At 37.0% G+C, this 72,089-nt stretch overlaps 4 protein-coding genes, 1 long non-coding RNA gene and 4 other non-coding genes across 11 annotated transcripts; 3 read left to right on the top strand and 6 right to left on the bottom strand.

The window, feature by feature from the left end:
* Positions 1–617: 617 nt before the first annotated feature.
* On the top strand, positions 618–16,516 carry LOC125266279 (cytosolic phospholipase A2 gamma-like). Of its 3 annotated transcripts, none has more exons than XM_048186796.1 (15): positions 618–739; positions 1,103–1,128; positions 1,339–1,450; positions 2,432–2,574; positions 2,655–2,856; positions 10,565–10,676; positions 10,751–10,891; positions 11,081–11,146; positions 11,237–11,275; positions 11,525–11,746; positions 12,746–12,889; positions 15,162–15,239; positions 15,304–15,458; positions 15,555–15,720; positions 15,800–16,516. In XM_048186796.1, the coding sequence occupies exons 2-15, from the start codon at positions 1,103–1,105 to the stop codon at positions 15,964–15,966; spliced, it is 1,773 nt and encodes a 590-aa protein (XP_048042753.1). In that variant the 5' UTR covers positions 618–739; the 3' UTR covers positions 15,967–16,516. The 3 variants fall into 3 exon arrangements, with proteins under 3 accessions (XP_048042753.1, XP_048042751.1, XP_048042752.1); XM_048186794.1 differs by having other exon boundaries at positions 11,237–11,281; positions 15,800–16,515; XM_048186795.1 differs by having other exon boundaries at positions 670–739; positions 1,342–1,450; positions 11,237–11,281.
* A 6,768-nt stretch (positions 16,517–23,284) lies between these two features.
* Positions 23,285–28,463, bottom strand: rplp0 (ribosomal protein, large, P0). Its single transcript, XM_048186798.1, has 8 exons — positions 28,337–28,463; positions 26,788–26,898; positions 26,391–26,566; positions 25,569–25,656; positions 25,340–25,486; positions 24,258–24,443; positions 23,836–23,976; positions 23,285–23,496 (listed from the first exon to the last, which is right to left on the bottom strand). The coding sequence occupies exons 2-8, from the start codon at positions 26,839–26,841 to the stop codon at positions 23,338–23,340; spliced, it is 951 nt and encodes a 316-aa protein (XP_048042755.1). The 5' UTR covers positions 26,842–26,898; positions 28,337–28,463; the 3' UTR covers positions 23,285–23,337.
* LOC125268029 lies at positions 24,060–24,188 on the bottom strand. Its single transcript, XR_007184795.1, has one exon. It is a non-coding gene; the product is annotated as a small nucleolar RNA SNORA63 (small nucleolar RNA).
* LOC125268033 lies at positions 25,735–25,863 on the bottom strand. The gene has a single exon (XR_007184798.1). It is a non-coding gene; the product is annotated as a small nucleolar RNA SNORA63 (small nucleolar RNA).
* Positions 26,629–26,756, bottom strand: LOC125268031. The gene has a single exon (XR_007184797.1). It is a non-coding gene; the product is annotated as a small nucleolar RNA SNORA63 (small nucleolar RNA).
* Positions 27,868–27,995, bottom strand: LOC125268030. The gene has a single exon (XR_007184796.1). It is a non-coding gene; the product is annotated as a small nucleolar RNA SNORA63 (small nucleolar RNA).
* A 334-nt stretch (positions 28,464–28,797) lies between the features above and the next one.
* Positions 28,798–41,303, top strand: dhx33 (DEAH (Asp-Glu-Ala-His) box polypeptide 33). The gene is made up of 12 exons (XM_048186797.1): positions 28,798–29,148; positions 31,031–31,191; positions 31,364–31,591; positions 31,798–31,968; positions 34,502–34,687; positions 34,772–34,883; positions 34,963–35,122; positions 37,050–37,138; positions 37,540–37,667; positions 38,012–38,215; positions 40,014–40,100; positions 40,580–41,303. Exons 1-12 carry the CDS (start codon positions 28,941–28,943, stop codon positions 40,886–40,888), a joined length of 2,043 nt encoding a protein of 680 aa, XP_048042754.1. The 5' UTR covers positions 28,798–28,940; the 3' UTR covers positions 40,889–41,303.
* Positions 41,304–51,266: 9,963 nt separating this feature from the next.
* On the top strand, positions 51,267–71,211 carry vkorc1l1 (vitamin K epoxide reductase complex, subunit 1-like 1). Its single transcript, XM_048186799.1, has 3 exons — positions 51,267–51,548; positions 58,068–58,177; positions 70,170–71,211. Exons 1-3 carry the CDS (start codon positions 51,358–51,360, stop codon positions 70,394–70,396), a joined length of 528 nt encoding a protein of 175 aa, XP_048042756.1. The 5' UTR covers positions 51,267–51,357; the 3' UTR covers positions 70,397–71,211.
* Positions 54,243–55,369, bottom strand: LOC125266286. Its single transcript, XR_007184467.1, has 3 exons — positions 55,067–55,369; positions 54,906–54,951; positions 54,243–54,476 (listed from the first exon to the last, which is right to left on the bottom strand). It is a non-coding gene; the product is annotated as an uncharacterized LOC125266286 (long non-coding RNA).
* Positions 71,212–72,089: the final 878 nt, after the last annotated feature.

Raw genomic sequence — 72,089 nt, forward strand, 5'->3', positions numbered from 1 at the left:
AATTTTAGATATCTAAAATGGCTTTCTTACAGTAACAATCACATTCATGATATCAGAAACGAGTAGCAGTTCAATAGTTGATATCAACATTTGCACTATATAGTAACAAAGTAATTATTGATAATAAAAATTATGATTTTTTTATTAGTAAGAATTGTATTTCTGATATGTGAAATTAGAAATTCAACTAGTAAGAAATCAATTCTTGATATCAACAATTAAATTTGAATGGCAGCCTATGGTGACATTTCACTAGTGAAAAAACAAGTACAGATATCAAGAATTATAGTTTTTATAGTGGAAATGTAATTCCTGATATCAAGAACTGAATTTTTGATATCAAGAAGTCATATCCTGAGAATTAATAAAAGTCAAAATGGCTTGCCATATAGGTCTCATGTCCAGATATCGGATATGTATCTGATTTAAAACCACATTTGGAAGTGGCTCAGATCAATGTGAAAAAATCAGATCTCGTGCATTTTTTTGTGTTTACACATGTGCAACAAATTCAGATCTGTGTCAGATGTGAGCAAAAAATCTGTTTTTTTGTGTCAGTGTAAACGCAGCCCTTGTGAATGATTGTATAATTTTGTATAATAACCTCACCGTCATGATTATTTATGGACTTGCAGTGTAGTGTCATAGCCATATAAAGAGCATCTTCTGTCTTTATGTCAAGATAACAGCTGCTGTGGTGCTGCTGGTGAAGAGTGAAGACTCAGGATTTACAGGAATAGTAAGTATATACTTTTAAGCTTAAGGTAAATAATGTTGCTTTAACAATAGCAAGGCAGTTAAAAGGTTTAATGGCATTATAAATTGCATTTGACAATCATATTATGAACAAATCCAGCATTTTTCTGTAATTAACTTTTAAACCAATTTAACTTGGTCAACAGCAGAGACCTGCACACTTTCAAAAGTGTATAAATAAACAATCATTTCAGTGATAGTTTTCAATTTTCTATACATCAAAATCTGTGTAATGTTCTTATATATATATATATATATATATATATATATATATATATATATATATATATATATAAAATCTCAAATAACAGAAACTGACTTGCATGTGGACTCTATTGTTTTATAGATGAGTGCATCCAAACCCCAGGAAAGGTGTGTAATCTGCTCAGATTCATGGAAGCATTAAAATAAGTTTTGTACTCTTACTTACACAATTAAAGTCTACAACAAACAGGAAAACTAAAAGAATAACTGTTCAAAATAAACAGCAGACTTAATTGCATTGAAACCTTGAAACCTACAATATTCAATATCTAAATATCGAATAAATTAAATTCAGGACTGTTCTGTCTGTCGCTGCAGCAGTGAGGTGCGAATCGAACCCTCTCTGAATAAGAATGAATCAGAGTTTATAGACGGAAGGAGAAAATCTGTTCTACAAAGCCTGAAGAAGCTTCAGATAGAGTGCAGTCAGGTAAAGCTTCTTATTTCATATACATATATATATATATATATATATTTGAGATGACCTGTGAATGGTGCTGTGGCCGATGAACATCATATGTTACATTCATTTCACTCTCTTAACCCTCTGGTCCTCTTCGTTTAACGGTCACACTTAACTTTTTCACGGTCAAAAATGACCTAAGCCTTAAAATGTAAATGTTTTCCCCCCCAGGAAAACAAATTAAATATATTTGTTCAATAGAATTTTTTGATTATTATACAAATTTTTGAGGGAATTTTATGATACTATATGCAATATTTATACAATTTTCCCCACTGAGAAAATAATACACGATTTTGTTCTTATTTTTCTATTAAAGCAGTATTCCAGTAGCAGTAGTTTAGTGCCATCTGGTGGGAGTAAAAAAAGAAAAACTTTTGTAACGCCATGCTGTAACCATTAGATTCCTGTATAGTTCTATATTAAGTGGCTTATAAATTATCTAGTGTTTTTAGACATAAATACTTTTTTTATTGAGATTTGTATTTATACTTAGACTCTCTCAATGACTACTTTTTGTCAAGTTTAGGTTTGTTTGTTTGTTTTAATGTTAATTTGAAGTGTCAGTTTTTGCATTAATTTTATACAGTCAAACCTGAACACAGAGGTCTGAACAAAAATAAACAGGTATGTTTTATCGCAGCTTAATAAATCTGGGTCTGATTTCAACCTCTTATTTGAGTGTTTTGGCTCAATTTTACCATTTTGTTACAGTGTGAAAAACCTTCCTGGTTTTTCTGTTTTTTTTATTTTTTTTACTGCTTCATGGCTGAATTATTGTTTTTATTTCACACATTTGCAAAAACTTGTTCTGTGTTAGTCGTAGTTCATATATATGTGTGTGTGTGGGAGGGTGTTGGAGGGTTGGATATGTCTATTTTGCACTCTCAACATTTTAGAGCGTCCCCCTTCATTGCTGTGTGATGCTTTGAGTGGTGTGTGTTTCAGGATGAGGTGCCAAACATTGCCTTACTGGGTTCTGGAGGAGGAGAAAGAGCCATGGTGGGATTGCTGGGATCCCTGGTTCAGCTCCAGAAAACAGGTCTTCTGGACTCCATCCTTTATCTGAGCGGAGTCTCTGGATCCACCTGGTATGAACACTGAGACACACTCTCTCACACACACACACACAGAGATTGAATGCCAAAATTCTCATATTCTTCCTCTGAAGGTGTATGGCCTCCGTATATCAGGAACCAGACTGGTCCACCAAACTAGAGACTGTGAAAGACAAGATCGTCAAGAGACTCAGCGGTCCTAAAGTCAGCTGGAAAGAAGCATTCAGCAAACTGAAGAAATATTACTATGAGAAAGACCACTTCAGTCTGACTGATATCTGGGCAGTGATGGTCATAACGTCATTTGTGAAAGAGGTCTGTAAATAGCCTATTCATGGGTGGCACAAAGACTATGAGGAGTGACACCAAAGCAAGCAATAATTCATATTTCTTGTGGATTTATGGCCAGACATAGACATTTGAGTCCATTAATATGCGAAACAGTTGGATTTCCTTACAGGGACCACAAAGCAATTATCATACTTAAAATAAATAAATTAATTAATTAAAAAAAAAAAAAAAAACTTCTATTAAGCACATCAAAATATCTATTTCTAAAATGTCTAATTCTAAAATATTATTACTACACAGAGAAGTCGAGTTGTTGCCTATGTTGATATATAGTAAAACACAAAATGAATACACAGATATGTGAAAATATTAACGTGATATTATGAATAATTAATCCATTGAAGTAAGACTTAGCCTATGTGATGAACTAACAATTTGTATAGTTCATCTGCAAAAAATGAATTTCTCAACTTAAGTAAATAGCATTTTTACCAAGAACAAGTTATTGATATCTTGCAGTTTACTCAGTGATTCAAAAGTGGTCGACTGAATGAAACTCACACTTAATGTGATATAAAGTCACAATTCTGAGATATAAACTCACACTTGCGTGATATAAGGTCAGAATTGCAAGGAATATTTGGACTTGCGTGATATAAAGCCAGAATTGCGAGATGTAAACTCGGACTTGCGTGATATAAAGGCAGAATTGTTAGATATAAACCCAGAATTGTGAGATATAAACTCGGACTTGCGTGATATAAAGTCAGAATTGCAAGACATAAAGTCAGAATTGCGAGATATAAACTCGGAGTTGCGTGATATAAAGTCAGAATTGAGAGATATAAAGTCAGAATTGCGAGATATAAACTCGGAATTGCGTGATATAAACTCAGACTTACGTGATATAAAGTCAGAATTGCGAGATATAAAGTCAGAATTGCGTGATATAAACTCAAACTTATGTGATATAAAGTCAGAATTGCGAGATATAAAGGCAGAATTGCGAGATAGAAACTCAGACTTGCGTTATATAAAGGCAGAATTGTGAGATATAAACTCGGAGTTGCGTGATATAAACTCAGACTTACGTGATATAAAGTCAGAATTGCGAGATATAAACTCAGACTTGCGTGATATAAAGTCAGAATTGCGAGATATAAAGTCAGAATTGCGAGATATAAACTCGGAATTGCGTGATATAAACTCAGACTTACGTGATATAAACTCAGACTTACATGATATAAAGTCAGAATTGCGAGATATAAAGTCAGAATTGCGTGATATAAACTCAAACTTATGTGATATAAAGCCAGAATTGCGAGATGTAAAGCCAGAATTGTGAGATATAAACTCAGACTTGCGTTATATAAAGGCAGAATTGTGAGATATAAACTTGGAGTTGCGTGATATAAACTCAGACTTACGTGATATAAAGTCAGAATTGCGAGATATAAACTCAGACTTGCGTGATATAAAGTCAGAATTGCGAGATATAAAGGCAGAATTGCATGATATAAACTCAGACTTATGTGATATAAAGTCAGAATTGCGAGATATAAAGGCAGAATTGCGAGATATAAAGCCAGAATTGTGAGATATAAACTCTGAGTTGCGTGATATAAACTCAGACTTACGTGATATAAAGTCAGAATTGCGAGATATAAACTCAGACTTGCGTGATATAAAGTCAGAATTGCGAGATATAAAGGCAGAATTGCGAGATATAAACTCAGACTTGCATGATATAAAGCCAGACTTGCATGATATAAAGCCAGAATTGCGAGATATAAAGCCAGAATTGTGAGATATAAACTCTGAGTTGCATGATATAAACTCAGACTTACGTGATATAAAGTCAGAATTGCGAGATATAAACTCCGACTTGCGTGATTTAAAGTCAGAATTGCGAGATATAAAGTCAGAATTGTGTGATATAAACTCATACTTTTGTGATATAAAGTCAGAATTGCAAGATATAAAGGCAGAATTGCGAGATATAAAGGCAGAATTGCGAGATATAAACTCAGACTTGTGAGATATAAACTCAGACTTGCATGATATAAAGCCAGAATTGCGAGATATAAAGCCAGAATTGTGAGATATAAACTCGGACTTGCGTGATATAAAGCCAGAATCGCGAGATATAAAGCCAGAATTGTGAGATATAAACTCGGACTTGCGTAATATAAAGGCAGAATTGCGAGATATAAACTCAGACTTGCATGATATAAAGCCGGAATTGCGAGATATAAAGCCAGAATTGTGAGATATAGACTCGGACTTGCGTGATATAAAGGCAGAATTGCGAGATATAAACTCGGAGTTGCGTGATATAAACTCAGACTTACATGATATAAAGTCAGAATTACGAGATATAAACTCATACTTTTGTGATATAAAGTCAGAATTGCGAGATATAAAGGCAGAATTGCGAGAGATAAAGCCAGAATTGCGAGATATAAACTCGGACTTGCAGATATAAAGTCAGAATTTCGAGATATAAACTCGGACTTGCGTGATATAAAGTCAGAATTGCGGAATATAAACTTGCACTTGCATGATATAAAGTCAGAATTGCGGAATATAAACTTGCACTTGCATGATATAAAGTCAGAATTGCAAGTTATAAAGTCAGAATTGCAAGATATAAACTCGGAGTTGCATGATATAAAGCCAGAATTGCGAGATATAAAGTCAGAATTGCGAGATATAAACTGGGACTTGCTTGATATAAAGGCAGAATTGCGAGATATAACTCAGACTCGCATAATATAAAGTCAGAATTGTAAGATATAAAGTCAGAATTGCGAGATATAAACTCAGACTTGCGTGATATAAAGCCAGAATTGCAAGATATAAACTTGGAATTGCATGATATTAAGGCAGAATTGCGAGATATTAACGCTGAGTTGCGTGATATGACCTTGGACTTGCGTGATATAAAGTCAGAATTGCAAGATATAAAGTCAGAATTGCGAGATATAAACTCGGATTTGCGTGATATAAAGTCAGAATTGCGAGATTTAATAATAATAATAATAATAATCCTTACATTTATATAGCGCTTTTCTGGGCACTCAAAGCGCTTTACATATTTGGAGGGGGAAATCTACCACCAATGTGCAGCATCCACCTGGATGATGCGACGGCAGCCATATTGCGCCAGAACGCCCACCACACACCAGCTTATTGGTAGAGAGGAGACAGAGTGATGAAGCCAATCAGTGTATAGGGATGATTAGGAGGCCATGATGGACAGAGGCCAATGGGCAAGTTTGGCCAGGATGTCGGGGTTACACCCCTACTCTTTTCGAAGGACATCCTGGGATTTTTAATGACCACAGAGAGTCAGGACCTCGGTTTAACGTCTCATCCGAAGGACGGTGCTTTTTGTCAGTATAGTGTCCCCATCACTATACTGGGGTGTTAGGACCCACACAGACCACAGGGTGAGCACCCCCTGCTGGCCTCTCTAACACCTCTTAAAGTCAGACTTGCGTGATATAAACTCAGACTTACGTGATATAAAGTCAGAATTGCGAGATATAAACTCGGAATTGCGTGATATAAACTCAGACTTACATGATATAAACTCAGACTTACGTGATATAAAGTCAGAATTGCGAGATATAAAGTCAGAATTGCGTGATATAAACTCAGACTTATGTGATATAAAGTCAGAATTGCGAGATATAAAGGCAGAATTGTGCGATATAAACTCAGACTTGCATGATATAAAGCCAGAATTGTGAGATATAAACTCAGACTTGCGTGATATAAAGGCAGAATTGCGAGATATAAACTCAGACTTACGTGATATAAAGTCAGAATTGTGAGATATAAACTCAGACTTGCGTGATTTAAAGTCAGAATTGCAAGATATAAAGTCAGAATTGCGTGATATAATGTCAGAATTGCGAAATATAAAGTCAGAATTGCGTGATATAAACTCATACTTTTGTGACATAAAGTCAGAATTGCGAGATATAAAGGCAGAATTGCGAGATATAAACTCAGACTTGCGAGATATAAACTCAGACTTGCGTGATATAAAGCCAGAATTGCGAGATATAAAGCCAAAATTGCGAGATATAAACACGGACTTGCAGATATAAAGTCAGAATTTCGAGATATAAACTCGGACTTGCGTGATATAAAGTCAGAATTGCGAGATATAAACTTGCACTTGCATGATATAAAGTCAGAATTGCAAGTTATAAAGTCAGAATTGCAAGATATAAACTCGGAGTTGCATGATATAAAGCCAGAATTGCGAGATATAAAGTCAGAATTGCGAGATATAAACTGGGACTTGCTTGATATAAAGGCAGAATTGCGAGATATAAACCCAGAATTGTGAGATATAAACTCGGACTTGCGTGATATAAAGTCAGAATTGCGAGATATAAACCCAAAATTGTGAGATATAAACTCGGACTTGCGTGATATAAAGTCAGAATTGCTAGATATAAACTCAGAATTGTGAGATATAAACTCGGACTTGCGTGATATAAAGTCAGAATTGCAAGATATAAACCCAGAATTGTGAGATATAAACTCGGACTTGCGTGATATAAAGTCAGAATTGCAAGATATAAAGTCAGAATTGTGAGATATAAACCCAGAATTGTGATATATAAACTCGGACTTGCATGATATAAAGTCAGAATTGCAAGATATAAACCCAGATTTGTGAGATATAAACTCGGACTTGCGTGATATAAAGTCAGAATTGCAAGATATAAACCCAGAATTGTGAGATATAAACTCGGACTTGCGTCATATAAAGTCAGAATTGCAAGATATAAAGTCAGAATTGCGAGATATAAACCCAGAATTGTGAGATATAAACTCGGACTTGCATGATATAAAGTCAGAATTGCAAGATATAAACCCAGATTTGTGAGATATAAACTCGGACTTGCGTGATATAAAGTCAGAATTGCAAGATATAAACCCAGATTTGTGAGATATAAACTCGGACTTGCGTCATATAAAGTCAGAATTGCAAGATATAAAGTCAGAATTGCGAGATATAAACCCAGAATTGTGAGATATAAACTCGGACTTGCAGAATGCGAGATATAAAGGCAGAAAGTCAGAATTGCAAGATATAAACGAGATATAAAGCCAGATTTGTGAGATATAAACTCGGACTTGCGTGATATAAAGTCAGAATTGCAAGATATAAACCCAGAATTGTGAGATATAAACTTGGACTTACGTGATATAAACTCAGACTTACGTGATATAAAGTCAGAATTGGGAGATATAAACTGGGACTTGCGTGATATAAAGGCAGAATTGCGAGATATAAAGTGGGACTTGCTTGATATAAAGGCAGAATTGCGAGATATAAGTTGGACTCGCATAATATAAAGTCAGAATTGTAAGATATAAAGTCAGAATTGCAAGTTATAAAGTCAGAATTGCAAGATATAAACTCGGAGTTGCATGATATAAAGCCAGAATTGCGAGATATAAAGTCAGAATTGCGAGATATAAACTGGGACTTGCTTGATATAAAGATATAAAGCAGAATTGCAGAATTGTGAGATATAACTCAGACAGAATTCGCATAATATAAAGTCCGAATTGCAAGATATAAAGTCAGAATTGCGAGATATAAACCGTGATATAAAGGCAGAATTGTGAGATATAAACTCGGACTTGCGTGATATAAAGTGATATAAAGTCGAATTGCAAGATATAAAGTCAGAATTGCAAGATATAAACCCAGAATTGTGAGATATAAACTCGGACTTGCGTGATATAAAGTCAGAATTGCAAGATATAAACCCAGAATTGTGAGATATAAACTCGGACTTGCGTGATATAAAGTCAGAATTGCAAGATATGAAGTCAGAATTGCGAGATATAAACCCAGAATTGTGAGATATAAACTCGGACTTGCATGATATAAAGTCAGAATTGCAAGATATAAACCCAGAATTGTGAGATATAAACTCGGACTTGCGTGATATAAAGTCAGAATTAAAGCAGAATTGCGAGATATAAAGTCAGAATTGTGAGATATAAACTCGGACTTGCGTCATATAAAGTCAGAATTGCAAAATATAAAGTCAGAAGTGTAAGATATAAAGTCAGAATTGCGAGATATAAAGTCAGAATTGCAAGATATAAACTCGGACTTGCATGATATAAAGTCAGAATTGCGAGATATAAAGTCTGACTTGCATGATATATATTCAGAATTGCATGATATAAAGTCAGAATTGCGATATATAAAGTCAGAATTGCGAGATATAAAGTCAGAATTGCAAGATATAAACTCGGACTTGCGTGATATAAAGTCAAAATTGAGAGATAGAAAGTCAGAATTGGAGATATAAACTTGCACTTGTGTGATATAAAGTCAAAATTGAGAGATAGAAAGTCAGAATTGGAGATATAAACTTGCACTTGTGTGATATAAAGTCAGAATTGAGATATATAAACTCGGACTTGCGTGATATAAAGTCAGAATTGTGAGATATAAACTTGGACTTACATGATATAAAATCAGAATTTCAAGATATAAATTCGGAGTTAAGTGATAAAGCTAAAATATTAAACATTTTATCCACATGCACGTTATTCAGACTTACATTATCCAGATGCTTCTCTATGGAAGGCCAAAAGGTTCAAAAACACGTGAAATTTAACACACTCCAAAATACGCTCATTTCACACGTGAGATACGTGTTGTTTGCACGTATTTCACATGTTGTTGATGTGTTAAATTTCACATGTTTTTGAACCTTTTGGCCTTCCATATTGGTCAAGGCTTCTGCACGGCAAGGTACGCGAGAGTTAACACGACTGATTGCTTAGTTAGCAAAGTAAATGCTTAAAACACACCCTATACCCGTTTCCTCACGTGTAGCTCTCTTATCCTCTCACGAAGGTGATTTACTGAGTGCGCAAGCATCAGTTGTGTGCTCGGTTATTAAAGGATTAGTCCACTTTTAAATAAACTTTTCCTGATTATTTACTCAAACCCATGTCATCCAAGATGTGCATGTCTTTCTTTCGTCAGTCGAAAAGAAATGAAGGTTTTTGATGAAAACATTCCAGGATTTTTCTCAATATAGTGGACTTCAATGGCCTCCAGACGGTTATAAGGTCAAAATTACAGCTTCAGTGCAGCTTCAGTGACCTATTCTACTTACGGAACGAACGCCTCGCCAGTTTTGTTTTTTTCCATAAGTAGAATAAGAAAGGCGTAGGACATACAGCGTAAGCGTTTTGAAGGCGACATTTTGTGTTTATAAAGCATATACTGTTGTATTCCTCGTCTGGTATCGTTTAAAGCCCTTTGAAGCTGCACTGAAACTGTAATTTTGACCTTTGACCGTTTGGAGCCCATTGAAGTCCACTATATGGAGAAAAATCCTGGAATGTTTTCATCAAAAATCTTAATTTCTTTTCAGCTGACGAAAGAAAGACATGAACATCTTGGATGACATGGGGGTGAGTAAATTATCAGGAAAAATTTATTTAAAAGTGAACTAATCCTTTAATGGCAATAAAATGCCGCCATACTTTTGACTTTTGTACGTCAAAGTCAGTTTTATTCTGAACATTTCTCACTAAGTCAGGGAGTTATATTTCCTGTGAAAATGTTGCACAAGTTTTAAGTTGAACTTGTTGGTGATTGAAGAAATTGAATGTGTTTGTCCCCGGTCTCTACAATAACATGAAGCTGTGAATACTGTGTTCGCTATAGATCGACGAACACACACTCACAGAGCAGTGGAGCCAGCACAGTAAAGACGGTAAAGTCCCGTTTCCCATCTACACCGTGATCGACAAGAAGTGCAAACACCACAATATCGGAGGTCTGTGTTTGTCTGAAAGAGAGAGAGATAATGTGTTTGTTTCAGTTGTTATATAGACGTGTTTCTGTCTGCAGACCCCTGGTTCGAGATCACTCCTCATGAAGCAGGTTATTCTCTCACTGGAGCGTTTGTGGACGCCTCCAACTTTGGCAGCAAGTTTCACAAAGGATCCAAGAAATATCAGCAGGGTGAATTTGACATGCTGTACCTGCAAGGTAACAAACTCTGTTAAAGGGGAGTTTAATATTTGTAATATCAGTTTATATTCTACATTACACACTGCACATCATTTACCTAAAATTCGAGTCTATATTATTAGCTTATTGCATAAAACAAAAATTGTGTTATTTACATTGTGTTATTTTGTACCTGTGTCCAGTGTTTTACTGTCTGTTTTTCTGCAGCTCTATGCGGAAGCGCTTTAGCTGATGAAGTGGAGATTAAGAAACTCCTCTGGCAAAATATAAAAGGTTCCGAGAACTGAATTTGGCTTAAATTTATTTAACAGTTATTTCATTACCATCCATTTGATTTGATTTATTTATTTATTTATTTTTCAGATTTATTTCAACAAAAGGAAACAGTACTTGAGGAAATGGGGAAGGGTAAAGCATTTCTCAGGCTTCATTTATAAGTTGTATTTATGTATTTAGTTTATGTTTTTGAAAGAAGTCTCTTTTGCTCACCCAGGCTATTTGATCAAAAATATAACAAAAACAGTAATGTTGTGAAATATTATTACAATTTAAAGTAGCTGTTTTATATGTGAATATATAGTAAATTACTCCAGTCTTCAGTGACATTTCTGATTATTATCAATATATATATATATATATATATATATATAGAACAGAATGGGATGAGACTGCAAGCATTGGCAGGAGGCTTTGGACCAGGGTCAGGAGAAGACTTTCCGGGGTTACTTGGGGCACCAGAAGAACAAGATCCAAACTCTCCAGCTACAGAAGAGTGTTACCAGGTGCTTATGCAACTCATGGACATGAATCTTTCTACTTTGACTGGGGAAGATACTTCTGCTCTTGATGAATCCATCAGGACATCACTGAACGGTAACAAGCCACTGATTGGTCTGTATGTCCATCACAGCCTTGTGTTCACGTCTTAATTACAGTTTTAAAGCCCATTCACACCGAGGATGATAACGGTAAAGATATTGTTCTAAAATCACTATAAAAGAATAGCAGAGTCCACACCACAACTGTAACGGCGCAAAGAAACAATGTCATTGGAATCACTTTCAGAACGATTTCTTCCAGCTGATGAACGATAAAAACATTGACAGCCAATCAGAATCCATCCTGCTTAAAGAGCTCGAGCATTTAAAGCGACAGATGATAAAACTGCAGCTTGTGCTTAAAGGGTTAGTTCACCTAAAATATAAATATTAATATAAGGATTAATATTTTGTAAATAAAGTGCTACATTTTGTTTTTTGCACAAACAAAGCACTCACGTCACTTCATAAAATTGAGGTTGGAGTCACGGCATTGTTCACCCAGAAATGACAAATCTGTCCTAATTTACTCACCCTCAATTAGTTTCTTTCATTTGTAGATATTTTAAAGATTGTGTGTAACTAAACAGTTGATGGACATTGACTTTCATAGTAGAAAAAAAAGTCAGTGGGGCCCATCAACTGTTTGGTTACAGACATTCTTCAAAATATCTTCTTTTGTGTTCAGAATAATGAAATTCATATAGGTTTAGAACAAGAATTTTCATTTTTCGGTGAACTAGCCCTTTAATAAACAGAATGATATTGTGCATTGGTCTGAATGATGTGTGAACACTAAAATGGTTATCATCCTTGGTGTGAACAGGCCTTTATTGACAGATTTGAGAAGTAAACTATGTTAAATATGAAATACTGTAAAAAAATACAAAAGGCCATATTTCATATCGGTTATTAAATGTGTAATTCCTAAGTCACTTTGGATAAAAGCATCTGTTTAATGATTAAATGTAATTTAAAAAATATATTACAGTCTATTTTTGACAACACTAGAATAAGAAGAACTCACTAATGTACACGTCACGTCTTTTTACAGACCTCTCTAAAGGCCAAAATCCGCCAATGTTGCTAATGGGACCAGGGTGCGCTGCTGATGAAGAAGCAGATAAAACGAATATGAAGGGTTACAGCTTGAATGTATGCAACAAATTGAGTGGTTGGATCCAATTATGGCCATTTGGTACGTTGAACAGTTTCTGATATCCATGCATCCATATTCTACACACCACTTTTCTATATCATGGGGATGCTGATATAAACACCTTAAGATTTATGTATTCAAAATTGCCCATCCATTGCTTTAATACAAACTAATAAACTTAATGTGATGCATATTTGTCAGTCAACTATTTGATTATCATAATATAAACCATATTTTCAAAAAGCCTTCAGCATAAATCTGTTAATTGTAGAAGAAATATGAAAAATAATAAAATATGGCTAGCTGTGGAACAAGCAACATTCAATTAGTTCAAATGAATGAGATTTATCAATACATATATACCTGGTTATTGTGAATAAAAAAAAAACTTAATAGAAATCTGAACTGATTAATTTATGTATGACTGACAAATATGCATCACATTAAGTTTGTGTTAAAACTGTGTTATTCAAATGGGTGGAAATATTATATGCAATTCAAATACATTTAGGCCTAATTTGCTTTTTGAGTGGTCAGTCCATCAGTGTGTCTAATATGAAATTGTAATTCACTTTTGATTTTATAGCCAGATACATAAGCCACTGTACATTTAAAATCTTAATACCCTCAACTGAGATGTGCTTTAAGATTGAAATAACTTTTTATTCTCTACTTCTTTTGAAAACCAGTTTAATTACATTACAAAAATACTCGTCTGATCCTGCAATGAAACATGTAGCCAAGAATAAGTCTACACAGCCAACATTGTATTTTAAAGGTACTCAAAACTGCACTATGTCAAAATGAACAAAATGTAAATAACGAGCGAGTGTATTACAAATCCAACTGTCAAACCGTGGTTTTGCCTTACCCCAAATCACCACTGTAAACCTATAATAATCAGTCTATTTATATTTGACAGCTGTCGGGATGGATTTTGTGTGAAACTGCATACTTCAGTGTTTAGGTCTATCTGTCCAATAACTTAAAACACATTCAGGCTACTATATGCAGTGGAAGGTGTTGTAATAGCTTGAATCCACAACAAATGAACATTGAAACTAAACGAGTTTACAAGCAAAACATGAAAGTGACAGGACTCATAATAAAACATGAATCAACATAGCTAGCATAGCTATGGAAGCTTGTTTCTGCCATAAAAAAAGGTATTTGCAACTTTTTTGTGAGTTTCCGACTTTTTTTTCTCGCAATTGTGTTATCACAGAATATCGACTTTATATCTCACAATTCTGACATTATATCTCACAATTCAGACATCATAACTCACAATTTTGACTTTTTTCTCGCAATTCTGACTTTTTTCTCGCAATTCTGACTTTTTTCTCGCAATTCTGACTTTATAACTCACAATTCTGACTTTGTATCTCACAATTCTGACTTTATATCTCACAGTTCTGACTTTATATGATGCAATTCTGACTTTGTTTCATGCAGTTCTCTTTTTCTCGCAATTCTTACTTTATATGATGCAATTCTGACTTTATAACCCACAATTCTGACTTTATAACTCGTAATTCTGACTTTTTTCTCGCAATTCTGACTTTTATCTCACAATTTTGACTTTTTTCTTGCAGTTCTGACATTATAACTCACAATTCTGACTTTTTTTCCTCACAATTTTGACTTTATATCTCACAATTCTTTATATGATGCAATTCTGACTTTTTTTCTTGCAAATCTGGCATTATAACTCACAACTCTGACCATATAACTTGCAATTCTGACATTATAACTTGCAATTCTGACTTTTTTCTCACAATTCTGACTTTATATCTCGCAATTCTGACTTTATAACTTGCAATTATGACTTTATATCTTGCAATTCTGAGAAAACGTCAGAATTGTGAGAAAGAACTGCAAAGCAACTGCAAGAAAGAAGTCAGAATTAATAATAATAATAAAAATAATAAAAAGTCGCAATTATCTTTTTATTTTTCATTTATATTTGTACGCCTTAAGTTGTCTCAGTGTGTTCGGCATATTGGCTCCCTACAAGCTACTTACCTGCTCATAAGTCATATTTTTCAGATACCCGTCTTTCTTTCTTTATTTTTTGGGGGGAGTTTTGATGTCGTTAGTGACATTCGCACTGATCAGATTCATCCGCACAGGAGCCGAACCACAACACACATCACTTAATGATCAAAACAATATTCCTCCGCAAGTAACTTGTAGTTTTTGCTTCAACCACTAGAGAGCCAAAAGTCACATCTATAGTGTAGCTTTAAGAACTATTTACTGAGCCTAAGAACTGAAGAACTTTATTAATAAGAGTGTATTTGTTTTACAGATGCTTGGACGAGCATTATTAAATGCATGAATCAGTGGACCTGGGGCAGGAATCATAACTTCCTCCACAACGTGACAGGTAAGAACAGACCTGCTAACTGGAAATTCTGTGTGAATAATATAATAATGCTGTGATCCCTCAGGTGAAGCAGTTCCCTCCATTCTTCAGGAAACTGAGACGAGAGACTATGAAGATGCCGGACTGTTGCTGAACTCACCCTACTTCTCAGTGCTGAGAAAAGAGAGACACATCGACCTCATCATTTCACTGGATTTCAGTGAGGGTGATCCTTTCTTGGTATTATACACATTTTTATTTCTTTACAGTTTCACTCATAAGAAAATGTTAGTGATTTAAAAAAATGAGAGCAATTGTGATGCTTTTTCACCACAGACAGTGAAGGAAGCTGCCAAGACGTGCAAGGAACTAAACATCCCTTTCCCTGAGGTCAACATTCCCAGTGGACACTCAGAGGTACCGATGGACTTCTATGTGTTCACAGGCCAAAACACTCCAACCGTGATCCACATCCCTCTCTTTAATATGGTCAACTGTGGAGGCAAGTTAAAATCTTACAATGTCCTGAATGAAACTGAAATATCAACTGTGTTCTGATTTAAGTGTTAATGTTTTTTCAGACAAAATTGAGGCCTGGAGGAAAAAATATACGACTTTTCAAGGTCCTTACAACGCTGAGATGATCACTGATCTTGTGGAGGTCGCTGGAAAAAACATCATAAACAACAAAGACAGTCTGCTGGAGGAGATCCGAGCGGCCGTTGGGCAAAAAGGATCCAGACGTTAATGTTTAAAATCTGAATATAGACTAAACTGATTTGCATATCAGCAGTGTTGGGGGTAACGCATTATAAGTAACTTGAGTTACGTAATCAGATTACTTTTTTCAAGTAATGCATTACTTTTAAATGTGCAATGTTACTTTTTCAAATAAGTCACTTTGTTTTCACATTTATTGACTGATGCCTCTCCTGTCACCAAGTTGAGAGGAATCGTAAGTTTGTGTAACGTAACATTACTTTCCTTAAAAAGTAACTAAGTAACGCAATAGTTACTTTTAATGGGGGTATTGCAATACTGTAATGCATTACTTTCAGGTCATCTTCAATTATATAACGCTTTTCACAATACATATTGTTTTAAAGCAGCTTCATAGTGATAATAGGAAAATTAATGGACAGAGATTGTTTTGGCTTTACATTAGTTCTAGGAAAAATTTATTTTTCTGTCAGCATTATGTTTTTTTTTTCTGCAAAATGACATTAGTTTCCATTTTAATTCTGTTTAAAATGTTTCTGCATGTTTTAATGTTTCATCATGCATGCTGATTATAATAAAATAGAGTTATGGTCCTGAATGCTGTCTGGTCAATTCAGAGTTTCATCATTTTTCCCCCCTAGTATTTTGGACATACAGTATTTAAAATGGGTTTTTATTAATTCCACAAGAGTTAGGATTTGGTTTCCTTATAAGCAGTGTAATAATTTAATTACCCAGAAATTTCTTCTATGCTCTTAACAGAGTTAAATACACTTAAAAAAAATGAATGAATGAATGAATGAATGGTATGGTTTATTAACTAGATGCATCTATTTGATTTTAGTTTAGAAATCATATTTTCAAAGACCCATCTATTTGATTCCTTAGAATTTTTTTTCTTAGAATAGGCAGTATAAACCAGCCCATTTGTGAAAACAATCAAATTTAATCAGTTAAAGTCCCCCTGGGGTGAAAATCAAGTTTTTAATGTTGTTTATATGTCTATGCAGTGTTTTAAAGGTGCCATAGAATGGAAAATTAATTTACCTTGGCATAGTTGAATAACAAGAGTTCAGTACATGGAAATGACATACAGTGAGTCTCAAACACCATTGTTTCCTCCTTCTTATATAAATCTCATTTGTTTAAAAGACCTCCGAATAACAGGAGAATCTCAACATAACACTGACAGTGACGCAACAGTTGGGATCATTAATATGTACGCCCCCAATATTTGCATATGCCAGCCCATGTACAAGGCATTACACAAGGGCAGCCAGTATTATCGTCTGGAGCAGCACAGTCGAATCATCAGACTTTATGCAGGTAAGCAAGCAAGGACAACAGCGAAAAATGGCAGATGGAGCAATAATAACATCTCGGTTACGTATGTAACCCTCGTTCCCTGAAGGAGGGAACGGAGACGTACGTCAGTAGTGACCGACGAATTGGGATATCGCTAGAGAACCCCTATCAGCTTCGAGAGACCTAAAACAAGCCAATGAACATTGGCGTGCGATATTTGCATAATGCGCACCGCCCTTAACAGGTGGATATAAATAGGAAGCAGATGCAATCACACTCTGTTTTTCGCTGAGGAGACAACTGGTGTCCGCACTGCAGCGAGGGTACAGAAACTGTGGTGACGGGACGTACGTCTCCGTTCCCTCCTTCAGGGAACGAGGGTTACATACGTAACCGAGACGTTCCCTTTCAGTCGGTCACGTTCGACATACGTCAGTAGTGACCGACGAATTGGGATCCCAAATAAAGCGCCACAGTTACAAAACCCCTTCCAGTGCCCAGCGCAAGCTCTAACCACCCGTCTCACCAATTGGGACGGTGAAGGGGGCGAGCTTACGCCGAGAGAGTCTACTGCTGTTCCGACATACCCACTAAGTAAACTAGACTAAACTGGAAAAGCGAACCCAATGGGACGCTGCGGAGGCCACTACCTACCCTGTGGGGGAGGAGTTTACGTGGAGAATACACATATGGACTGGCCCGTGGGGCAGTACGCATATGAAGTGCCTGGGATGGCTCCACCTGGGTAGGGGGAGACTCATCTGACAGGTGACAGCAGAGCTGGCTCTGCTAAGGGAAGACACGGGCTTACCGTAGGGAGTTTGACCGTGGACAATACACATATGGGACCACTCATGTAGAGGGATCGCAACATATGGAACCAAGCCAACAGACAACGTCAGAGACGGATGTTGGCCTGGCAGAAGCCACTCCTCTAGTGGAATGGGCTCTCAACCCGAACGGGCAAAGCACGCCCTGGGAATCGTACACCAGGGCGATGGCATCCACTATCCAGTGGGCCATCCTCTGCTTGGAGACAGCCTTTCCCTTCTGCTGGCCTCCGTAACAGACAAAGAGCTGATCTGAGGTCCTGAAGCTTCAAGTTCTGTCCAAGTAAACACGCAGAGCGCAAACTGGACAGAGCAAAGCCAGAGCTGGGTCTGCCTCCTCTGAAGGCAGTGCTTGCAGGTTCACTACCTGATCTCTGAAGGGAGTGGTAGGAACCTTGGACTAAGGACTTCCCATCAACTGCATCATGATGTGCGGCAATAGCGGCAACATACACCTTGAGGGTGGAGGGAGACAGCCTTCGCTCCAAGCCTTCTTGCAGGAAGGAAAGCACAGATCTGACCGAGCATGATCGGGGGTCCTCTCGGTGAGAGGAACACCATTCAACGAACAGGTTCCATTTCAACGCATAGAGGTTCCTAGTAAAAGGAGCTCTAGCGGAAGTGATAGTGTCTGCAACTGCCTGCGGGAGATCACTTAGAACCTCCAGGGACCAAACGTGGAGGTTCCACAGGTCGGGATGCGGGTGCCAAAAGGTGCCCCCTCTCTGAGTCAGAAGATCCTTCCTCAGAGGAATGGGCCAAGGAGGGACTGTCGTGAGGAGCATTAGGTCCGAAAACCAGGTCCGGGTGGGCCAATACGGGGCCACCAACAAGACCTGCTCCTCGTCCTCCCTGACTTTGCACAAGAGCTGTGCAAGAAGGCTCACTGGGGGGAACGCATACTTGCGAAGGCCCCGGGGCCAGCTGTGTGCCAGGGCATCTGTGTCGAGTGTGCCCGCGGTCAGGGAAAAGAACCACTGGCAATCTGCAGTCTCCTGGGAGGCGAACAGATCTATCTGCGCCTCGCCGAAGTGTTGCCAAATCAGCTGGACCACCTGGGGATGGAGCCTCCATTTGCCCGCAAGAGGAGGCTGCCGTGAGAGCTCGTCGGCTGCACGGTTGAGCACACCTGGGACATGAATGGCACGAAGCGACCTCAGATGCTTCTGACTCCATAACAAGAGATGGTGGGCGAGTTGAGACATGTGACGGGAGCGTAGACCACCCTGATGGTTGATGTATGCCACGATCGCGATGTTGTCTGAACGGACTAGAACGTGCTTGCCTGTCAGCAGCTCCTTGAAGCGGCCCAGTGCAAGACGAACTGCCAGCAACTCGAGGCAATTGATATGCCAATGCAGCTGTGGTCCCGTCCACAGTCCCGAAGCTGCATGCCCGTCGTACGTGGCACCCCACCCCATGGTCGAGGCTGTGTGAACCCACTGGCGAGATGAGAGGGGGCTGCGGACGACAAGGCAGAGCCTCGGGTCCAGACAGACGCGCCCTCTTGTGACCTGGAGGATTCGGAAACAGCTCTTTTTGTGAGGAAGTGGGTACCGCTGAACTCCGGAGAGCCAGCGGCGGAACAGACAAAACAAATGCCCTCCTCCGGGGGTGGGAGAGACGATGGAATCCTCTCCCGAAGAGCTGCAACTTCCTCCTCCAGGTCGCCCAATCTCAGGATCGCGACTTCTGCGATCTCTTGCCACCTGGCTTGGCCTGAGCGGGCTGGGCGCTCCGTCCGCTGCCGGCTCCCTGCTGTTTGGCTGGTGGAGGCTGCTGCTTTGCCAACTTAGCAGGGGCGGAGGACGACGCGGGCGGGCAACCTCGGCGACGAGCAGGCTGAGGTTGCGCCACCGGCGGTGTGGAGGCAGCAGCTGGCCGGCGGGGCAAGACATGTTTAATGGCCTCAGACTGCTTCTGGGCGGCGGAGAACTGTTGGGCGAAGCTCTCCACCGCATCGCCGAAAAGGCCGGCCTGGGACACGGGGAGTCCAGGAACCGATATTTATCGGTCTCCCTCATGTCAGCCAGGTTCAGCCATAAGTGGCGCTGCTGGACTACAAGTGTAGACATTGCCTGACCAACAGAGCGTGCTGTCACCTTAGTCGCCCGGAGGGCGAGGTCGGTGGCAGCACGCAGCTCCCCAAGCAGCTGTTGGTCAAGGCCACCCTGGGGCATCTCCAATAGTGCTTTTGCCTGATAAACCTGCAAAAGGGCCATGGCATGCAGGGCAGAGGCGGCCTGCCCACAGGCTCTGTAAGCTTTCTCCGTCAGATTCGAGGAGAATTTACAGGCCCGGGACGGAAGGCGTGGTTCGCCGCGCCAGCCGGCGGCCGTAGGACACAACTGCATCGCTACAGACCGCTCGACTGGGGGGATCCCCATGTAGCCTTTAGCCTCTCCGCCATCCAGGGTGGTGAAGGAGGACGAGGGACCCGGTCTCGAACGAACGCTATATGGCATCCGCCAGGACTTAGTCACCTCGTCGTGCACTTCCGGAAAGAAAGGCCCGAGGTACCAATCGTTGAGCCGAGAAGGACCAGGACACGGTGGAGGATTCCATATGAGCCCGACCTTCTCGGCCGCCCGGGAAAGCACAGCAGTCAACTCAGGATCCGACTTGGCGAAGGCTGAGGCCCCTTGGGGCAGCAGCGCGGCCGAGTCTTCCTCTCCGAGGACTCTTGCTCACCTTCCGATGCCGTGATCGACATCTGATCCTCTGCAGGTGCACCAAAGGTCAGCACCGGACGCTCCGTAGAGGGCCCAGTGAGGCACGATGGTAACACCACGGGCTGCGGTGCTGAAGAGGCGGCAGGGGCCTGCGGAGCAGTGCTCGGCGGGGAAGCCCTCACCGTGATCCTCAAATCACCCTGCCTACACGCAGACGAACCGTCATTCTGACCGGAGCCGGAAAAAACGGCCGCACGGGGCATAGGGGAGGGGACCCCTGCTCCCTGAGAACCAAGGAACGAGAGTCTCGATCTCAGCACCGCGATAGTCATGTTCCCACAATGAGAACATGAACTATCTACAAACGCCGCTTCAGCGTGCTGCCCAAACACGTGACGCAGCGATTGTGTTGAGTTGAACTCTGTATCGATAGCAGATGTTTCTGCCCGGCTCCAGCTCGCGACCTCGCTGCAGTGTCGTCGCTCCAACACAGGTAAGCTGAACGCTTTCTCGAAGAGGCTTGTAGCAGTTTTCTTAGTCAGCTGTAGGACACCAAAGTTTGGCTCCGAAGTGAAAGACAGAGTGCGATTGCATCTGCTTCCTATTTATATCCACCTGTTAGGGGCGGTGCGCATTATGCAAATATCGCACGCCAATGTTCATTGGCTTGTTTTAGTTCTCTCGAAGCTGATAGGGGCTCTCTAGTGATATCCCAATTCGTCGGTCACTACTGACGTACGTCGAACGTGACCGACTGAAAGGGAACTGACATGATCCAAGATATTTTTAGTGATATTTGTAAATTGTCTTTCTAAATGTTTCGTTAGCATGTTGCTAATGTACTGTTAAATGTGGTTAAAGTTACCATTGTTTCTTACTGTATTCACGGAGACAAGAGGCGTTGTTATATTCATTATTAAACACTTGCAGTCTGTATAATTCATAAACAAAACTTCATTCTTTATAAATCTCTCCAACAGTGTGTAATGTTAGCTTTAGCCACGGAGCACTATCAAACTCATTCAGAATCAAATGTAAACATCCAAATAAATACTATACTCACATAATCCGAAGCATGCATGCAGCATGCATGACGAACATTTTGCAAAGATCCATTTTGAGGGTTATATTAGCTGTGTGAACTTTGTTTATGCAATGTATTATAGAGTCGCGAGCTCGGGGGCAGGGAGCGCGAGCAATTAAAGGGGCAGCAGCCTGGCACATTTTTAATTATGCCCCAAAATAGGCAGTTAAAAAAATTAATTAAAAAACATCTATGGGGTATTTTGAGCTGAAACTTCACAGACACATTCAGGCGACACCTTAGACTTATATTACATCTTGTAAAAAAAACGTTCTAGGGCACCTTTAATATGCTTTAAGACAAACCATGTGCAAATTCATCAGTCAACACCATTGCTGGGTATTTTCTCCTTAAATCTGAAGTGAAAAAACGTGGTTTGAAATTGCTGGTGTTTGTGACATCACTAACTACCTTGTAACCAATCACGTCTACATGCCGGCAGGCTTTAGCATATCATTAACAGAGAACTAGCAGGGGAGTCTCGAGAGAAGCCAGATTATTTTGGTATATTTTTCTGTTGATATGAAAAATTGTATAGAATTAGCAATATGGTATGATGTTATGAACTATATACCTTTCTCCACTGATGTTCCGAGGTTAAAGCATTTGTAAGGAGACTGATTGTTAGAAGGCAGCTGTCTGACATGACGAACAGGAACATGGTTTGTGTAACATTAGCAACACATAACTATTCATATTACTGTTGTGTCTTATGTGGTAAAGAGCAATTCCATTGTCCAGCGTTTCCTCAGTAAGTTGACCGAGTGGATCTCTGAGCTGCACAAGCAAGTTGAGGCAGGGCTAATTTGCATATTTATTGATCCACGTATATTAAATAAGGCAAGGGTGTAGAGTTACATTCAAGCCATTTTAAACCCTTTTTTTTTTTTTTTTACACAGGAAAAACTTTAAAATATGTAATTTTGTCAAGCAAAGTTTGCTTGAGTTTTATGGGATAAAATTGACTTCAGGGAGACTTTAAAAGAATGAATATGGTTGTAATGTTTGTATATAACTGCAAATGTCAATTAATTCAAATGCATGAGACGGTTTAATATGCAAACCTAGAAATTGTGCATTTAAATATTGTACAGTACCGTTGCACAAATCTCATGTTTCATTTATCCATGACTGACAAATGTAATGCTATTCTGCCCTATAGCAACATTTAGCAGAAAATTGGTTTAATTCATGCATTACATTTACACAAAATCCTGTGTAATATTTCATTAGCATCCAGGAATTGTATGGTTTGACTTTTCTGAAACAAAACAGATCTTGAAATGTTCTCACTATGAAGAATTTTAGATATTTATAGTGTATTTGGTGAACTATTCCTTGAACCTATTGATAAAGCTACCTGTGCATTTGAAGGCCAAGAGTTTATTTAAAAGGAATAGAAAGTTTTACAGTTTCTACAAAAAGTGCACACCAATCCAAACACAGAGTCACAACTGATGTTTCCAGATGTTTTATTGGTGTTAAACTGACACTGTTCATTCAGCAGTTTAATCAAACAGGCCGAAGCCCATGTCCTCATCAGACTCCTCCGATTCCTCCTTGGGCGCCTCCTCTTTGGCAGCGGGAGCTGCGGATTTCTCCACCGCAGCGGAAGCAGCAGGAGCTGCAACAGCGAATGCGGTGGGATCAGCCAGGAAGGCCTTCACCTGTGGAGAAAGACACATTACAGGTCAGACTCGTTTCAGACATTGCTTTTAGTGCCAATGAAGGCAGGAAGGAAGAGGGGAAAAAAAAAAAAAAAAAAAAAATATCTCTTAGGATTTTGTCAGCCCAAGCATCCCTGCCTGCCGGGAAAAAAAAAGACCTGACGCAGACAGACTCGGACGAATGGACCCACGTCACTGTGTGCAGGATGGATCGACAGAACGACACGGATCAGCCGTCATGTAACCTAACCTGCGGGAGGAGCACGTTTGTGGGGAAAAAAAAGAAGAAAAAAAAAAAAAAAAAAAAAAAAAAACACAGCAAAAAGAACAGTGTTTTACCTTCTCAGCCAAGGGGAAGGAGTAGTCGGTTTCCACAGCGACAGCGAGGACCCTCTTGTATCCATTGATGACAGAGTGAGGGATGGAGGCGAGGGTGGGGTAGCCGATCTGCAGACACACACTGGCGATGTTCCTCACACCCTGAAAGGGAAAAAAAAAAAACAGACAAGTTATAGACAGATGTCAAGTGCTTCCCAGGCCTGAAGGATGGGCTTGGGGGGAAAATGTCTGAGACCAAGCGTCCCTGTGAGCCATGGGATGCAGACGCACAGGTATAGTAGGAAACACGTTTATGTGTGCAGGGGGAACGACAAACAGGCACTGCAACAGCCGGTCTGTAACTTATCCTGCATTTTTACAAATACAATTATCATCCTGAGGTGGCATCAAGGGGTTGGTAATACTAGTTTAACTCCACTAACCTCCAGGAACCTCTTATGCAGGGCGTCTTCAGTGATGTCCAGCACCTCGGGGCTGTAGACGCTGCCGTTATCATACACCTGCTGGATGATCAGCCCATAAGAGAAGGGCGAGATGTTCAGCATGTTGAGCAGCGTGGCCTCGCTGGCGCCCACCTTGTCTCCAGGTTTGATCAGTTGAACATCGCTCTGCAGGAAACAGGTTGGTTAGTTAATTTGCAGTATTAAGAAAATCTAAATTGGAAATATCAACATGGACTTTCTCACATTGACACTAGTGCAGCAAAATGTTTCTTTAACCCTCTGGTGCTCTTCGAGTGACGATCAAAATCCCAATTTCTTTTTTTTTCCCCTTCAATGAAGTGTACTATATTTTAGTACAATATTTTGTGTTTTCAGGGGATTTTAATGGTACTAAATCTTATTGATGCAGTAGTTATATTCCATTTATTTAATTTGAGCATAGACCTGAAAATTAAGTCTCCAACTTAGGCTACATCCACACAAAGCCAAAGCTTTCCCTGTCCAATCTTTATTTTTCCTCGTCTCAAGAAGTCTGCATACAAGCAAAACCACTGAAACTGACTCAAAACGATGTAGTATACATGCCAGACCAGTATGTGGTGCTGTAATTCTGCCACAGAGAAACTAAAAGTGGACTAGAATTTTTTATTAATTTTTTTTTTTTTTTTTAAAAAGCAGTTTCAGGCTCCCAAAATGCCGGATACATCTGGACGAAACACCTAAACGATACAAAATTTGTGTATACATCTAAATGCGACTCCATGTGACGGGCTCTTAAACTGTCAAATCTTGAATGCTTTTGTGCACAGACTTCAGTTCATTCTTTTAATAAAAAAAAAAAATAATAAAAAAAAAAAAAAAAAAAAAAAAAACACGGCAGATTGCTTAATTAAAAAAAAATAAAAAAAATAAAGCGCTTCAGGTTTTAAAATTGCTGTAAGATGATTAAATCGCATCCAAAATAGAAATTTTACACAGTGTGTACTGTATAGTTGGATTTATAACAGCATCACTGCAAAACAATGCTGCACAATCTTGTTTTCACCAAAAATCGTACTCACCAAAATTTCAATGGTTCCTCTGGAGATCTTGGTGGTGATTCCCAAAGCCTGGAAGAAGGAGGTCTTCTCAGGACCCAGACCAGTGTTCTGCGCCGGAACGGTCACCTCACAGGGGGCGATGGCACCGGCACGGGCAGCAGCGGGCACCTACGATCAGAGATGATCATAGTTACAATAAAAGACACGCATTTAAGCCCTGACTGCTCAGTCGCTCAACAGCGATACTCACTTTGTTTGCCAGCAGCAGGTCCCTGACCTCAGTCAGATCCTCCTTTGTGAAGACGAAGCCCACGTTCCCACGGATGTGGGGAAGCAGCCTGCAAAAAACACAGGGAATAAATCAAATTCACCTGGAATTCTTTAAAATGGCAAAGAATACCTGCAGCGGATACAGAATGTATGAGACCAAGCGTCCCTGTGAGCCGTGGTATGCAGACACACAGGGATAGTAGGAAACACGTTTATGTGTGCAGGGGGAACGACAAACAGGCACTGCAACAGCCGGTCCGTAACTTATCCTGCATTAATCAGTACTGTATTAATCCTGTTGCTCGAAGGACTGAATGTTAAAAATCAACTTGAAAATTTACATCAATATTGTAGTGATGCGCTTTTGAATCACTGCATCATGAAACTTTGAATTATACGGTGTTATTAAAACATCTACAAATGTGTAAAACTGATCAGATTTCAAAGAATTACTAGTTAATAGTCTCTTATTGTCTCTTATTATGTATACACCTTTTTTTGTATTTTGCCTCATTTATAAAGACATGCATAAGATGATCCTAAATGTAAAAGCATAACAAAACATTTCTAAAATGTTCCTATGAATGATTTATAAATTGTCGGTATGCACAAAAATGTTCCTGAATGCATCTCTTTATATAAATCTTATGGTTCAGACTCAATGGGCAAGGAAATTTGTTCCTCATTTTGGATTTAGTCAAATCCAGTCCTATGTGAGTTTTATAAATGAGGCCCCACTTTAAACTTTAAACAGCCAAATTTTTCTACCATAGATCATCCTTGTGCCCAGACCGACACGCACCTCTCCAGAGCCGGGTTGTTCTCCAGGTGGCCACGGATGGCCTTACGCATCATGGTGTTTTTGCCCATGAGCACGACGGCCTTGCCCCGCAGGGACAGACGGATGGTCTGCATCTGCTTGGAGCCGACATTGTCTGCGCCCACGATGAAACACTTCGGGAAGTCATCCAGCAGTTGCTGCACACATGGAGAAAGACACGTCAGAAATGACTCGACCTCACGGGAGTCACGATTAAAACATGTCTGAGACCAAGCGTCCCTGTGAGCTGTGGGATGCAAACGCACAGGGATAGTAGGAAACAGTTTAATTTCAGCAGGGGGAACGACCAATCAGCACTGACACAGCTGATCTGTAGATGACCTGCTGTACCTCACGCCATAAAGCGCTGAGAACTTACGATGATCTTCAGAAAATAGTTGGACTTCCACGTGGCCCTGTCTTCCCTGGGCATCTTTGCAGTGCTTCCAAGGATCGGTGAACAGCCGGTTTAAAGACAAGGTTGAAAAATCTGTGAAACAGACACAGGAAATCGTGTGAGGAGTCTTGCTTTGTTATAACACTTTATTTGAAAGTGGACAAATCCTTATTCCTGATAATTTACTCAGCCCCATGTCATCCAAGATGTTTATGTCTTTCTTTCTCCAGTCGAAAATAACTAAGGTTTTTGATGAAAAAAAATTCCAGGATTATTCTCCATATAGTGGACTTCACTGGACTCCAAACGGTTGAAGGTCAAAATTACAGTTTCAGTGCAGCTTCAAAGGGCTTTAAACGATACCAGACGAGGAATAAGGGTCTTATCTAGTGAAACGATCTGTCATTTTCAAAAAAAATACAACTGTATATGATTTATAAACAAATTATCACCTTGCAGGTGCGTCTGCTTTCTGTATTCTTCAAAAAGCTTACGCTGTATGTCCTACGGCTTCCCTATTCAACTTACGGAAAAAAACGGAACCGGCGCCGCGTTTTTTCCGTAATGTGTAGGACATACAGCGTAAGCTTTTTGAAGAATACGGAAAGCAGAAGCACGTGCAAGCTGATCATTGGTGTTTATAAAGTATATAGAGTTGTATTTTTTTTTCGAAAATGACTGTTTCACTAAATAAGACTTATTCCTCGTCTGGTATCATTTAAAGCCCTTTGAAGCTGCACTGAAACTGTAATTTTGACCTTCAACCGTTTGGAGTCCATTGAAGTCCACTATAAGGAGAATAATCCTGGAATGTTTTCATCAAAAACCTTCATTTCTTTTTGACTGACAAAAGAAAGACATGAACATCTTGGATGACATGGGGGCGAGTAAATTATCAGGAAAGTTTTATTTGAAAATAAACTAATCCTTTAAGAGCTAAAATGCAGCTGGTTGAATCTCAAAGCCAAAATACACTATTTGGAAACATTTTAGGAACATGAAAACATTTTCATGACAACTAAAGCACTATTATTTGATCTATTGGCCTTAATTTGCTAAATAATGTCTGAGACCAAGCGTCCCTGTGAGCTGTGGGATGCAAACACACAGGGATAGTAGGAAACAGTTTTATTTCAGCAGGGGGAACGACCAATCAGCACTGACACAGCTGATCTGTAGATGACCTGCTGTAGATTAATGTGTACTAATATAATATGCACATTTACATATATACACACACACCTATAAATACATATATATAAACGTATAATCCACCTCTATAATCAAAATAAGAAAATAGCGAGAAAATCAAGTATAAACACGTTTCACTTCTCATCTCACATGGCGCAAAGGCCTAAGCTAACAGGCTAAAGCTAACTCTTTCCTAAAACAACTATTATTATACACATATCGCATAAGAATTATATCTCCTCGTGATTCTTAATACATTTATGATATATTTACAAGCTCGAACGATCAGGTGTATCGTTTAAAAATTAGAAAAGCAGCACAAGGCCGCACTATACCTTACCTCACGGTAGGGACGCGTGAAAGAAAGAGAACGCTGTAGGAAGCGGCACAATATTAGTACCAGTAGAACATCCAATCAGAATGGCGCGGGAGAGCGTATCTGTGCGCTGATTGGTCAATACACATGTCTATCACTCTGTAGTAGTGATGGGCGTTTTCCAAAGCCGCTTTCCACTGGAGATTAAAGAAAATGATTCGACATAAAGTCAAATTATTTAAAACATATAAAAAAAATATTTCTCAGATTTTCCCTTTCCTCCCCTTTCATTTAATTAGCCTGGTATTGCTTCTTTTTTTAAAATGCGTGAACAACAATTTCAAAACAGAAACAAAAAACAATGTCAGAGGTAAAGAGTAACGATACAAACATATAAAATACAACATCAACCAAACAAAAAGTAAATAAAAATAAAAATAAATTATTAGCGCCGCATGCGAAGTGACGTCATCTGTGCGCGCCAGCAGTCTGTGAGCCACATGAGCGAGCGGATGATGTAAACAACTGCAGCGCGAGACTCCTTTGCTGTCCGTCTTTCTTTATGAACGAGTTCAGCTCTTTTCGGTGAGTGAGACGGATTCACGGTGCTGCGCGTCTCCTGCGGATCATGCCCCACGACCCCGACCCTCCTCCGGCGAAGAGATTTAAGCCGGGCTCTCCCTTCTTCCGCCTGGATAAGAAGCCCGGCATGCTGCTGCCCAGAGCGGGACACGCGCCCGTCAGCGTGGACGCGCAGCGGAAACAACTGCCCATCTACCAGAGCAGGACACAGGTGATCAACCAACTCCGACAGCTGCACAATGCTGTGTTCATCGGTAAGACGTTATATATGTCTGTTATCTGAGCTGACAGAATTTACAACAAAGTAGAACACGGTAATACCTTGTTTTTGGAAGTGCACCGTGGTAATGCTATATGTTTTACATGTATTGTGACAATACACTACTTCTTGGACATGTACCATAGTAATACCATGCATTTTGGACACGTACCACGGTAATACCATGCATTTTGGTCACTTACCATGGTAATTTGTACACTTACCATGGTAATACCATGCATTTTGGACACGTACCATGGTAATACCATGCATTTTGGTCACTTACCATGGTAATTTGTACACGTACCATGGTAATACCATGCATTTTGGACACTTACCATGGTAATACCATGCATTTTGGTCACTTACCATGGTAATTTGTACACGTACCATGGTAATACCATGCATTTTGGACACGTACCATGGTAATTTGTACACGTACCACGGTAATACCATGCATTTTGGTCACTTACCATGGTAATTTGTACACGTACCATGGTAATTTGTACACGTACCATGGTAATACCATGCATTTTGGTTACTTACCATGGTCATTTGTACACGTACCATGGTAATACCATGCATTTTGGTCACTTACCATGGTAATACCATGCATTTTGGTCACTTACATGGTAATTTGTACACGTACCATGGTAATACCATGCATTTTGGTCACTTACCATGGTAATTTCTACACGTACCATGGTAATACCATGCATTTTGGTCAGTTACATGGTAATTTGTACACGTACCATGGAAATACCATGCATTTTGAACACATACCATGGTAATACCATGCACGTATCATGGTAATATCATGCATTTTGGACACGTAACATGGTAATTTCTACACATACCATGGAAATACCATGCATTTTGGTCACTTACCATGGTAATTTGTACACGTACCATGGTAATACCATGCATTTTGGACCCGTACCATGGTAATACCATGCATTTTGGTCACTTACCATGGTAATTTGTACACGTACCATGGTAATACCATGCATTTAGGACCCGTACCATGGTAATACCATGCATTTTGGTCACTTACCATGGTAATTTGTACACGTACCATGGTAATACCATGCATTTTGGACACATACCATGGTAATATCATGCATTTTGGACAGGTACCATGGTAATACCATGCATTTTGGAAAGGTACCATGGTAATACCATGCATTTTGGACACGTACCATGGTAATATCATGCATTTTGGTCACTTACCATGGTAATTTGTACACGTACCATGGTAATACCATGCATTTTGGAAAGGTACCATGGTAATACCATGCATTTTGGACACGTACCATGGTAATATCATGCATTTTGGTCACTTACATGGAAATTTGTACACGTACCATGGTAATACCATGCATTTTGGACACGTAACATGGTAATTTCATGCATTTTGGACACGTACCATGGTAATACCATGCATTTTGGTCACCTACAATGTCATTTGTACACGTGCCATGGTAATACCATGCATTTTGGACACGTAACATGGTAATTTCATGCATTTTGGACACGTACCATGGTAATACCATGCATTTTGGTCACTTACCATGGTCATTTGTACACGTGCCATGGTAATACCATGCATTTTGTACACGTAACATGGTCATTTCTACACATACCATGGTAATATCATGCATTTTGGACACGTAACATGGTAATTTCTACACATACCATGGTAATACCATGCATTTTGGACATTACCATACCATGCTTTTTGTATATGTACCATGGTAATACCTTGGTAATTCTAAGAAAGTTTGGACATGTACCATGGTAATACCATATATATTTGGACCATCATTTTCACACGTTTTAATCCAGCACAGAAGTACACAAACACTTTCCTGTTGCAGGTGAGACGGGCTCAGGTAAAACCACACAGATACCGCAGTACCTGTACGAGGCGGGCATCGGGCGGCAGGGCATCATCGCAATCACTCAGCCACGCCGGGTGGCTGCCGTATCGCTGGCGGGAAGAGTGGCCGAGGAAAAGAAAGTGCAGCTGGGAAAACTGGTGTGTTTTTCAATTAAAGATGAAATTAAAGTCCACATTCTCTGTTTGCATCATCCAAATTGAGTATGATTGTCATTAAACGATATATTATCAAATAATGACACTCTTGTCTTTTTAGAGCTGCTGTTTGATTCTGTCTGACTGTCTGCTCTTCGTTACGGTTGTTCCTCAGGTGGGCTACACGGTGCGCTTCGAAGACGTCACGTCGCCGGAGACCAAGCTGAAGTTCATGACCGACGGGATGTTGCTGCGAGAGGCTATCGGGGATCCGTTACTGCTGCGCTACACGGTGGTGATCCTGGACGAGGCTCACGAGCGCACCGTACACACTGACGTCCTGTTCGGCGTGGTGAAGGCCGCCCAGCGCAAACGCACCGAACAGAACAAAATACCTCTGAAGGTACGAGGGGGCGGAGCTATTAAGTTAGGGGCATGTCCTTTTGGGTGGGGCGTGTTTGTTTTGGTGGTTTCAAATATCAACAGTGTTTCTTAGAAATAGCTTACTGCTCCTTTAAGAGACGTTGTTCACCAGCTGTTTTATTGACATCTTTCTGCGGTTGAAACTCTGTCAGGTTGTGTGTTGATTCTCATGCTGTTCATCTGCAGGTTTTTGTGATGTCTGCCACCATGGACGTGGATCTGTTCTCTCAGTACTTCAATAAATCACCCGTTCTGTATCTGGAGGGCCGACAGCATCCCATTCAGATCTACTACACCAAACAGCCTCAGTCCGATTATCTGCAGGCAGCGCTGGTCTCCATATTTCAGATTCACCAGGTCAGTCCTCTCTCTCACACACACACACACACACACACACACACACACACACACACACACACACACACACAGATTCCAGTTTCAGAAGGCCAAATGACACCTGATCACGTCGAGTCTTTGATTTAGAAGAGGCCAATGAGTGTTTGTCTCTCATCTTCTTTTCACTGAACTTCTTGCGTTCACAGCAGGTTTTTTAGCTTCTTCAAATGGTTAGTGAGTGAAATACAGTTCTGGATTTCTGTTTTTAATTTGAAGTGAAAAAGGATATTTATTTTCTTTATATATGGTGCTTGTTTTCTTTAAAAAATAATACAACAATACTTTTTTTTTTTTAAATATATTTTCTTATTTTTGTTAAGAAATGACACTTAATTTCCTTAAAACATATTTATTTTCTTTAGAAAATAAAACAACTGCATTTATTTTCTAAAAATATTAAGAATAAAAAAATATTATAAAATTTTTTTTCTTAAAATTATACTTATTCTAAAAACATTACTTGTACTTATTTTCTTTAAAAAAGACACTTAAATGATAAAAAAAAATTAATTTAAAAAGACTTTTTTTTAAAAAATTATACTTATTTTTTTTTAAAAATGATGAAACGATATTAATTTTCTAAAGAAAACTATTCTTGTTTCTTAAAAAAAAAATTCTTTAATTGTCTTTAAAACATTATACTACTTCTTTTTAAAAAAATGATAAAACAATTATTTCCATTAAAAAATATACTTATTTTCTTTATCACATAATCCTTATTTTCTTTTTAAATAATGACAAAACAATTATACTTATTTCTTTAAAAAAAAAAAAAAAAATATATATATATATATATATTTTTTTTTTTTTTTCTTAAAACATGCTACTTATTTTCTTTAAAAAAGCTACTTAAATAGTAAAAAATTATACTTATTTTCTTTAAACAAATACATATTTTTCTTTACAAAATGATAAAACATTTATTTTACCTTTAAAAAATAATTATTTTATTTTTAATAATGATAAACAAATTTTCTTAAGAAAACTATACTTATTTCTTTACAAATAAAACTATTTATGTCTTTTTAAAAAATATACTTATTTTCTTAAAATTTAATCTTATTTTCTATTTTTTCTTTAAAAAATTATATTAATTATACCTATTTAAAATTATACTTATTTTCTTTAAGAAATTATTTTTATTTTCTTTTTAAATAATGAGAAAGCAATTTATTTTCTTAAGAAATTATACTTATTTCTTAAAAAATAAACAATATTTATTAGGGCTGTAACGATATGCGATATGAAACCGAAATCGCGATACGCAGGTCCACGAACCTGTATCGCGATGTGAGAAGGCAGAATCGCGACACACCCCTTCCAACTCCCAGAGTTATCCTTCCTGTCCAGATCCAATGCTACCACATTTTTAAATTACTATAAGTATTAGGGGTGTAACGATTTATCGTAGATGGTGTGTCTCAATCAGCTCTCTAGTTCAGTAAGTGTTTCGGGCACACATTGAATCTTGCAAGCAGGTTTAAACGTTTCTCATGTCAGTCTCTTGCATGGTCGCGTGAGAAAAGTCGTGGCTTTCTTTCACCGCAGTGCACAGCACCAGCTGTGCTCACAGAAAAGCAAAAGACGCTTGCGATGCTTTGCTTTAAGAAGTTCTGTGGGGCCGTTCACATATTGCGTCTTTTCCGCGTGCAAGTCAGTTATTATTTTCAAATGTAGCCGCGCGGCAGGCGCGCTCATAATGGGATCAACGCGGTCGCGACGCGCATGCAATTCTCAACTTCTCAGAATGCCGCAAGCGCACCGCAGGTCGTGTGACAAGAATCAACCGATCAGCTATGGCCTTTCCGTAACAAAACATCAAAAGCTCAGCCGAACAGCTGATCATAGCTGTTCATGGTAGTTTTTATATCTTATCTCCATCAATATATCTCGTCGTAAAACTAATGCAAGGGCTAGAAATCATTTATCCTTTGCAGAAACATCCTGATCCTCTTGGAGAGCTCAGTTCATGGTTGCATAGCAACGACCGACGCCACGGGAGCGCAAGCGCTTTGGAAAGGAGAAGCGGTGCGGCCGCGCCTTCAACGCGTTTTTAGACGCGACATGTGAACGGCCCCTATTCATAATTCTAAGTTCATGTTAAATTTAACATTTTTTTTCAGTGACAGACAGCCCTATTCAACTGTTAATTTGAATACAGAAGGTTTTTATTAAAATTTTATATTTATTTATTTTATTGAAATGTGATCTTGTATGTACAACAAGGAAAATTATTGAAATTTGTTCATGTTTTTTTAATAAATCTTGTTTGAATTTCAGTTTCATTTTGTTCAAAATATCGTGATACGTATCGTATCGTGAACTCCGTATCGAGATACGTATCGTATCGTGACCTGAGCGTATCGTTACACCCCTAATATTTATGTCTTTTAAAAATGATACTTTTTCTTTAAAATTTTCTTTAACAAATATGTTCATTTTCTTAAAACATGCTACTTATTTCCTTTAAAAATCTATTCTCGTTTTCCTAAAGGAAGCTCCTCCATCCCATGATATCCTGGTGTTTATGACGGGGCAGGAGGAGATTGAAGCGCTGGCGCGCACCTGTCGAGACATATCGAAGCACCTGCCTGAGACCTGCGCACCGATGACGGTCGTCCCCCTGTACGCCTCGCTGCCGCCCACCCAACAGCTCAGGGTCTTTCATCCCGCGCCCAAGGTCACGACAGTAATGGACACCACATGACCACACATGTGATGCTGAACGTGCACTTTCACTCACACTCCCTTCTGTGCGTTACAGGGATCCAGGAAAGTGATTCTCTCCACAAACATCGCGGAAACATCCATCACCATCTCCGGCATCAAATACGTCATTGACACGGGGATGGTGAAAGCCAAACGCTACAATCCAGGTGAGACTCTGGAAGGCCAAGGCAGTCCTGCTGGTTTGTGTGTTCAGGAGTGATGCTGATGTGTGTTTGTGTGAATCAGAGAGCGGTCTGGAGGTGTTGGCGGTGCAGCGGGTGTCTAAAGCCCAGGCGTGGCAGCGGGCCGGTCGAGCCGGGAGAGAAGACGCGGGTCTGTGTTACCGTCTCTACACTGAAGAGGAGTTTGACAATCTCGCCAACATGACCGTACCCGAGATACAGAGGTACTGTCATCACATTCTTACAGCTGGAAATGTGTTGTGGTGATATAAAAGACAATATGTGACAATATTTCTTGCTGTTCACACAGAACATGTTGTTGCTTTTCATCTGCTTATTTCTGTACCATGGTACATAGGTTGAAGCCTTTGGCTACTGTGTTGAATTTCCCTGTTTTTCATCATCTTGACTGTCAGAATCAACAATGCTTGTTTTCTTAAATTATACTTATTTTTCTAAAAAATCTATACTTTTTTTTCTTTAAAAATAATACATATTTTCTTTTAAAAAAAGATAAAATTTTTTTAGAAAAATTATATTTATTTTCTTTAAAAAGATATATTTTTTTAAATGATATTTATTTTTCCTAAAAATACTACACTCATTTATAAATATTTATTTATATATATTATTTTTTTTTTTTGATATTTATATTCTTAAACTATATTTATTTTTTTCAAAAAAATCTATACTTTTTTTTTTTAAATGAAATGCTTATTTTCTTAAATTATGCTTATTTTCTAAAAAAGATGCTCTTTTCTTTAATTATACAATTTTTACAATATATATATATATATATATATATATATATATATATATATATATATATATATATATATATATATATATATATATATATATATATATAAGATGCTTATTTTCTTATATGATATATATATATATTTATTTATTTTTTTTTATTTTTTTTTTTTTATTATACTTATTTTCTTTAAAAAATGTTTTTCTTAAATGAAACTAAAAATATTACTCTTATTTATTATAATGATACTTTCTTAAATGATACTTATTTTTCTAAAACAAATCTGTACTTATTTATTTTTTAAAAATGACACTTAATTTTTAGAAGAATTATACTTATTTTCTTTAAAATAGATGCTTATTTTCTTAAATGATACTTTTTTCCTCTAAAAAATACTACACTAAATATATATTTATACATTTTAAAATGATACTTATTTTCTAAGATGATACTTATTTTCCTAAAAAAAAAATACTTATTTTTAAAAAATGAAATGATGCTTATTTTCTTAAATTATACTTATTTTCTAAACATTATGCTTTTCTTTAATTATTCAAATTTTCTTAGAAAGGTATAATTATTTTTGTAAAAACAAATACTAATTTTCTTAAATGAAACTTATTTTCCTAAAAAATACTACTTACTTTTTTAAATATTTTTTTTTCTTAAGTGATACTTATTTTTCTAAAAAAAAAAAAAATAAATCTGTTCTTATTTATTTTTTAAAAAATGACACTTATTTTTTTAGAATTACACTTATTTTCCTTAAAAATAATACTTTTTTTAAAAAATTTATGTTTTCTTATTTTCTTAAATGATATTTTTCCTAAAAAATAATACACTTACTTATAAATATAAATTTATATTCATTATTTTTAAATGATATTTATTTTCTAACAATAAGTATAATTGTTTCATGTTTTTTTTAATTATACAAATATTCCTAAAATACCTAAAATAAGCTATACATACTTTTTTTTTAAAGATACTTGTTTTCTTTAAAAAAAGATGCTTATTTTCTTATATGATTCTTAAAAAAAACAAGCAAACAAAAACAAACAATTATTTTTGTAAAAATTATACTTTTTTCTTTCAAATCAATACTTATTTTCTTTAAAAATGCTTATTTTCTTAAAGATACTATTTACAAAAAAGATTTATTTTCTTTTAAAAAAACAAAACTGTCTTAAGATGATGTCAAATGAAAACCAGCTCATCTTGTAAAATGTGTGTAGAGACGCCTGCATTCAGTTACTTTCTAGTGCATCTGCGTTTGAATGCAGGCACGTGTCCAGTGTGAACGGCCCCTTGGATGCACACTAAAACAAGTTCTATAAAGCTGTCCTTTTCTGTATTCTCTCTGTTCATCAATGATTTTAATGACTCTGTAGGTGTAATCTGGCCAGTGTCATCCTGCAGCTGCTCGCTCTGGGAGTTCCTGATGTTCTCAACTTTGACTACATGTCTAAACCATCACCAGGTCTGACACGCTATCATTATAACATACACTGCAAAAAGGATATATAAACATTCTTAAATCAAGATGCATTTACTTGACAGCCAAAATTACTTCAGATGTTAAGTCTTGTTTTCTGAAAAATGTATCAAAATTAGATAAAAAAGAAAAAAAATCAAAAAAATCCATTTGAATTTTTTTTTTTTTTTACTCACAATGACCTTCACCAGGTTGTTGCTTTTATAAAACAGTGACAAAAACACAAAAAAGGATGCAAATTTTCAATAATTAATAGTTATGCTCATTAACAATGATGATAATCACAATGAACAATTATTTTTCAATAGTTGCTTCAACGATACGATCAGCTTTCATATGCAGTTTTGCATGTTAAAGATAATGTTTCCCATGCATCATGTGAGCAGAGTCGATGCGGACGGCCGTGGAGCAGCTCAGTATCCTTGGGGCCGTCGACAGAAAAGATGACCAGGTGTCTCTAACGCCCCTGGGCAAGAAAATGGCCTGTTTCCCTCTAGAGCCTCGCTTCTCTAAAGTAAGAAACATTTTGTGTTTTTGTCTTTTATTATTGTTATTATCACTTGAAAGGGGCTGTATGTAGAATTCAGAAACTCTTGTTATTAGTGACACCGGTGGCCGTTAAGAGAACTGCAGCCAGTGACACACGTAACACACAAGAGACTGTATGTGATTCTTCTTCGCTTAGAAGTAAAAAGAAGCTGGAAATACCTGACTCCTTTGGCCAAATGTTTAAAAAACTAAAAAACTTTAGAATGTACAAACATGTTTACAGACAAAAAAAAAAATGCATTTCAAGTAACAAAAAAACTCTTCTCTATGGTTGTAGTTTTAGTCTAAGCGTGTTCTCCGTGTCCGTAGACTCTCCTGATCTCCCCTGAGTTCTGCTGCTCTGAGGAGGTTCTGACCATCATCTCGCTCCTCTCCGTCGACTCTGTCCTCTACAACCCTCCCGCTCGCAGAGACGACGTCCTCGCCGCCCGCAAGAAGTTCATCTCCAGTGAGGGCGACCACATGACGCTCCTCAACATCTACAGGGCCTATAAGAAAGTCAGCGGTAACAAGGTACAGAAATGAAAGCTGGTGATGCAAGTACAGATGAATCCATCGCTTATGTTCCTCATTTGTTAGAAAGAAATGCAATGCATTAAAGGATTAGTTCACTTCAGAATTAAAATGTCCTGATAATTTCCTCACCCCCATGTCATCCAAGATGTTCATGTCTTTCTTTCTTCAGTCGAAAAGAAATGAAGGTTTTTAAGGAAAACATTTCAGGATTTTTCTCCATATAGTGGACTTCACTGGGGTTAAACGGGTTGAAGGTCCAAATTTCAGTGCAGTTTCAAAGAGCTCTACATGATCCCAGATGAGGAATAAGAGTCTTATCTAGAGAAACCATCGGCCATATTCTAAAAAAAAAAAAAATAATATACTTTTTAACCACAAATGCTCATCTTTCACTGCTCTGTGATGCTCCACGCATTACATAATCATGTTGGAAAGGTCAGAGCAGTGCAAGATTTGTGGTTAAAAAGTATGTAATTTTTTTTTTAGAAAATGGCCGATGGTTTCTCTAGATAAGACTCTTAAGGCCTGTTCACACCGGGACGTTTAACGCCTCGTGACTAAACAAAGGGCGCCAATGTGAGCGTGCACACGACGCGAAAAACGCGAGGCATAAAAGCGTCATTTTTAAAAAAACTCCTCGGGTTCGTTTTTTTTGTTTGACGCGCCGCATTAAAAACTGGCCGACCAATGAGAGTGGTGCTTTTGTTCACATGTCTGGAGCTGCTGAAGTTACAGTAAAACACGACTTGGTGGCGCTCAAGCGCAAAACAGTCTTGCCGAGCACACAAGACGACGAAGAGAAAGTAAGTAGACGAGGAAGACCCCTACAAACTATCCCTGCGTCTCAAACAGCTCCCTAGCTTCCTAGGTCATGTATCAGTATACGAATGTGATATGAATATATATGAATGTGGCCGACTCCCTGATCAGTGCCCTGACTAGTGAACTAGGGAGCTGATTGAGACACACGCTATGGGTGCTCTGCCAGTTGTTGGCCACACCAATAGATGTGTATTATTTCTGTATTTTTACTGTTTTTTTTTTTTTTCTTTTACATTCAAGAAATATAGTTGAAAATGTCTATTTCATAAATGTTTATTTGCACTACTGTTTCTGACTACCATCTCTCATATATGCCATTTAATATCTGCATTTTTATCTTCTTTAACTTTATTAATATAAATATGTTTATTTACACTACCGTTAAAGCACAAGCGCCACATACTGTCCGGGAGTGAATTTGCACATTCACTCTGCACATCGGCAGTGAAAATCGCTTGGGTGTGAACACAAAAAACGTCTCGAAAAACGCTGGCGATAAACGCGTGCGATATTCGTCCCGGTGTGTACAGGCCTTTATTCCTCGTCTGGGATCATGTAGAGCTCTTTGAAGCTGCACTGAAACTGACATTTGGACCTTCAACCTGTTGAACCCCAGTGAAGTCCACTATATGGAGAAAAATCCTGAAATGTTTTCCTTAAAAACCTTCATTTCTTTTCGACTGAAGAAAGAAAGACATGAACATCTTGGATGACATGGAGGTGAGTAAATTATCAGCAAATTTTATTTGAAAGTGAACTAATCCTTTAAGATCAATGTAATCTTACAAACTCAAGACATAATAATAATAATAATAATAATAGCTAAATTTACAAAAATTATCACGTTCATACATTTATATACACTTTAATTCTTGAAAAAATGAGTTTCTTAATGAAATGCATTGCATTTGCTGCTCTATCTCCGCTTCAGGAAATATCTTTATGTTGTGTTTATTTTCATGCTTTACAACAGGAATGGTGTCGAGAGAACTTTGTGAACAGCAGGAACATGGGGCTGGTGTTGGAGGTTCGTGCGCAGCTGAGAGACATCTGCATCAAGGTTAGAGATATGAGAAATCAATATTTCCTTGTTCTTTTGTCATATAAGAGGCCTTTGTACCATTAAAACATCCTGCAAGTCTCATATCGCGGCATCACATGGGCAAATACATTTACCAGAGTAAAACTTTGAGACATTGTCGTTCAGAAACGTCCAGTTTCATTCTAAAAGTTGTAACTTCTTCCTGAGTCTCTCCATCAGTGTCGACTCCGGTTTGAACAATGTAAGGCTGAACACCGTTACTGACAATCCTCATTTTGGCTGCGTGAGATTCTCCAGCTTTGCTGTTGTTGAGCTGTTAAAGCTCCGCCCTCTTCTGGAAAGGGGGCGGGAGCAGCAGCTCATTTGCATTTAAAGTGCAATCCTAACACTTCACTTGTCTATTAGACTTCGATTTGAAGTGCACGAGAGTAAATCTGACATTTGTTCGTTTGTACAAACTGATGGATTTGTGTCCCCGTGATCTTATCTTTCTTCAGATGAACATGAAGCTGGATTCGTCTCTGTCTGACCTGGTGAACGTCCGGCGCTGTCTGGCTCACGGTTTGTTCATGAGCGCTGCAGAACTGCAGCTGGACGGCAGCTACGTGGCTCTGGACACCCATCAGACTGTGTCCATCCATCCCTCCTCCGTCCTGTTCCAGGCCAAACCGGCCTACGTGGTCTTCAACGAGCTCCTGCACACGACGCGCTGCTACATGAGGGATCTGTGCCTGATAGATGCTGACTGGCTGCATGAAGTCGCGCCGGAGTATTTCCGCCGCAAGCTGCGCGCAACAAAGAGTTAACGCTCGAAATGCTGCAGCTTCACCAAACATTTTCCCAAAAGCATCGTGAGCCCAGAAGACCATTGCCACCAATGTTCTCCACGACCAAATTAGCTCACGATGCCTCTGGAAAACGCAGCCCAGTTCATTGTTCCTGAAGACTGCATGGTAGTAAGCGTTTTTTCACAATATGCATTTCGTTAATACACGCCAACTCAGTACTTTTTGAACTGCTATGCTGATATGCAACACTTTAGGTAGTTTTGCCAAAGAGTTCGAGTAACTGAGTGCTTTGTTAACCGAAATTTTTCTAGAAGTGAATGAGTCCTTTATACTTGCTCTAAATCTAAAGATGTCACGCCTGTTTGTACAGCTCCTTTTACAAACTGCTGAAGCGCTCTGATTGTTTAAAAATTCAGGTTTGCTTCATCTGGAATGTTTGCATGTGTCTTTTGTTTGAGTCCATGCATTAGTCATGGTCACACAACTTGAATTTAGATCAGTAAATATTCATTTAAAGGTTTAAAGAAAGAAAGAAAGAAAAACACATATTTGGGAGTGAAGCTGGAGATCGATTGACGATCAGCATTGTAATGTCCATATTTCACCTTAAAATTCAGAAGTGAGAATTTTATTTTGCAAAAAGAAAATTAAGCTAATTTTAGGCTGCGTTATTATAGTTAATTAAAACTAAAACCATAAAAAAATGTTAATTGTAATAAAATTAGTATTAACTAAATTCAAATAAAAAAACTTAAACTTATTTTATTTCAACATTTCCCATTTTCATTTAGTTTACCTTGTTTACATTTAGTACTAAAACTGAAATAAAAATTAATTAAAATCTATAGTCATATTTAAAAAAGAAACATAAAAATGACAAAAAAACAAAACAAAATTACTAAAACTTTAACTAAAATTAAAGTGAAACCAGAAAACATAACAATTAGTGCTGTCAAATGATTGATTGCGATTAATTGCATCCAAAATAAAAGTTTGTTTACATAATATGTGTGTGTACTGTGTATATTTATGTATATATGAATACACACACATGCATGTATATATTTAACAAAAATTTATTATATATAAATATTTTATATATAAGTATAATATAAATGACACAGTACACACGCATATATTATGTAAACAACCTTTATTTTGGATGCAATTAATCACGACTAATCATTTGACAGCACTAATAAAAATTCAAACAAATATTCAAAATATTAATAAAAATTATAATAGCAGCTCAGTGACACTGTTAAAAAAAAGGATCATTATGAATTGTCATATTGTGACATTTTCATGACAGCTAAACAATTTACCTCCAGATTCTGATTATTGTAAAGCAAAAAAATGTAATAGTACTTTATCATTTAAATATATAATAAAATGATGTGTGTGTGTGTGTGTGTGTGTGTGTGTATATATATATATATATATATATATATATATATATATATATATATATATATATATATATATATATATATATATATATGTGTGTGTGTGTGTGTGTGCTGATATTTTGTTTAGCTAGAACTGAATGCAAAAATCAATTAATATTAGAATTAACATAAAACCTGAAATAGTTCAGTTTTGTTCTATAAATGCAGAATGTTGCTGTTCTATGTTCCAGTGCCAATTTTAGATCCAGTTCTGGATCAAATAGAATTCAGATCTAGAAACATTCGATTTACAGTATATTACCCATATTAATGTAATGCATGCCACTTTGTAATATAAGGGAATTAAAGCATATCACATTACTTCATTGCTTCACTTTGCAAATCATATCACACTCATATGTATTCTTAGATGTATATGACAATGTATGTATGCTGTGCATGAAATCAGATGGATAAAATGTGATCACTCAGGTTTTTATGGTACACACATGATGTACCAGTGCACATGTTCAGTATTAGTATCAAGATTTCTTCTTCAGACTTTCCATAACAGCATGGGCAGAGAAAACTTTCCAACTTTTGTTTGTGAATGCAACAGATTTCCACGATCTTACTGATAAAAAAGGAATTTAGAAGAAATGTTTTATCTCATCTTTCTTGAATTCTTCTGAAGATTAATGAAAAATTAATTGTTTATGCTTTCGCGTGTGTATTTTTAATTAGATAAATTCATGCTCTATCAAATCCCTGCCACTTTGTTTATACATTGTAAGATTTCAACTAAGAAAAGCAAGTGAATAATATATGTCATGATTTTCAAACAGGATCATGGTCATGTGAATGTTATTTAAACACTTGAAAATATAGGTCACAGGTCTCACGGTTTGGATGGGTAGAGATAAATAATGAACTATTTTTAGTTATGCCTGTCCTAGAAGTCACAGAGCTCAAAGTGCAGTCGTCGATATCAGGTTAAACGGATCTTCTCTGTGATATTAGATGTAGCTCCAGTAAAATTGCAGTTGTGAGGCGATTCCCCACATTAAAGGTACAATATGTAACTTTTTTTTTTTTTTTTTTTCAAAAATGAAGACATCATCGATCTTTTCTTCGAAAACGTGTTTTTGTTGTACCCTGATTCACGATGGTAAGCCTATTATAAGCATTTATATTTTAGACCTGTCGGGATGGTTTTCGCGGGGAATTTCATACATACGTCACTCGCCCGTGCCAGTCTCGTCATATCAGTAAATAGAGAGAAGTTGCTCCGGCTGCGTTGACGCGTGTCTGAGATAAAGAATATACACTAACAAGAAGCGACACTCTATAGAACGTTCCATTGCAGCACCGGCGCCCAGCAGCAGCCCTGCGTTTCCGCCATTCTGGGGTGAAAGCGAGTCGCAGTCCACTAGTTTCTATGGCAACATCAGCTGCTTTGTTAAAACAAAACGTACATTAAAGCTGAAATCCAACCTGAATGATGACAACAAAGAATAAATACTATCTCTAGTCATCATCAAATCCTGTTTTACAGTTTATTTTACACACTTTGTGTTTAAGTCTTCCACTTCTTTCACAAAACCTTTGCTCTCTAGAAACCCAGTCAGTTTGGGTTAAAATTCTTTTAAAAGGCTTATAAACACTGAATTAATACCAACATATGAAATTAAATTAAGGACATGCATCAGAAAAATTGGGAATGTTGGACAATTAATATGTATAACAGCTTGATTTTGCAGTGTTGTCTAATGTCCATTAAAGCAAAAGTGTCCAAAAGTGTGAATTATGCAATAACGGACACAGCAATGCATCATGTATTATAAGATTATTATGTTTGTTGCGTGATCCATTAAAACGTACAATATTTCAATTCATTACTATTACTCCACTAGGTCTGAAATATATTGTTCGCTGCAAACATGATGATCTTAAATGTATTAATTATTAATTTACTATTAATAAATGTGTAAAGTTGCATAAAATGGAAATACTCAAAGTAGGCTAACTACGTTACCTCAGATGGATGAATGGTTGGATTCCACAACTGGTAATAAAACATATATAAGACAACACAACATTTACTGTAGGAGCCATACAATTTACTGATGACTTAATTTTAAAAAACTGTTCTACTGCGCTTCTGATTTGGCAGTGAAATTCACCGATTTTGGGTGCGTAAGATGTGAGGGATTCAATGGTCCAGTTAGTATTTTCACCCCGTAATGGCGGCCGCGCTACCGGAGCGCCATCTAGTGGCTGTTACCCAAAAAATATCAAAGTGTCGCCTCTTGGGTTCTACTCTTTGTCTGAAGTTAGTTGCAGAGCCTAAGCGCAACAAAAATATATTATTCCGCAAAATGTATGCAATCTTGTTTTTAACCGCTAGAGGGCCAAAAGTTAAATACCTTTATCTGATAATCATATTCGTTCACCTTCCCATATTATCACATAAAGATGTGAATAAGATACATACAGTAAGTATTTAGACAAACAAGGCACACAAATATGCATTAGATTATTTAATAGCCTACAAAATGATTTTGGGAATATCTCTTTTGTTATAATGACAGTTGTGAGGCTTACATTAACAAAACCTGAATTTCTTGTTATATATATATATTTACGTTTGACACATTTTATTTTCTTTCAAACTTTGGAAATCCCCAAAAATTTCAGCTAAGTTTAAAGTGAATATTCAGATGCACAAAAGATAAACAAAACAACACCACATAAGAGAATTGTGCAAATTTATTTAAACTCTTCAGTTACAGAAGTTCTCTTGTGTCTTTAAGAACACATAATGTCCTTCAGCTGAAGACATTTTATCTCTAAAGTCAGTGAACGTTTAAGACGTGACACCCAACACCCAAAACACATACACAAGCTATTCATGTCAAAACTGCTGCGGCAGACACCAGCGTATCACGTGACAGCAGCAGAATGTGGAACAGATGCGCATGCGCGCGCCTCGAGCTGAATGAGATCAACATTCAGTAGGTCGGGAAAAAGGCAGAACAGACATTTGGACCACGATCCGGTTTCACTCATCCATCTCCAGTATGTGCGGCCTGATTCTGTGAAGCACAAAAAAAATGCATGAGGAATATTCGCAAAAAAATAAAAATATGCCTAAAATATGGGTGCATGTTATGAAAATTTGATCCCTGGTGGTTACATAAAGTGGGAGTTGGTGCGCAAAGAGGGCGGAAGACTTGCCTGGACATGTCTCTCAGCAAGTGTGCATTAAAACACATCTGATCATACTGACCTCGATCCGTGTTCCTCAGGAGGACGAGCTCTTGGTTCTCCTGCGTTTAATCTCACTGTTTTGCAGTTTTCCTGCTATTTTTCTCTCGTGCCCAGCTGGACAATGGCGATTAGTGTTCAGTCCGATCTCCTTCTTACTTCTGCCTTTCCCTCCAGCATGGCAGGGATATTCCTCCAGGTTATAATAGTCATATTGATCATAATGCGCTTCTTCAAATGACACTAATCTATCGATGTCGGCGGCCATGTTAGAGTATAGACACTTGCTGCACGAGCTCTTCCCTTCGCTTCTCTTCTGTGAGTAAACAAAGCTGATGTCACACAGTTTTCTGAAACGCGAAAGTCACGTGGGTATTAGAGCTCGTCGGTGATTGGCTGCATTTCTTGGCTGGACGCTGGGCCGTTTTTAGCCGTGCATCCATGCAAAAACAAAGCTCACTTCCGCATTTTCCTTTTTTATTCACAGAAGTACTATTGCTGTTTGTTACTTCTCATTACCCATCTGTTTTTTAATAAGTGTTCTAATCTTATTTGCGATTGCATTTTATACCTGAAACAAACAAAAAGAATACATAAAGATGGTTCCTCAAACCGTTTGCATGCACATTTACAAATCTTCAGTTAAAATAATATTGATTCATTCGACTGCAGGGTCATAATTAGTAATACAATACCATGCATTATAGTAATACCATGTTTTTTGGACATGCATCATAGTAATACTACGTTTTTGGACATGCACTGTGATAATACCATGTTTTTGGACGTGCATCATAGTAATACCATGTTTTTTGTACATGTATCATAGTAATACCATGTTTTTGGACATGCATCATAGTAATACCACATTTTTGGACATGCACTATGATAATACCATGTTTTTGTACATGCATCATAGTAATACCATGTTTTTGGACATGCATCATCGTAATACCATGTTTTTTGTACATGCATCATAGTAATACCATGTTTTTGGACATGCATCATAGTAATACCATGTTTTTTGGACATGGATCATAGTAATACCATGTTTTTGGACATGCATCATAGTAATACCACATTTTTGGACATGCACTATGATAATACCATGTTTTTGTATATGCATCATAGTAATACCATGTTTTTGGACATGCATCATCGTAATACCATGTTTTTTGGACGTGGATCATAGTAATACCATGTTTTTTGTATATGTATCATAGTAATACCATGTTTTTGTACATGCATCATAGTAATACCACATTTTTGGACATGCACTATGATAATACCATGTTTTTTGTACATGCATCATAGTAATACCATGTTTTTGTACATGCATCATAGTAATACCACATTTTTGGACATGCACTATGATAATACCATGTTTTTGTACATGCATCATAGTAATACCATGTTTTTGGACATGCATCATCGTAATACCTTGTTTTTTGGACGTGGATCATAGTAATACCATGTTTTTTGTACATGTATCATAGTAATACCACATTTTTGGACATGCACCATGATAATACCACGTTTTTGGACATGCACTATGATAATACCATGTTTTTGTACATGCATCATAGTAATACCATGTTTTTGGACATGCATCATAGTAATACCACATTTTTGGACATGCACCATGATAATACCAGGTTTTTGGACATGCACCATGATAATACCACGTTTTTGGACATGCACTATGATAATACCATGTTTTTGTACATGCATCATAGTAATACCATGTTTTTGGACATGCATCATAGTAATACCACATTTTTGGACATGCACCATGATAATACCACGTTTTTGGACATGCACTATGATAATACCATGTTTTTGGACATGCATCATAGTAATACCATGTTTTTGGACATGCATCATAGTAATACCACATTTTTGGACATGCACCATGATAATACCACGTTTTTGGACATGCACCATGATAATACCACGTTTTTGGACATGCACTATGATAATACCATGTTTTTGTACATGCATCATAGTACTACCATGTTTTTGTACATGCATCATAGTACTACCATGTTTTTGTACATGCATCATAGTAATACCACTTTTTTTAACACCAAATGCATCCATGCAAAAACAAAGCTCACTTCCGCATTTTCCTTTTTTTATTCACAGAAGTACTATTGCTGTTTGTTACTTCTCATTACCCATCTGTTTTTAATAAGTATTCTAATCTTATTTGCGATTGCATTTTATACCTAAAACAAAAAGAATACATATGGATACATAAAGATGGTTCCCCAAACCGTTTGCATGCACGTTTACAATTCTTCACTTAAAATAATATTGATTCATTCGACTGCAGGGTCATAATTAGTAATACAATACCATGATTTTGGACATGCATCATAGTAATACCATGTTTTTGTAAATGCATCATAGTAATACCATGTTTTTTGGACATGCATCATCATAATACCATGTTTTTTTGTACATGCGTCATAGTAATACCACGTTGTTTTTTAACACAAAATGTTTTGCATTCTTGGTTGAAGACAGGGAACTTTTAGAGAACCAAAGCAGTGCAATATATATAAACTGCAAGCATGTGCTGCAGCAGAAAGAAGCCACAGTGTGGCAGTGTTGCTTCACTACATGGTGTAACATTATTAAAGGGTTAGTTCACCCAAAAATGAAAATAATGTATTTAATTACTCACCCTTATGTCGTTCTACACCCGTAAGACCTTCGTTCATCTTCAGAACACAAATTAAGATATTTTTGATGAAATCCGATGGCTCAGTGAGGCCTCCATAGACAGCAATGCCATTCAAACTCACAAGGTCCATAAAGGTACTAAAAACATATTTAAAACAGTTCATGTGAGTTCAGTGGTTCTATCTTAATATTATAAAGCGATAAGAATACTTTTTGTGTGCCAAAAAAACTTACAACAATATCTATATGGGCCAAGTTCAAAACACTGCTTCGGAGCTTTATGAATCGAATCAGTGAATCGGAGTGCCAAAGTCAGGTGATTTCAGCAGTTTAGCCATTTAATAGGAGATCCGAATCACTAATTCAATACAAAAGATTCATAAAGCTCAGAAGCAGTGTTTTGAAATCGGTCCACATAGATAATGTTGAAAATTCGTTATTTTTATTTTTTGTTTGTTTGTTTTTGGTGCACAAAAAGTATTCTTATCACTTTATAATATTAAGATAGAATCACTGAACTGAACTCACACGAACTGTTTCAATGTTTGTATGGATCTTGAGAGGTGCAGTAACATTGCTGGCCTCACTGAGCCATCGGATTTAATAAACAATATATTAATTTGTGTTCTGAAGAACACTTTAATGCCAACATGTCATTATGTTGGCTTGACAAAGCTGAGATACTGATCTACTATTTGAGCTTCTTATTCTTCTTCTGAGACTAAATTTTAAACCATATCTACCTAGAGACCCACCAGACCTTCAGACTGTTCTCACTCTGGTTGCTGTATCTTTTCTAACTGATCCGTCTTACGATTTTTGTTAAACGGATTATCAAAACTATGAAAAGTCCAGTAAACTTTCATTGAGGGGGTCAAGACTTTTGCACAATAAGACTTACACAGGATTTAAGCTGTCTATCACTAGCAAAGCTTATGCTGCCTTCACGTGCTATAGGCAGTTTGATAATTTCCACTTCTGAAGTCGTGATTACGAGCTTATCGCATTCAAGTTTCGACATGAGAGGGCGTTCATGAGCAATATTTTACCTAGGAAACTTGTACTTACAATAACTCCAAGAGCTTGTGAAGCCGGCATTGATGACCATCCTTGGACAACATGCTAGTAACATGCTACTCGTATTAGGAACATGCTAATTCATGCAAGCAATGTGCTAATTATGCTAACAATAGGCTAGCAACATGTAAAAACATGCTAAAAATGTGTTAAACCATGCTAATGTGTTAAATCTTAGGTACGTCCCAATTCACGTACTTATGCACTATTCTATGATGTTTTTAAGTAGCTACAAATAGTGCGAGTAGTGCATTCACACAGAAAATTCCAAAAAGAAAAAGTGCACTTTAAATACCCGGATGATGCACTAAATTAACGGAAAAAACGAAGTGTGGAATGTTGGACACTTCATGCACTCACTGTCGCAGCTTTAATTACGTAGCGGAGGGGGAGGGGGGATCAGGCTCCATTGTTAAATGAAAAAATAACCTTATACAATTCACGCACTACATGAATGAGTACATAGTGCATAAGTACATAGTGTATAAGTGCATAGTGTATAGTGCGTCATTTGGGACGCAACTCATGTTAGAAACATGCTAGCAATGTTATAATTAATGCTATTAATATGCCAATCCAAACTAGCAACGTATTAAATCATGTTAGCAAAAAATGTTAAATCGTGTCAGCATCATGCTAGCAACATGTTAACTTATGCTAGCATCATGCTAGCAACATGCTAATCATGTAACATGTTAAAGGGTTAGTTCACCCAAAAGTGAAAATAATGTCATTTATTACTCACCCTCATGCCGTTCCACTCCCATAAGACCTTCATTCATCTTCGGAACGCAAATTAAGATATTTTTGATGAAATCCGATGGCTCAGTGAGGCCTGCATAGCCAGCAATGACATTTCCTCTCTCAAGATCCATTAATGTACTAAAAACATATTTAAATCAGTTCATGTGAGTACAGTGGTTCAATATTAATATTATAAAGCCACGAGAATATTTTTGGTGCGCCAAAAAAACAAAATATGACTTATTTAGTGATGGCTGATTTCAAAACACTGCTTCAGGAAGCTTCGGAGCGTTATGAATCAGTGTGTCGAATCATGATTTGGAGTGCCAAAGTCACGTGATTTCTGGTATTTTGACACATTATCCGAATCATGATCCGACACAAAAGATTCATAACGCTCCGAAGCTTCATGAAGCAGTGTTTTGAAATAGGCCATCACTAAATAAGTCGTTATTTTGTTTTTTTGGTGCACCAAAAATATTCTCGTGGCGTTATAATATTAATACTGAACCACTGTACTCACATGAACTGATTTAGATGTGTTTTTAGTACATTATTGGATCTTGAGAGAGGAAATGTCATTGCTGGCTATGCAGGCCTCACTGAGCCATCGGATTTCATCAAAAATATCTCAATTTGTGTTCTGAAGATTAATGAAGGTCTTACGGGTGTGAAACGTCAAGAGGGTGAGTAATAAATGACATTATTTACATTTTTGGGTGAACTAACCCTTTAATGTCTGTTATGCACAGTTCAATTCATCACAATTCAGCCATTTCTTTATGCATGCAAACACACATAATGTATACAAAAATGAATACAACAACTCTCCATGATGAAATCATTTTTGTTATCTTCTAACTAGCATCAGATATAAAATCGAAATAATTATTAAGGCATTTATTCATTCATTTATTCAATCATAAACTCCTTTATTCATATTCAAGTTAAAGTGATCACACTTTATATAATAATATTATATAATAATAATATTATATATATATTATATAATATTATGCAAGTTAATCAAAAGTCTTTGTATAATATATACCCCCCTGCAGCTTTATTACAACATGCGGGTGTGTAATCAGAGTGCAAAGGGCCGCACAAAGATACCCTGAATCTTGTTTTATTATAAAGGCCCCCACTGACACAAGAATGGCGAGACGCTTGCTAGACACGCCCCGGTCTAACACACCACGCCTACATTAAAATCTAGTCCCGCCCTCTGGTGTGGTGACACGTCCCGACGCTTTTCCACGTCGCGCGCCCAACGGTTGAGGCAGGGGAGGCTGCGCGCGTTCGTGCAAAGGCCGGGAAAAAATGGCGGCGCCCGTCTTGCGAGTGTCCACCCCTCGCTGGGAGCGGATAGTCCGGCTGCTCGTGTGTCTCTCAGGAATTCTGATATCCCTGTACGCATTCCATGTGGAGAGGGAAAAGACCCGCGACGCCAATTACCGCGCCATGTGCGACCTGAGCAGCTCCATCAGCTGCTCTAAAGTCTTCACGTCCAGGTGAGAGAGAGAGGGACTGTGTGTCAAAACCTAGCGAGTTCCCTACCTAGACAGCGTTTGTGGCTGTCATAGGCGTGGTTCGAGCGTTTGAAAACAACGTTTTGACCCCTTTTGAATGTTTTGAATCATTTATGCGCGTTCCAGAGTTTAAGTGCGAGTATAAATATCTGAAAATAATGTCTAGGTAAGGGAGTTCGGTAGGTTTTGAGACACAACCGGAGAGTCGCTCCGGGCCGCTGACTGACTGAGAATTTAATAGCAATATTAGCTTTATATTTATGGTCTTTTCTTTGAAAAGCTTATTGGTGTAGCATGTACATATGGATATACATGAAACGACATTCGTTTAAAGCTGTATTTGAATGAGGCTTTTGTCTTATGAACAGAAACACAGTGCGATAGCAGCTAATGCTAACTGTGCTAATGTGTGAATGAGTTCAATATCAGAGCGCTGAATGTTGTAATAATGTGTGTAATTATACACAGATGATGTCATATGCGTTTATTGTGTAATTAACTCGATTGTGGTCTCGGGATGAAATCAAAGACTCGTTTATGTATGAGCATCTTCAGCTAACTTGACAGCACATCAATTGAATGAGTACAACAGGCTGTTTCATGCTTATCATTTTCATAAAATGTTTGTTTCTCTTCATATTTTGCGTATTATCAGCCCCTTTAAGTGCAGCATTCGTCTCCCTCGAGAATTTTTAATTGTTTCATTGATGTGTGAGGCTGAAGAAGTGGATGAGTTTGATCAGCAAGGGTTCAACTTTGTTTTAGTAACCTTTGAAATCAGTTTGGTTTATTTATGAGACGTCAGTTCCTGATTTTACTGCTAAAGGATACTCCCTCACACATCATCAGACCATTAATGGTGTGGTTTAGCAATTATTTATAGCGCTTACTTTATTGTTATGGTACAAACTGTATACCATATAAAATATATATAGGGTTGGGATGATACACTTATCACATTGATTCAATACTGTCAAGATATTTGGGTGAAAATACGATATGCATTGTGATTAAGAATTGCGATTCTACAAGTATTGCGATTTTTGTTTGTTTTTTTTAACTCTAGACCATGAAAAGTTGAATGATACACTTATTGGCTGCAGGTCGTATACAATAGAATAAACATACAAATAAAATAAACACTGCTTTTCATGTTTTCCAAGTAAGTCTAACACTAATTTTCAGGTAGAGAAAATTAATAATCACATGTAAAATAATACTGCGCATAAAGTAAATATTAAATATAGATACAAAAGTTATTCAGTGAAGAGCAGTCAGTGATTTTTTTTCTTTGTCCTTTGTTGTTTGATTAACAGATTTATTAGGCTGCTGTCACTTTAAGAGAGGCACGGATCCAATGTACTGTTACACAACTGTTTGTTCATTTAAAGAAGTCATGAACTGCGTTGTTTTATAAAGTTTCCTGGCATGCACTTATAATGTTAGTATGCTTCTTACTGGATGGAACTGAAATAAATGCTTTGAATGTTGCGATCCTATCGGACTTATGATAGCAACCCGAGTCGTAACAAAGCACTGTTCGCCAGAGGAGAACTGGCCCCCCGACTAAGCCTGCTTTCTCCCAAGGTTTTTTCTCCATTTTAACACCTATTTGCCACTTGTTTGCCACCTGATGTCACCTGTTGGAGTTTGGGTTCCTTGCCGCTGTCGCCTTTGGCTTGCTTAGTTGGGGACACTTGACATTTGACTTGACATTTGATATTCAACAGTGCTTTGATCTGCCTGCATTGACACTATTCTTTAAGAGCTGCTGTGCAGCCAAAATAATGTACCAGTTATCAATGTAAAGCTGCTTTGACACAATCTACATAGTAAAAAGTGCTATATAAATAAAGGTGACTTGACTTGACTACATCAAAAATCATCATAATTTAGAAATAAAAGGCATTTTTCCTACCCTGATTTGAGCCCTCTGATTTCAGCACTCTGTTCTAAGGGGCGTGTCTGCTGTGAGACTTCAGTGTAAACGCCCACTGCTGTGATTGGATAACATATTTGCATATGAACTAGCTAAGTATTACTCTCTCAAACTTTTAGCACATTTTTACTATTACATCTACAAGTGTTGAAATAGATTTATAGCATTTAGATCTATGGCATTATATTTAGATCGTGGCATGAAAGGTTGCAGAGATGAACATTGTAGCCAATCATCACAGACATGTTGTTGAGCTCATGAAAACAGTGATCTCGTCATTGAAACTCAATTTCTGCACACTAACGAATGCTTTCATCATAACTAACAGTGCAAACACACTGTAACTAAGAGATTTGTTGAATAAAGTTGGAGTTTTGGCCCGAGTACAGAACTCAGACACTGATAAACTAAAGTGCTGTTTGATTGACAGCTCCAGCGATTGTAAAGGGAGCGTTCTATATATAATTTAATCACCGTTTAAATAACAGATTATTTTCATCCTACTAAGAGAAACAATGTGAAGTTGGTCGTTTAGTCACTGGTTTGATTTACTGACACACAGACAAAGATCATCTGACTGTACATGAATCATTAATATCAGATCAGGCATTAGAATGAACACAGTTACTGACATGTTGTTGCATTACTGTCGAGTCCATAGCGTAAAAGTCTGCGCCGAAATGCGATTGATTTACCAAAGAATCCACAGTGAAATGTACCAAATACATATAAATAAAGCTGAGACATTCACATTGTTGAAAATAAATATCCATATTCCTAGCATTAGGATCCTTTGAAAGGTAATGTTGTTTTAGTCCTGTATCACTCTTCTCTCCTCGTCGTCTTTAAATGGTTAGTGGGCGTGGCTAATGTTGCAATGATGCAGTAGGCATTGATTTCTTCTGTGGAGGCGGAGTTTCACCTATCAATGTCATAGATAGGCACATTCCAGGACGAGTCGTTCACTGGGTCTGGTGTCAATAAAAGCTTTTATTGGACTAACAAGGAAGGAAGTTTTCAGTTCTGAAACTTACAGAACCTCTTATGTATCAAAAGCTCAAGGAAAAGTTGATTTCTCAAATTATGACCCCTTTAAGATATAACAGACTTTGTTTACAATGATGTAATTTTGTGTGAATGGGTCTTTTCGAGCGCAAGAAGACGTGAAAGAGCTCAATTCAGCATTTGCATGCTGTCTGAGAAGTGGCTTTCTGGGCGCACACTTCGGATGTGTACGCACACAAAACTTCACGCTATTGAATTGAGTTCATACATTGAACTATGTATGTATGCATGCATGCATATATGTAAATGATTTGTATATTTTTATAATATATAATATATCTATCTCCAGGTCCAGATTTTAATTTATTTTGTTTGCTAAAGAAGTTTTGTTTTACCTGTTGATTCAGCAGTAAGCTCACTTCTTTCAAGCAACTTGTTGAGCTTAAAGGGAAAAATGTGGTTGTCAGGACAGTCATGTGAAGTTTCCACACACTGACACACTTTCAGGAAAACATCATTTGATGAAACGCAGATGGAAAACAAATCACATGCTTACCAAGATCATATCAGCATAGATCAGCTGTCCCAGTGGATGATTTTTTTTATATTTTTGTCGTTCTTTCACTTATTGAGATGACAGGAGACTGACAGTACTGCTTTGGATGTGCTTCATGTGTCTTGCAGATCTGGTATTAATAGAGTTTCCTCCTTTATCTGTGAATCTGTAGATGTGCCCACTCATCACTGAGAGAAATAGGACAGCATTATATATTATGGTCACTTATGTTATTACCATCAAGTGTAGTTGAAGAGATACAAAAGCTGTGCATGTCTAAATCTATGAAATTGTCTGTGGTGATTGCGTTGTTTGCTCAGAGGGACGTCCCGGGCGTTCAGCAGAGAAAACAACCAAACAAAACCCCAGCCGGGTGAAGGTTTTCGGGAACGTTACATAATCAGGCTTAAGGTCTCGCTCTTAAAGGCAACCAGCAAGTCTTTATTGTGCAGCAGATCCGACTTCAGATGATTAGATGGCTTTAGTTGATCAAGATCTTTTGCTATGTTTCACCACTAATTAATCAGTCACTCCGTTGGGAAACACTGATGATCATTGAGTCTTGACTGCGCTGCTGTCTAAAGGTTTGTGAAAGTATTTCTGCAGGAGAATGATGTTATTTTGTGCTGTAAGTGGTGCATGTATTGTATCAGAATTTGATTTATAGAGAATTTATAGAGAGAAACAGTTGTTATGGTAGTAAACATCCTACTTATTTTCTCCATAGGGAAATTGATTTTTAACAGTAATGTACGAAACTTTACAGACGTGTAGCCAGACGGCAGAAGGTCTGGGTTTCATAGCAGCTTTAATTGGCCAAGAACCACTGAAAAGGCTGCCTGACTGACATGTAAAGCAACCAATCACAGTTTTTGTTCAGCGTCATGTTTAGGGGTGTGGAAATCTGATGCCCCTGCAATAACAGACCAGTGCGTAAAACTCTTGGTTTATGCCTTGAACCTCAAATACTTCACATACTTTTGAAAATCGGGCGTTTAGTTGATCCTGATAAGCGTTCATTGTCACAGTTAAAAATGCAGCGGCTTTCTATTTTCATGAGGGGGTTTCGCTTCATGGTGGCTTTTTTTCCCAAGTGAACCGTTAAAGGGTTAGTTCACCCTAAAAAGAAAATTATCCCATAATTTACTCTCAAGCCATCCTAAGTGTATATAACTATTTTCTTTCAGATGAACACAATCTGAATTATATTTAAAAATATTCTGGCTCTTCCCAGCTTTATAAACGTAGTAAACTTTATTTATTAAATATAAATAAAGTTTATATTTAAAACTTTATAAACTAAAATAACTAGCCTGATGTGATGCAGGATGTAGAAGGATGTTTTGGGAGTATGTTGGTGAGTCTTGTAAAAGTGAAGAATTTGTTTGGTATGCAGACCTTGCCTGCTAGGAATCGACACAATGAAGCTTTGATGCAATATTGTTACAGAATCATGATTGTACTGCTTTATTATTCATGTGTGGGACATATGGAAGAGATTGGGCATGACCTCAGGTGTTTGGCATGGTTCAATCTTTGATGAATCCGTTGGCAGGAAGTTATGAAGCAGAAGCTGCTCTCCAGTGTTGTGTTACTCACCTTCTTCCTCTTCAGGGTTAGATTAAAGAAAAGGTTTCAGGATTTTCAAACACTTAGAGTTGGAATCCGGTTGCTATGTTTTCAACCCGCTTTTGGTAGCATATGTACATGAACAATGTTTACTCATTCTCCGTGTTACATGGACCAAGAAATTCTTGTTTATTTGTCAGCAAAAGTCTTACAAATATTCAAATGATCACAGATGTACTGGGATAAAAGTTTATAGTTTGGATATAAACACTGATGTCTACAGAAGCGATACAAATAGAGTAACTTGGTGCTTCAAATGACGATTGCATCAATTACATCGTTACGCCACTAGGTGGTGACAAGTGACTTAAAAATATGTCATTGAATCATGCAGCTCTACTTCACTTGAAACAGAAAGTAGCTTGCTCCCGCTAAACGTTTACTCTTTGATTTCTTGCATTTGGGAACAATACAAGTCGACACCATTATGACTAAAAGTTTGCGAAGAAGTATTTCCTACTAAAGCAAGGCGGTATTTGACTCTGGGAAGTGTATCCATAGCAGACTGGTGGGAGTGGCTTCAGACGTCAACATGCCCAGTGCATTATGGGTGCTGAAGTTTGTCTATCTATTTGGCAAAAGGTAAGAAAACTAGCCTAGAGTTTTCTCTAGTCAAGTAGCACCAATATCAAACACTTACGCCTTTCTACTGTATAGGCAGCCAAGTTTTATTGAAAGCTCATTTTGCAAGTATCCCTTTAAGTTGTTTACCTTTTAGCTCTTTATTATTTTACTGTATAATGCTGAAATGAGTCTTGTTTTGTGATAGTCAGACAACATGAAGATTATTTTGCCTTATTGATATTGTTTTAGCCAATTTCTTTGCAGAGAATTATGACAAAAAGTTAAATTGTCAGAAACTGAGATAAATTGTGAAATAAAAAGTCGCAATTAGAAAATGCTTTGCGATGAACTTTGGTTGAAAACCTTATTCCAAGATGACTGACACGAGAAATGTTTGTTATATACTTGATATAACTAAAAAATAGTAAATATAATTCAGTTAAAGTGGACTATTTTACCCAATATTTATGTTTGCCATGTTTGGACTGCAAATGTCACATCCATATGCTGGAATTGGACGTGACTGGAAACCACCACATTTCTCCTTTGTTGGTGTAATTTCAAACAATTTGGGTCAGAAATATCTGTTCGCACCAATGAACAGAAACTGTTCTCTTTATATGCTGCTGTTTTGATCATTGGTTTTGATTTAGGCCAAATATTCTGTCATAATTTGTCTTTGTTCCCAAGAGCAACCCAGAGCGCTGGAATATTAGTATATATTTTTAGTTCTCATCTCTCATGTTGTCTGCTTTCGACTTCTGCTTCTTTACTCTTTCTCTCTGTTGTGTTTTCGTCTTCTTTCTAGATGGGGTCGAGGATTTGGACTGTTAGGAACCATTTTTGGGAACGACAGTGCAGTAAACCAGCCAAACAGTGTCTATGGAATTTTCTTTTATGTCTTTCAGCTGTTACTAGGTAAGAACATCATAAACTGCACTAATCTGCAGTTAATGCCACTGTTTTACATAAACCGGTACTTTATAGGGATGCACCAGTATGGAAATTATGTCATAATAAATATTATTTTATGGCCAGAATCTTGATACATTAAACTAACATGTCCATCTGATGAATGTCTTTGGTCATTGCGTGCATAAAGTTGATACATGCATACAGTATAATCGTGTAGGGCAATATCAGCTGCTTGATTGCTCGCATAAAGTGTAAACTATATTATCGCCCAGCTCTTATCCAATAAATGCAACTATAAACCAGATATTAAGATATTATAAACATTAACTTCATGTTTTTCTGTAAAGCTACTTTGAAACAATGTGTATTGTGAAAACTCTATACAAATAAAATTGACTTGATTTGATTTTGGCTTCCGACAATTATGAAAACAAGATAAATATTATGTTTTTTAGTAGTTTTTTAGTAGGTTGAGGAAGTTCACTACAACATAGGTAATCTTATTAGGGGTTCAAGCATATATATAGCGCTAAAATCCAATTGTAATTGTTAAAATTTTCAAAGATCAGCATTCTCCCCTAAAAGTGATCGGGCAGACCAAACCGTAAGTTGTAGACGTTTGAAACTTTGAGGGCTGGTAGAACTCACACCATCTACATCGTCCCCAAGGCTCGCCCCGATCGGCCTGACGGGGCGCTACAGCGGTCAAAAGTACGAAATGGCTCTATCAGAAATTTTTGGGTATTTTGGATTTTTTTGAAAAACCTACTTTTGCAAACTAGTCTGATCTGAACCAAACCAGTGCAGCAAGGTTCTCTGGAGGCTGACAGTCAATAATTATCAAAAAAAGTTAAAATTTCGATTCACGGCCTCTATGGGCTGCCAAAACGTTCGAAGTGAAATTGTAAAACTTGTGAACGAAATAAGAGAGTTTCACCAGACTCCGAATGGGCTCAATCTTTGGTCACAGTAAAAAAAATAAAAATAAAATTGTGGCGATTGGCCACTTGGTGGTGTTATAACAAGATAAAAGACTAAAAATGATTATAACTACTTAACTGTTAGTCTGATTGACTTGAAAATTGGCATGCAGTGTCTTTGTCCAAGGTGCCATGATTGTCTATGAGGACATTGGTGTATCTTAAAAAACATGTCCTCCATCGGCCAGTTAAGTTTGAGCACCTATTAGACAAGGTTAACAGAGGCCGATTGGAATGATGCTTGGTAGGCATGTTCAAATCGTGGTCCTAGAGGTTTGTGAGAATTTTGAAAGAAAAATCGGCCACTGGGGGGCGATAACACATTTTAAAAATGATTGTATTTTAAGCAAAGTTTCTCACATACACACAATATGCATATCATATGTTAGATCTCCTCATTCTGAACAACTTTGCCTCAAGAACCACTGCTGTCAATCAAATTGTTTTAATATTTGAGAAAAAAAACTACTTTTGCGAACTTGTCCTAGAATTTTCGCTCAACCTCAATAAAACCGCTGGACTCTCTAGATCAATAATTATCAAAAAAAAGTTCAGTTGTACCCTTTGGGTAGCTATAACAGGGTCATTTAGAAAATGGGCGTGGCAAAATATACTCAAAAGGCTATAAATCGTAAACGAAAGCTAAAAACTTCACGAGCACATGCGACATATGATTCTAAACAAGCATGCAAACATAGCTTGTGCTATAACCATATACTTCCTATGGTAAATTGCCTGTATTTCCTGTAAATGGTCTTCCATCTATGATCTAAGTGGTTACATGCTTGATAAATAAAACATATCTTTTTATGCAAGTGCTTAAAGGCCTTAATGCGCTTGAACACTGTTAATCGCTGCATTTTATTTTGATTTCATTTTTTTTTATATATATTTATTTAAATGTGTATATAACATATATATTGGTTCATTTATATTTATTTAAAAAAAAAATCAGTTTAATTATATTCAAATATCAGTGAAATCCACTGTTAAAAAGAAAATTAAAAATATAAATGAATAATTAAAAAATACAATAAAATAAAAATAGGTGATGTTTCCAAGTAATCATGATCTCAATCTTGGCCAAAATGATCTTGAATTATGATTTACGCAGCCATAATTTAAACACAAGAACACACATGGTGTTTCCAGCCCCTTAAACTACATTTACCAGTGTGGGAATGCTGTTGAAACTAACACTGATAACATTCCTGTCTCTGTCAGGGTTTGTTTGTGAAACACCTGATAGTTCACATCAGTTGAACTGTACATGCAGTGTACAGTGTCTGATATCAGCCAGAGATGAATGTTAACTCATATCGTTTCCTGAAACAGGATTGATAAAAATACTGTAAGGGACGTGTAAGCGTCTCAGGTTTTCAGTCTCACAGAACTCTGAGTTATCGCCCTCACTTGCCCATGTCTGTCACTGCTGACAGGTGAAATCTCTTAGCATTTCAGTGATAAAGCACAGGTCAAACATTCAAAACCTTAGTTTAACCCCACAACTCTTGTGCACCAGTCTCCGGTGGTCTCCTCTCTGACTATGTGTTTGAGTTACTGCTGTATCAGTTTCTCTTGCGTTTCTCATTCCTCTCGTCTGGATTATCGTAACTAAAACTATTAAAACATTTGTGTCAAGATGGAGTGCAACAGTCAGGTTCCGGAAGTAAAAACTCCATTTATTTTCTCCATAGGGAAATTGATTTTGAATGGTAACTTATAAACCTTTAAAAACAGACATACTGTGCGCTCCGAGGTTGTTAATTGATGGTATTTGCTTCTGCTGAAGATGTCGACCTGCATTATTTCAGCTTATTTTTTTAATAAAAGTGTTTAACAGCAGAATATTACACCAATTACACCAGAATTACACAGAAAATTACACTAATTATAGTTGAAAAAATTAACACATGCCAGAATAACTCTTTAGCTTCGCCCACTCCTATGAAGCACTGCGAATGATGAAACTGAGTCAATCTCTCTAGGCTCTCAAAATACTTAAGTATGTGTGTTTTATATATTTTTTGCAATGCTTCATGGGATTGTAGTCCTTTCCCTCACTAAAGCCGTTTAGTACACAGTCTTGAACCTTTGTATTTTTGTCTGATTTTTGCTTAAAATCAAATTGTGTAGTGTTGTGATTCACCTCGCAGCTGGTTAGTTTGGTTCATGGCTTATAACACTTTAACAAAGACTTTTTTTAAAATCCCTATGGGAGAAATGAATGGAAAAGTTACTTCCAGAACCAACTCTGCTAAAAAAGAGAGTGGGTGCTAATGCACTCTATTGATATAAAGCTGAAATAAAATAAAATATAAAATATTTGATGAAAAATGTTATTAAATGAAAATTAGAATTGTTGTCTTTGCAACTAACTGAAATAAGTTTGTTATAGCACTAAAATTACTAACTTTAAATAAAGTAAAACTAAAACCTAAACCTAAATATAAAAAAAAAAAAATTAAACTATAATTAAAATGAAAACTGAAAAAAAATAAATAAAAAAAATAAAAGCTAATTCAAAATATTATTAAAAACTATAATATTATACTAAAATAACACTGCAGAATTACATGTTTTCATGTATAATTTGCTGGTTTTGGGTCATCTTCACCAGACATGATCGGATGGATCGAATGCAACCCGTCAAATTTCAACCTCAAAACTGGAAAATACATAATATTTTGCATAAAGAAAATTTTTTTTTTTTTTTTTTTGCACAGTGTCAATTATTTTCATGATAATTAACCACATTCCCTTCAAAAATGCAAATAAAATATATTATTAACATTTTGAAGCATTTATAAATAATAGTAACATTTGATGTACTACTTTTATGTTGATTTAAATTAAAAGTATTTTAATAATATTTTACTATTTTTATTATTAGTTTTTAAGATACTGTATTATAGTTATGAGAGTCTCATCTTTTGGAAAAATAAAATTAAAGCCATTCATTTAATTAGTTTTACAATACGGCCACATTACAGTAATTGGAGGAAAATGTGCTAAACTGTCATGAAAAATGATGTTGCCATTTCAAAAAAAATCTTTTTGCTTTTGGGACTAAATGTGATCCGGACATGTTTTTGTGAGATGAGCTGAAATAACTACAACCTTAGTTTGCAAACTATCATAGACATCACAAACAAACAGATATGCATGTTACGTGTGATAATGGCAGTGTGAAATATTTTCATCACCCTTAAACCACCACAAAAATGTAAGCTAAAAAAAAAAAATCTACAGAAACTAGTTGGCCTCACTAATTGGCTACTCGGTTGTTGGATGACTAGCTGACCATCCTGACCGATTCCCACGCGCATGTCTGCCTCACAATGTCCCGTTGCTTCATTCCTCAGCGGTCATGTGGGCTTTGCTGACTCAAGTTCTTCTGCGTGTTTGGCTCTGCTGATCTGTCCTCAGGTTCATTGTGCTTCTAAAACTGGACACTGAAGTCTTTCTTCACACTATTGCAGCACATTTGCATAATGCCAACATGCAGTTGGCTCTCTGATGGACGGTTATAAGCGTGAAACCGTTTTGCTCTTCCTATAAACGGTTTTACATTTTACTGTGCAGTTTCTCTTCTTATTTTCTTATCAACGTGAATGAATGGAGAGGCTGTTGGCTCAATTACTCAAACGAACGGCAAAACCTACTGAGATGCCTTCTAGGGTGGCAATTTAAGACAGCATTGTGACACTTCCAGTTTGCTATGGCAAATATTTGATAATAGTTTTTTCATGCACTGGTCAATTTTGAGATTTTGCTTCCATAACGTGTCGTCTTTCAGACTAGTGGAAAGAAAACATCCAAAGATTAGTGTTTATTTTAGTACATTTATTTAAACAACAATTCGGAAAACTTGTAATACAAACAATTTGTCATAATGTTGTTAGATCTATTAGATAAAATTTACTTTTGGTGTCTTGCCTTAATGGTTTAATTAAACTTTAATCAGAAATTGTTTTAATACGATTTAATACTTTAACAATAATAGGTCCCTATGAAATCATTCTTATTTATTAAGTATAGCTGCAAAAAAGCAGTTAACGGGGTTAAAGTGCTTTAAACACTTGCATAAAAAATATTGTGTTTTATTTAGCAAGCATGTAACCACTTAAATCATAGACGGAAAAGACCATTTACAGCCAATACAGGCAATTTACCATAGGAAATATATGGTTTTAAAAGCTTTTTAACAGTAATAGAGGTTGAGCTGAAAACCTAGGACTAGTTTGCCACTAGTTTGGACAGTGGCGGTCATAGAGGCAAAGTTGGCAAAAGCTCTAGGGCAGTGGTTACCAACCTTTTTTTATGCCCACCTCCTCTCCGAATCAACACTGCAAGGCCCACCCACCCACCACTTTTTTTTTTTTTAATTTACAAAAACATTTGTATTCTAGTGTTATTTTTAGCCCCATTATTTTTTTTTTTTAAGGAAGAAATTCAAGATAAATTCAAACCTTTTTAGCAACAATGGTTTTCTTTATCCAACTGAGAGATGTAGTTTGCGTATCCTATGTTCATGAAGCAGTTGGACATTTTAAACTACCGTTTTAAACGTTCAGTCTGTATTTCACAGCAGCATGATGAGAAACGACCTGGGCTGATCCGAAACAATCGCAGAATACGTACGAGAGAGGTGGTACTTTGTTTTAAATGTATTTTTTTTTTTTACATTTATTTAATTTCTCTTCTAATGTAACATATTAATAATAAAATTAATGAATTATAACAATATATTTAAATTCATTTTAAGTTATCTCACAGCCCCCCTGGAGGATCAGTAGCCGCGTTTCCACTGCCGGGCCAAAGGCGGGCGTGCTAGTGCGTGCCAGGGCCGGTCGCGTTTCCACTGTCACTTCCGGGGCTTGATCATGCCTCTTTGGTGCTTCCTCGGTGCCAAAGGCACAGGTTTTTCTGCCCACCAAAAAAATTGGTCCAAAGCGGGCCAGCTGGGGCTTGAGGCGCGGTCGAGGTGAAAGGCGGAGCTAATCGTAGTCAGGTGATGGTCTACACACTGAAATGGGTTGGGTTGTGTGACGTTTGATCAAGGGAGGTGTGTTTAAAGGTGGTTTTTAGATCAGCGCTGCGGAGCTAGCGGACCGACAGTGGAAACGCAACTTGATTTTGGCCTCTGTGCCTAAGGTCTGTGGCCAAAGACACCGCGTGCGAATTTTCAAGTCAATCCGACCTAGGGTTGTGTATTTATAGACATTTTTTTTTTGTGTTCCTTTTCCTATTTTTTCGCCACATCCTTTCTCATATGTCCACAAAATGAGCTCTTACACATATGTGTCAAGTTTGGTGAAAATAACTCATTCCGTTTTCGAGCTCTGCCCACTTTGAACGTTTTGGAGGCCCTTATGGTGCGTTCACACCAGACGCGAATGAAGCATTAAGCGTGAGTGATTTACATGTTAAGTCAATGCAAAGACGCAAATAGACATCCTGCGCCTTGATTTGTGCGAATGAGGTGGAAATTCATGCCGTGTTAACCAATCAGGAGCTTGCTCTAGTAGTGACGTGATTACGACGTAGCGAGTGGAGGCAGAAATCTGAAACAACAATGGAGGACAAAATCATCATCGCTGTATGATACATCTTCATACTTTTATAGAAACAGAAATAAAAAGATCTTGCTTGAAAGAAAGTAAGTGAGGAGGTTGGACAATCTGGTAAGTTGTTAAAAACGGGCTTTACTCAATTTGAGCTATATATATATATATATATATATATATATACATATTGAGACTACAAGCTAGCTAAAGATGGCAAATTTAGCTTATTCGCCGTATTTTACAACTACTTTCTCGATGACGAGTTGTTTATTCAGAGGAAGTGTGCAGAAAGAAGTGGAAGAGTCTGGGACACATATTTAAAGGAGAGGGAGAGCACCTCTCATGACACAGGTTTGAATTATACTTGCGGTGGTAGCCGGGCAAAAAATCCTCCTATTACCCACGTCACAAAAATGGTCTACTACATGTGACAAACAAATAATGTGTGATTTTTATTTATTGAAATTAATTTTAATTACATAACATATTACATTTAATTACATACTAATATTATGCATTATTATGCATTGTAAATTATGCAAAATTATTGAATGTATTATTTAATGTAAGCATTTAAATGGTTCACCTTTTCCTATGTTCTCCTTGCTGTCATATAGTGTCTCTCTCAGTGAATGGGACACAGATTTTACTAGTAAAATTTATAAAATGAATAATATATGTGTCAAATAATGTTCTTAGTGTTTTCTTCCTGTGAGAGACTACAATAATTCACTATGAATTAAATGGAAATCAAATTAAATATAATTTATTGTGTAACCAAAATACCAATAATGCCCAAAAGAAAAAGAAAAAAACTTAGCTTGTGACTTTTAATTGTAAACAAGCCCGAAATACACCGGGACTCTTATTTTGAAATGTCTGTACTATTGCAGGCTGATCCTTCAGATTCTTACAGTCGTCTAAAACATTTTATATAAAGGCCATGAAGTAGACATTGTAATAATTCATCAACTTGAGTTCATTAGCAATCGCTTGGCATAAATCTGCGCTTTTCATTGATTGAGAATCACTTTGAAGCAGTCTGAAGCTCTGTTGCGCGAGCTTGTAGAAAGCGCAACAGCGCCCCCTTGTGACTTTGCAAAATGCAGCACCCGTTTGAATGTTAGCGGGAATAAACAGTTCTGACGCACACATAACGAGCAGGTTTGAAACGACTAGTTAATCGATCGCGGATGGTTTCATTATCTTGCGCGGATATAAAAGTATAAGAGGATAAAAATAATAAACGCAAAAATGTGTCTCTGAATATACTTAGGCGGCCGTTATTATACCTGGGCGGCCCGCCCAAGTAAAGTCTATGTGTGGGAAGCACTGACGCGAATTTGCGTTTGTTGTGAAGTGAATTTCACGCACGAATGAAGCGAGTAAACTCAAAATGTTCAAGCGTCCAACTACATGCGAATAGCGCGATTTATTCGCGCAAGTTGCATCTGGTGTGAACGCCCCATTAGGGACCGTGAATCAAAATTTCAACTTTTTTTTTTTTGATAATTATTGACAGTCAGACCATTTCTTGGCCTTTAAAGGATGCTTTGTAGACCACAAGGCAGCTCACTAGGTTTTGCAACAGATCCCTCGTGTCGTGTGTAGCCTTGCACCAACAGACACTTGAAGATGTTTTTAATTCCTAAAATCTTGCTTTATCTCACTTATCTCCATGACCCGAATCTCAGACGCGAGTCTGAAGTTCTTCCTATCTGCTGTCCTTGTCTGTAGCATTAATATGTGTGATCTTTTTGTCCTGCTCTGCCCTAATGAAATTTCATGACTATGAATAGCCAGACTGTGCCTGTGTGTGTGTGTGTGTGTGTGTGTGTGTGTGTGTGTGTGTTGAATGCCCTCTGTTCTGAAGAAACGCTCCCTTTTCTGAAGGCGTCGAGTGGTGATTAGTGGGGGAAAGGTCAAGCCTGAGACATACCACGCCCCCTCTTCATAAGCCACTCCCACTCTTTGACACTCAACCAATTTAGCTGCCATGTCTATAAAGGCACTTACCTTTTAAAGCATTGTCCTCGCTGCACTGAATCCTCATGAGTGAGTGATTTGAAACGCTCTACATAAGCAGCATCTCTGTGTGTTACAGAAATAGAAACAGCCTGTGTGACAATATAGGTGTCATTCATTCAGTATTCATTGTTTCGCAATGTGCAGTGACAAGTGAAGGAGTTGAGTACATTTGGATCGGATTTTCTAACACACTAGCAAGATCTGGATATCAATGTGATTTATAAAGAAATGCTTAAAGGATTAGTTCACTTTCAAATTAAATAAAATTTTCCTGATAATTTACTCACTCACATGACATCCAAGATGTTCATGTCCTTCTTTCTTCATTTGATGAAAACATTCCAGGATTTTTGGACTTCACTGCAGCTTCAAAGAGCTTTAAACGATACCAGATGAGGAATAAGAGTCTTATCTAGTGAAACGATTGGTTATTTTCGAGAAAAAAAAAAAAAAAAAAAAAAAATAAATAAATAAATAATATATATATATATATATATATATATATATATATATATTATTAGGGGTGTGACGAGACCAGTATCTCACGAGACGAGACTCGAGATTGAGTTCACGAGACGAGACAAGATGGCGAAATACATGACTAGAAAAAATATTCTGCAGGTGTATTTGAAATGTTTTAACTAATCATTTTGTAATGAATGTCATTTCAGTTCTACTTTCTGAGACTGAATTATCATATGCAGTAAAAGACAACAATACTCAAGTAATGTAAAAGGTTTTGCCACTAACTCAACTGACTGACTTCTTCTGTATGATTTCAGTCTCTTCAGATCTTACTGTACATGAATCATGATTTATGAGCTTCTACAGCTTTTGACCTCCTAACTGAACTCCTCTCCACAATCTGATCACAGAAATAAAAACAGTATAAATAAAAATGGTAACACTTTACAATAAGGTCTCATTTATTAACATTAATGTATTAACCAACATCAACTAACAACGAGCAATATATTTGCTACAGTATTTATTAATCTTTGTTAGTTGATAAAAATAGTCATTCATTGTTAGTTCATGATAGTTCACAGTGCATTAACTAATGTTAACAAATGAAACCTTATTGTTTGTACTAGTAAATAATAAGAAGAGAAAACTGTTATTCATTTTTATGGTAACACTTTACAATAAGTGCAACCATAATCGCACTCTCTCAATATTCAAAGATCAAATAAGACCAATTTTTTCTTTGATACAGAGCTGAGAGATGGTTACAACTACACTGCCCAGCCTAAAATAGCTTTCATATTGAGAGATATCTGTATTCATCAGGGAGCCGCTTTCAAATGCGGGGTATTGAAATCACGTTTGAATGCGCGCTCGCGTTTACTTTCACTTTTAAACGGTCGCGCGTACTCTGTAAATATGGAGCGGCGGCGACCGTTATCCAACTGAATTAAATGTTTTTTTTTATTTAAATACAAAGCAAAACGACAGTGGAGGCATAATGTAAACGTAGCGGTGGCATATTCTTTCCTAATCATCCTAACACTCTGTCATGGCAACATCACGAGACTACTTTTCGCCTCGACGAGAAATCTCGTCACAGTTTAGTCTCGCGAGATCTTGTGCCACGAGATCTCGTCACACCCCTATATATATATATATATATATATATATATATATATATATATATATATATATATATATATATATATATATATATATATATATATATATGCTTTATATAAACAAATGATCGCCTCACAAGTGCTTCCGCCAGACAATTTCATTAATGTTTTTGATGAAGGTTTCAGCTGGGAAAGTTAAGTTTTTTTTTTGTTTTTTTTTTAATCAAATATTAAACTAAAAGATTTTTTTATATAGTTAATTTTGTATGAATTATATTGTTTATTATTATTGCTGCTGTAACTTTTAAAGTGTTTTTTTTTTCCTGCCATGAATATAGACATTGATAAATAATAATAATAATAAACTAAAAATATTAAACTGAACTATTTTATACAGTTGATTTTCTAAATGTTTATTATTCATTTTGTTTTACGTCCATTTTATTTGACTATATATATATATATATATATATATATATATGCATACATCTAACATAAAAGTTTGTTTACATAATATATGTGTATATAACTATATTTATACATGGGGTATATGTGTATATATACTGTCTACACACATATTATACATGGGTCAAAGATGAAAAAGGGTTTTTTAAGCATCAAAACAATAAGTGTAATACAGCTTTGAATTGTTGTTTTTCAATACATCAGTATGGGTCCTGTTTAATTTGTTTGTTTGTTTGTTTGTTTTCTGAGCAAAAATTAAATATCATAAATTTTTTACCATGATTTACAGAAGACACCCACTATAATGTCAGGGATATTTACAAAAAAAAAAAAAAAAAAAAAAATCTATTTATGCCATATTAAAGACTAATTACTTTTACCCCAAATGCTAATTACTTATAATTTTACATTTTTAAACTTTGCCACTCTTCTAGGTTTTGCCCTTTTGTTAGCAAGAATTTTTTACTCATTTAAAATGCAATAAAATTTAGTATTCTCACTAATTCTTTTATATATTTTAATACGTACAGGTCAGAATAAGTATGTTGTTTCAATTTTTATATAAATATAAGTGTTAGAGTGAATGACAGTGGAACATTTTTTCAGCCACATTTTGACATTTTATTCTCCCAAAATTTGAAACCTTAAAAGTAGACATTTTATCTGCATTTAATTTGCTTTCTATGTATAATATAAAATCACTTTTGTAAATTTCTACTGAAGCGGACATCTAAATGTCTTTGACCCACATATATATATATATATATATATATATATATATATATATATATATATATATATATATATATATATATATATATATATATATATATATATATATATATATATATGCATATATTCATGTATGTCTCTGTGTGTGTGTGTATAATATATAAATATACATGATAAAAATACACACACACACAGACATATGTAAAAAGTTTTGCCCTTTTATTAGCAAGAATTTTTTACTTTTTTTATTATATATATATATATATATATATATATATATATATATATATATATATAAAAACGTAAACACAAACCTTTGTTAGATTAATCAGTTTGACAGCACTTATATATAGCTATAGTCTTTAACTACAAAAATGAAGAATTAACATAAAATAACATAAAAAAAAAGGATTTTATCTAGTTGATTTTGTAATATTGTAGGTGGATTTATTGCATGTTGCATTTTTATTATTATCTTCATATTTTTACACCACTATACATAGCATCATGTCTGAAGGTTATTGATGTGTTTAATGCAGTTGAACTCTAGTGTTGGCAGTGCTGTTGCTGCTTCAGTGCATTAATTGCTGTGTGTGTATGTGTGTGTGTGTGTGTGTGTGTGTGCGCGCAGGTTTGACGGCCAGTGCGATGGCCGCTCTGATTCTCATGACCACCTCCATCGCGTCAGTGATGGGCTCCCTCTACCTGGGCTACATCCTCTACTTCGTCCTTAAGGACTTCTGCTTCATCTGCGTCACCACATACCTACTGAACTTCATCCTGTTTGTGCTCAACTACAAGCGACTGGTTTACTTGAACGAGGCCTGGAAGCAGCAGCTCCAAGCCAAGCGGGACTAGACACACAACAACAACAACAACAACAGCAAGTGTAGAAGGATAACAAATCATCCAACACGTGGGGAAAATGTGACCTCTGAAAATTTGTGACTTGCCACCAGGAGACCTTGCTTCCAAACAAATGTTCATTCTGTTGTGTGTGTGTGTTAAAACGAAACAAAAAATTAAACAAGGAAAAGAAAACGTGTAACTTTAGGGGCCACAGATCACAGGTTTATTGGAAGGATTGGAAAACAGAAACACAAATCTTTGTCCGTTTTGATTTCTTGTTGGTTTTCATTGTTCCCTGAGATGAAAATAAGGTTTGCGCTTTGATCGAGAGAGAGAGAGAGAGAGAGAGAGAAAAAGAGAGCAGTCAGAAAGCACTTAGGAAACTTCCAGTCAGTACAAACGGAAGAAGGTGTCCTTTCCCTGAGGAATAAAATAATGGAGAAAACAATGTGAGAAATTCTGTTTACTTGAATCCACTGGGAAAGTCGGTGCTCTTTGGGAGCAGCTGATTCCAGCGGGACTGAATTTAAAGGTTTATAAAGGGTAAACACGAACGATCATGAGGCTAATGTACTGCTCGCAGAGATGATTCCACGACAAATAAAGTGTAATTTTTTATGTTTACAGGGTTTTTTTTTATTGTTTTGGAAGAGGACCACTCATAAAACACGCAAGAATGTGAGCTGTATGTGTAGATCAGAATTGTCTGTGACTACTTTTTTATTTGTTTGTTTCGCAGTTCTGTAAATAGCTGCCGCAAAGCAATATTCCAGACTAGTTTGTGTTTTACCGTTAAAAACATTAAAAATTCCCAATCCACGGCATGTCCGTCACTACCGATGAGTGCTTTCAGCAGCGATTGTGCGAGTTATTCTTCATGCAAGCGTTACAGCGTTGTGCTCATCATGTGGGGGTCTTGATCCAGATTAAATGCTGCATTTATGTCATGTTGGAATTACTGTAATTATGAGATGAATGACCACAATCTTTCCAGTGGTCGTCTCGAGAATTATTTATTTCTCTGCCAGCGCTCGTGTACCAAATCGATGCATTAATTCACTCTGTATTCTCTTGCCAAATTTATATGACATTAATCCTTAAAGGGTTAGTTCACCCAGAAATGACAATTCTGTCATCATTTACTCTCCCTCATGTTATTCCACACCCAGATCCATGACCTTCGTTCATCTTCAAAATACATCTTTTTGATGAAATCTGAGAGCTTTCTGCCCATTCATTGACACACTTTGACGCTTCAAAAAGTTCATAAAGAGATTGTAAAACTAATTCATATGAATTGAGTGGTTTTGTCCAAATGTTCTGAAGAGACTCGATCGCTTTATATGATGAACAGATTGAATTTAGGCTTTTATTCACATATAAACATTCATAAACTGATGCTCAAGCATAATTGCTTGACATGCAAGAACCAATGTGCTTCATTCTGATCAGTGTTTATATGTGAATAAAAGCCTGAATTCAGTCTGCTCATCATATAAAGCGATTGAGTCTCTTTAGAAAATTTGGACTAAACCTCTGAATTCATATGGATTAGTTTTACAATCTCTTTATGCACTTTTTGAAGCGTCAAAGTTGCGTAGGCAGTCAATGAAGGGACAGAAATTTGTGTTTCGAAGATGAATGAATGACGTCCGGGAGAGTAAATGTAAAGTTTTTCATTTTTGGGTGAACTAACACTTTA

This window comes from Megalobrama amblycephala, linkage group LG4 (genome assembly GCF_018812025.1).
Source record: "Megalobrama amblycephala isolate DHTTF-2021 linkage group LG4, ASM1881202v1, whole genome shotgun sequence".
NCBI lineage: Eukaryota > Metazoa > Chordata > Actinopteri > Cypriniformes > Xenocyprididae > Megalobrama > Megalobrama amblycephala.

Excerpts from the sequence above, each read along its gene's own strand:
- vkorc1l1 (XM_048186799.1), top strand. The coding sequence starts at position 51,358 with ATGGCGGCGCCCGTCTTGCGAGTGTCCACCCCTCGCTGGGAGCGGATA. Across the intron at positions 51,549-58,067 it reads TCTAAAGTCTTCACGTCCAG|ATGGGGTCGAGGATTTGGAC; the intron begins GTGAGAGAGAGA and ends TCTTCTTTCTAG. Across the intron at positions 58,178-70,169 it reads TGTCTTTCAGCTGTTACTAG|GTTTGACGGCCAGTGCGATG; the intron begins GTAAGAACATCA and ends GTGTGCGCGCAG.
- dhx33 (XM_048186797.1), top strand. The coding sequence starts at position 28,941 with ATGCCCCACGACCCCGACCCTCCTCCGGCGAAGAGATTTAAGCCGGGC. Across the intron at positions 34,688-34,771 it reads TCTTTCATCCCGCGCCCAAG|GGATCCAGGAAAGTGATTCT; the intron begins GTCACGACAGTA and ends TGTGCGTTACAG. Across the intron at positions 38,216-40,013 it reads AGAAAGTCAGCGGTAACAAG|GAATGGTGTCGAGAGAACTT; the intron begins GTACAGAAATGA and ends GCTTTACAACAG.
- LOC125266279 (XM_048186794.1), top strand. The coding sequence starts at position 1,103 with ATGAGTGCATCCAAACCCCAGGAAAG. Across the intron at positions 11,282-11,524 it reads ACTTGAGGAAATGGGGAAGG|AACAGAATGGGATGAGACTG; the intron begins GTAAAGCATTTC and ends ATATATATATAG. Across the intron at positions 11,747-12,745 it reads CATCAGGACATCACTGAACG|ACCTCTCTAAAGGCCAAAAT; the intron begins GTAACAAGCCAC and ends GTCTTTTTACAG.
- rplp0 (XM_048186798.1), bottom strand. The coding sequence starts at position 26,841 with ATGCCCAGGGAAGACAGGGCCACGTGGAAGTCCAACTATTTTCTGAAG. Across the intron at positions 24,444-25,339 it reads GAGGAACCATTGAAATTTTG|AGCGATGTTCAACTGATCAA; the intron begins GTGAGTACGATT and ends TGTTTCCTGCAG. Across the intron at positions 23,497-23,835 it reads CCTTCCCCTTGGCTGAGAAG|GTGAAGGCCTTCCTGGCTGA; the intron begins GTAAAACACTGT and ends CTTTCTCCACAG.